At 37.1% G+C, this 58,846-nt stretch overlaps 3 protein-coding genes across 3 annotated transcripts; all 3 read left to right on the top strand.

Moving 5' to 3' along the window:
- Positions 1-27,578: 27,578 nt before the first annotated feature.
- LOC118829189 (olfactory receptor 4K2) lies at positions 27,579-28,535 on the top strand. The gene has a single exon (XM_036736160.1). It carries the CDS (start codon positions 27,579-27,581, stop codon positions 28,533-28,535), a length of 957 nt encoding a protein of 318 aa, XP_036592055.1.
- An 11,315-nt stretch (positions 28,536-39,850) lies between these two features.
- LOC118828925 (olfactory receptor 4K15-like) lies at positions 39,851-40,789 on the top strand. Its single transcript, XM_036735817.1, has one exon. It carries the CDS (start codon positions 39,851-39,853, stop codon positions 40,787-40,789), a length of 939 nt encoding a protein of 312 aa, XP_036591712.1.
- A 9,112-nt stretch (positions 40,790-49,901) lies between these two features.
- Positions 49,902-50,879, top strand: LOC118828979 (olfactory receptor 4K5-like). Its single transcript, XM_036735897.1, has one exon. The coding sequence runs from the start codon at positions 49,908-49,910 to the stop codon at positions 50,877-50,879; it is 972 nt and encodes a 323-aa protein (XP_036591792.1). The 5' UTR covers positions 49,902-49,907.
- The last annotated feature ends 7,967 nt before the right edge of the window (positions 50,880-58,846 follow it).

A 58,846-nucleotide genomic window follows, 5' to 3' on the forward strand; every position in this document is an offset into this window, starting at 1 on the left:
AATGAAGTAACATACAGTGTCTCCAATACATCTGGCTCTTGCATTACTTCAAGTCTTCCAAATTTCTGGGATTACCTGTGATGGGTTCTACCTCCCACTCTGCAAAAGCTTAACTGGTCCTACTGCCTCTATTCTCTCTGACTTCGAATCAAGTCTATATACTTGCCTAATATTTTGTGTACAGATATGATCATGTCACTTCCCTACCTGCAATAACCCTCCCTTTTGTTTAGTGAACTCAGTATGAAACCTCCATGGTCAAGGCACTCTAAACATGTTCATCAACCACCTTCAGACATATTTAAAGACATTCAAGTTACTCCCATTACACAACCCATACTGCTATGGTTGTTCCACAAACATTCTATTCCTTGCACCTGGAATGCCTCTCATATCAAGCAGTGTTCTGTGCCTCCTTTAAAATATCACAGAAGTGACAGAGCTAAGATGGTGGCTGGAAAGCAGGGACTTGATTAAGCTCTCCCCCAAATTCCTCCAAACACCTGTAAAAATGGTTCTGAACAAATTCTGGAGCTGCAGAACCCACAAAATAGAAGAGGGAAGCAGGTCTCCAGCCCCAGAGGGCCACTAGGTCACTAGGAAGGGTCTATCACACGGTGTTGGCATTGGAGAGCAGCCCAGCATGGGCCGCGCCAGGACAAACCAGACCCAGAGTGGTCTGGAGCAGGTCTGAGGGCCATGAATCATTGAGCTGTGGCAGTTACCAACTTTGCAACCCACAAACTCCAAAGATCACAGAACAAATTAGGGGGAAATTTGCTGTATCAAGGTAAGAATAGTCCAGCACAAGCCCTGTGGGTGGTGGAGGTGGCATGGTGTTTATGCAGCGGTGGCGGCAGCAGCAACAGGAAGCTCCTGTGGCTGCTTCCAGAGCTCCAGAGTCAGCTGCTTCCCCAAGTCCCTGGCTCCTACGGTGGGAGGAATCAAGCGGTCTATCAGAGCAGGAGTGCAAGGAGCACTTTGCTGGCACAGAGACAGCTTTGCCCTGCTTGCATTTGCATCCTGGTTGGCAGATACTGGGGAAAGGGGACCCCTGCTGTGGCAGAGCTTGCTGACTAGAAGTAGCTTTGAAAACAGCAGCACAGCCCCTAATGCTTAGGACAAAGCACTATCTATTTTACAAGCAGTCATACCTCAACAAAAAACTCAAGGGTCAAGTAATTAGCTGGGAACATGGCCAGGCAGAGAAATAGGATGCAAACTCAGACTCAGACTCAGACTCTAGAATCATTTTTTGGTGACAAAGAAGTTCAAAACATACAGCCAGAAGGTCAACGAAGTGAAAGAGCCTACATTAAAAGCCTCCAAGAAAAATATGAACTAGTTTCAGTCCTTGCACGAGCTCAAAAAGGATTTGGAAAAGCAAGTAAGACAAGTAGAGGAAAAATTAGGAAGAGAAATGAGAGTGATGCAAGAAAACCATGAAAAACAAGTCAACCACTTGCTAAAGGAGGCCCAAAAAATACTGACTAAAATGACACCTTAAAGAATAGACTGACCCAAATGTCAAAAGAGTTCCAAAAAGCCAATGAGGAGAAGAATGTCCTGAAAGGCAGAATTAGCCAGATGGAAAAGGAGGCCCAAAAGACCACTGAAGAAAATACTACCTTAAAAATTAGACTGGAGCAAGTGGAAGCTAGTATGAGAAATCAAGATATTATAAAACAGAGCCAAAGGAACAAAAAAAATTGGAAGACAATGTGAAATATCTCATTGGAACAACCAATGACCTGGAGAATAGATATAGGAGAGATAATTCGAAAACTATTGGACTACCTGAAAGCCATGATCAAAAAAGAGCCTAGACATCATCTTTCAAGAAATTATCAAGAAAAACTGCACTGATATTCTAGAACCAGAGGGTAAAATAAAAATTGAAAGAATCCACAGATCTCCTCTTGAAAAAGATCCCAAAAAGAAAACTCCTAGGAATATTGTTGCCAGATTCCAGAGTTCCCAAGTCAAGGAGAAAATATTGCAAGCAGCCAGAAAACAACAATTTGAGTATTGTGGAAACATAATCAGAATAATACAAGATCTAGCAGCTTCTACATCAAGGAATCGAAGGGCTTGGAATATGATATTCTGGAGGCCAAAGGAGCTAGGATTAAAACCAAGAATCACCTACCCAGCAAAACTGAGTATAATACTTCAAGGCAAAATATGGGCTTTCAATAAAATAGAGGACTTTCAAGCTTTCTCAGTGAAAATACCAGAGCTGGATAGAAAATTTGACTTTCAAACACAAGAATCAAGAGAAGCATGAAGAGGTAAACAGGAAGGAGAAATCATAAGGAACTGTTTTATTTACATTCCTACATGGAAAGATGATGTGTGTAATTCATGAGACCTTTCTCAGTATCAGGGAAAATACATACATGTATGTGTGTATATATACACACACACACACACACACACACATACACACACAGAGGGCACAGGGTGAGTTGAATATGAAGGGGTGATATGTAAAAAAAAATAAATTAAATTAAGGGGTGAGAGTGAGGGAGGAATATATTGAGGGGAGAAAGGGAGAGATAGAATGGGGTGAATTATCTCATATAAAAGTGGCAAGAAAAAGCAGTTCTGTTGGAAGGGGGCAGGTGAGGGGGAATGAGTGAATCTTGCTCTCATCAGATTTGACCTGAGGGAATAACATACACACTCAATTGGGTATCTTAGCCCACAGGGAAGTAGGTGGAAGGGGATAAAAAAGGGGGGGATGATAGAAGGGAGGGCAGATAGTCGGAGGGGGTAATCAAAAGCAAACAATTTTGAAAACGGATAGGGTCAAAGGAGAAAACTGAATAAAGTGGGACAGGATAGGATAGAGAATAATATAATTAGTATAGTTAGCCTTTCACAACCGGAGTATTGTGGAAGTGTTTTACATAATGATATGTGTGTGGCCTATGTTGAATTGTTTGCCTTCTTACGGAGGGTGGGTGGGAAGTGAAGAGGGGAGAGAATTTGGAACTTAAAGTTTTGAAAGGAGATGCTCAAAAAAAAGTCATTTTTGCATGCAACTGAGAAATAACATATATAGGGAATGGGGCATAGAAATCTATCCTGCCCTACAAGAAAGTAAGAGGAAAGGGGATGGGGGAGGAGTGGGGTGACAGAAGGGAGGGCTGACTGGGGAACAGGGCAATCATAATATATGCTATCTTGGAGTGGGGGGGTATAAATGGGGAGAAAATTTGTAACTCAAAATCTTGTGGAAATCAACGTTGAAAACTAAAATACTAAATGATAGAATCCTTAAAAGTATCACAGAAGCATATTCGTACCTGTTATAATAGCATTTTACTGGGCCAATCTCTGACCTAGCAATACTTGGAGCTGAACAAAGCAGGCCTATAGACAAGAGCACTAGTAATAAAGTAGAGGTTTAATTAATCAGTTTCAGAGTGAGGAATGTTCTCTATGCTGGAGAAAAGATATAGCTTATATACATAAATGAAAAGAGGTGAACAAGGGGGAAACTGGATTACAAAACAATCATTTCTAGGGCCTGAGCGGTTTCCCACAACAAACCCACAGCATAGGTTTCAAGCCCTTGGGGGTCATTACTTGTTGGGGCATAGGACCATAGTTCTGTGATGGGAACAGATTCTACAATCTTTGAATCACTTCACTTAATGTAAACAGGCACAGGCATGCAGTGACTGTGAGAGCATTGTCAAGGGTTTGATTGATCATTTCAAGCTGCATTGTAAACTTCTGACTTGAAAGGCAGAAAAGGCAGTTCTGAGAAATCTAAATTATTAATATATTCTTTGTACATATCACATCAATTAATATGAAAATCATAAATTTCCTTCACATTCCCTCCTTTTGGTCAAAGGTTGGAACAATCCTGAAGATAAACATTTGTTTGAAGCATGATTCTGATTTTATGTAAGAATAAGTTGAATAAATACAAAAATACAAAATACCAAAAAAAAATACAAGTTGAGTAAAGAAGACAAAACATCAGGCTAGAGAGAAATTTACTATAAAAGGAAGAAGAGGGACATAGTTATAACAGGGGAAAAATTCCCTGAACTCTGTTTGGTTCCATGCATGAGTCATATCTGACAGCCAATCATGTAGACACAGAGTGTTAAAGGCTAGGCTCAGGATTAACCAGGTGGATAGACCACTAAACTCAGAAGCAGGAAGACCTGAGTTCAAATTTGGCTTCAGACACTTACTATCTTTGTGACCCCGGGCAAATCACCTAACCAGTTTGCCTTAATCCACTGGAGATGGAAATGGAAAACCACTCTTGTATCTTTGCCAAAACAACTCCAAGGACGAGATCATCACAGGTCACACAGAGTTGGACACGATTGGACATACACTCCATTTGGCTTCCATACCCCTTCACAATCTGGCCCTAATCTACCTTTCCAACTTCGTCTTACATTACCCTGCTTCTTAAACTCTGGCCAGATTGGCTTTCTAAGAGATTCTTACACACAATAAACATGCAGTTACATGAAGCCCTTCTTGATCCTGCCTAACAAGTCTGCATTTATTTTCCTTCCACTTCATTCTCTATATATTTTATACAGGTACTTCATTAGAATGTACTTGAGAAAAGGCTGTTTAGCTAATTTTATTTCTATCACTAACACTTAGCACACAGGAGGCATTTAACATCTCCACTTATAAACATATTAGAAGAGAAAATAGGCAGTTCCAGAAACTTCTGGTCTAATTCAAGGTAATTCCTAGGTAAAAGTATGATTGTATTATCTATTTACCTCATTTATATACTATAATTTCAGTTCCTGAATTATTTCCATATTCATTCCCATATTCCCATTCCTATAAGATTGTTCTCTGTAATCTTTATTGTGGTTAGCTGATAGTGGTATATCATTTCCCTTTGAAAGTGGAATTTTTGCAAAGAATAAAGTGTTACCAAGGTGGGTGTGGGATTTTTGCAAGGAGCAAGATGTTATCAAGTTGGGTAGTTCAAAACAAGCAGGTATGTATATAATCTTTATTTCCCATCTTTGGAACTTGATTATATATACAATCTTGTCTCCTCTCACTGTTTCAGTTTAAAGTTTTTTTTTCTTTCTCCTAAGTCTCTAGGAGGCAAAGCTTTATATTTCTTTAGTATTTTCCATAGCTCCTAAAACAGTGCAGGATACATAATATATACTCACTGGACTGTACAACCATTATTGCTGAGGACAGAGTCTGCTAGGTTAATCTTTGGTTAGATGTTTACATTTACAGTTAGGTTACAAAGTCAGTTGGTGAAGGGAAAGATGGTCTTCCCATTAGGAAAATGAATGCAATTTCAAAAAAAGTAGAAACCAATACATTTGAGATTAAATCATGTTTTATTTCACTTACACCAGAACTGCAGAATTTCTCTCTTAATCTTCACTTGTTGCCTAATAGGAGGCTGCTAGATTGCTAAATACCTAGATTCTGTCCTTCTTTGGATATTACACGAATGTCCTTTTGGCAATGCTTTCTTTTGGACCACCATTTCATCTTTCTGGACATAGCAACAATCATAAATTGTAATGCATATGGTTCAATTCTTACAAGAAAAAACATGAAAGAAGCTACAACCTATATGATATGCCATATGTTTAATCCTTCATCCCAGAATCCCTTTCACCCAGAAAATAAGACTGTCTTATTCCAGGGCATACTTTCACAGTATCAAAGAAGAAGCTCTTTCCTCATTTCACTTTGCTCTAGAACTTTTTCTCTACAATTTCTTGGGCAAATGCTATTCAGACATTTGAGATCCCTAGAATGCTATACTTCCAGGGAATTTAAGACTAACCCCCACCCCAAACCCTGGGCTTCCCTCTCTTTGCCCAACACATAACCAAAGGCTTTTTCTGTGTGGTGAGGTGACTATATGGTTCTGCATGTCAGCTAACATAATAGTAATGAAGAATTCAAAAATTATTCCCCTTAGACAACAGCAATATATAGCTTCTTTATAATATTTACAGCTAAATTCTATGTCTCATTGAGGTCAGGGCTGGGCCTTGCTATATAATTGCTGCAGCACTCACTTTTTTTCCTGGGATACTAGACGACCCTCATTGTCCCCCTTTTCCCTTCTCATTTCCCTTCATCGCACTGTATGCACAGTGCTTATGGTATTTCAGCCATGCTGGTACTGTTAATGATGAGAAATTACATTAAACATCTGTAAGCTTGAATTTCAAAATATAAAAAGTCTGTCTCAAACCTGTATCAAGGAACTACAGTCATCTCCTTGTTCCCAGGATGGATCTTAGCGATGTATTTCAGCAATGAAGCAGAGGGTAGAGAAACAATCTCCATCACTCAGTGTAATCCCTTAAAATCATTACCACAAAAGAGAAGTAATTTTAAAGAAATATCCCTAACGTTCAGCTGGTTCCTGTCTTTCCTGGATGTGACTGATCACGATCAGTGGGAAACACAAGTTCTTTTCTAGTACAGTCTGAAGTCCCTTTCATCTCAGTTCAAAAATGTTAGTAGTGCAATAGACAATGGCACATGCCAGGTGAAATCTGTGACGACTTATAAATCTATCATCCACCTTTACTGCCGTTCAATCTTAAGAGTTCTTCTCTAGGATGAGCCTGAAGTCCATTTAATCTTAGGGTCAGTAAGTGGCAAATGCAATATACAAAGATATGGAGACTCGTGTCAGGTGAGATTTCTGATAGCTGTGTAAGTCTTCTGTCTGCTTCTACTGCAATTCAACCTTAGAGTTCTTCTCTGAGTCTGAAATCCCTTTCAACTCAGTTTAAAAAAAATTAACAGGAATAGGTTGCAGAGATTCATGCAAGGCAAACTCTTTGCGGGCAACAAAGGTCTTCAGTCCAAACTTTACTGCAAGTTGGTAAGAAGTGTACTCACACAGATGGAGTGGGCCTCTGAGTACGCTGAACATCTACAGCAAATTCACAGGGACTTCAGGCTCACTCTGTATTAGGACTTTCATTTTGCCTGAATATCATCTTGTTATGTCTAATGCCATCCTTGACGTGCGCAAAGGTCTTCTCTTAATCCAGAAATGCTGACTCTCTTCCTAAAGGGGAGGTATCTACCTGCTTGCTTCCCTTTCAGTCAACATGGATATTGTTTGAATCTTTATATTCCCAACTGACCACTTCACAGGCCTGCCATATGTGATCTTGACTAAGAAATCCTGTATTCTGGTACAATTTATAAATCTGTGTAGATTCTTCAAAGTCCCTTTGTGACTTTAAAATTTCACACTGTCAATCTGATGCAGTTAAGACTAGATGATTTTTAACATGTTACAATTTTATGATTTTACTTAGATGTTTCCTAGTAAACACCAGAATTGCTTCATGTAAATGTTCACTGTCCACCTCATCTCCAGAGCATCAAGAAAATTCACAAACTGAGCTAGATTATATGCCAAAGAGGAGTCAGATTTAAAATACATTCAGTGGTGACCACACACACCCAGATTCATTAAGTACAGTTTCCATTCTCTGAATCTGTAGCTCAGAAGTCACTCCTATATTCTGGGATATTCTTTACTGATCTCAGCATCAGCTATATCCATCAAACTCCACATCATTTCTGACTCAAGGATAAAGACCAGAATGGGCTTCAATGGGTCTCCCTGTTCTCTTGTTGCTTATTTACTGAACCTAGAAATATGACCAGTGACATAATGTTCTAATAGTTTTCTTTTTCAATGAGAAGCCTCTTATGAGTCATTTAATAAAGTCAAACTAAAAAGCACTGTCCCTAACATTTTGTTAGTTTGGGAAGAAACCAGGCTGTACACAAATTAGAATTACATTATCTTGAGAAAACTAAACCCACATACCTTACAATCCTTATGCTAAGTGCTATTGGAGGAATCATTCTAAGGACAATGATAGATGAAGCCAAATCTGATAAAGTATTTTTCAGAAAAGTGAAAATGTATTGCTGATCTGTGGAATGATGTACTGCCTTCTCCAATTTGGAAATGCACTTTACCCATTCATATATCAGTGGAGATCAGTAGCTCTTTTCATTCTATAATCTTCCAGTGCCAACATTAATGTTATTGTGTGCCAAAATCCATGTCTATTGACTTAAAAGATTTTCTAGTGAGTCTTCCTTCTGCTCTTCTCTTCTTTCTTTTCCTCTCCAGAGATATATTCCTCCAGGGAAAATGTAGGCCCTAAGCTATTGGCCCCAAGACTGTAGAAACCCTCCTTAGTGTGTGTTCATATATTTAACTTAAGTCACATTCTGATAAAATATCAAACAGACAGAAATTCTTTTCTCCTCTCTTATTCCAAATGGAATCTCTTTCTTCATTCTTAGGCTTGTGTGGAGACCTTAACTTAAAGAGAAGGGATCCACTAGTTCTCCAGGCCACTTCAGACATGGATGGATACTGGATATCTGGGGAGAGAGCAACAGAAAAATAGTGAAGTAATTAATGTTTCAGTTTTTCTCCCAATTTTTCCCAGATATTTTAGACCAGGCTGATATACAGTCTCTCTGCTGACAGTTCTTACAACTTCAACTTCTTTGGCTTTTCAGATTGCTTCCAGACAGGAAGAATCAATCAAGCTGAAAATTAATTTAGCCCAGGGTATCAATCTTTTTGTGAGGAAACTTACTTTTCATTTCCCCCCAACCTGTAAATCATGAGTAAGGGTATGGGAATGCAATGAGTGAAGCTCCTGAATGGGGTAGGTGTGGGAATTACCACTGTTTCACACTCCTTTCTCTCTTGGGAATCTTTGCATTCTGGAAAGAGGAAATAGCTTCAAGATCCATTAGTAGTATTTAACCTATGACCTGTGTTCGAGATAAGGAGTTCTTAATGTTTTTGGTGTCCTGGACCCTTTAGGCAGTCTAGTGGAACCTATGACCAGAATAATGTTTTTAAAAGCATACTATAAAATACATAGGACTATAAACAAAACCAATTATATTGAAATACAGTTATCAATATGTTAAAAAAGTTCACAGGCCTCAGGTTAAGAATGCCTCATTCTGCAAATAAGGAAAATGAAACACATAAAGTTGAGATTTGACTAAGGCAGGGGTTCTTAACCTTTTTGTGTGTCATGAACCCTTTGGCCAACCGGAAAAGCTTATACAACTTTTTCAAGCTGTTTTTAAATACAAAAGGTACACAGAATGACAAAAGAAACCTATAAGGTTAAAATTTTTAAAAATAAGTTCACAGACCCCAAGGTTAAGAAGCCCTAGACTAAGCTTGCGTAGTTAGGCAATGTCAAAGCCAGAATCAGAATCTAAATCCCACAATTCGAATCCATTCCTTTCTGATTACTAAAAAATAATGCCATTGTGAGAACAGGTATGGGGAGAGAGGAAAGGCTGATTCCTAAAATCTGATTCATGGTGACCTTTCAAATAATAAATCATTTTTAGGTGATTTTTAAACATGATGTACAGATTCTGATCTAACTCCTCAGCTCTTTGGGGGAATTAGTATATGATTGACTTTATTCCTTGTTTAGCAAACAACCCACCCCAACCGTAGTAGAAGCTGAACAGATGCAGTTGAATTGAAACAAACTGGTACAGCACCTCACACAACTGTGGACCCACAATAACACAATTTTCAAATACCTACTCCTCCCTGCCAAAAAAAGAAATAAATCCATTCTACATACCCTTTATTCTAGGTAACCAGATCTAGTTAATCCTTTTCCCATCCTCTTGGGACCACCTCTCCTCTCACCTTCGAGGTAGCCCAAGATTCTGGCCTCAACTGGGGTGGGAGGGGATTGCTCTAGAACAAAGGACAAACCACCACCTGTGACAAGAAGTTTGAGCTGTCCCAGTGGGTTCCACCTTGTCACTTCCAGTTGGACAACTCAACTAGTCTACCTTTCTCTCCTCCCCTCCGTCCTCCCCACTTGGGGTATCATGCCTTTATCTGAGGGTGTTCTGTCCAAAGGAAGGTAAATTTTGATGGCTGAAACCTACATAGTTATCTTGGGGTGTACTGGCTAGATTTCTCTTAAAGACCATGCCTTAAACCCAATTCACTCTGACTCTCGTCGATTGGACAAGGATGGGCTGGACAACTTAATGGTTAATTTTTGGGCCCTTCTGGCTCAGATGGAATATAAGTAGTTAATTGTTTCTCTTTTGGCCAGCAACCCTTCCCCTCCAAGTTTTTTTTTTTTTGTTTGTTTTTTTGTTTTTTTTTTTCCCCTGACTAAAGGGGCCAACCTTTGACTCACTTCTTAAACAGGCCTATTCACTGAAGCCTCAATGAAAGTGAGAAATAGGGAAGACCTTGGCTTAAAAAGGCCAAGGTCTCCCACTGCATCCTGGGCCATCTGCAGTCATCCTGGTCTATATTTGGCCACTGGACCTAGATAGCTGTGGAGGATAAGGTGAAGCTGGTGACTTTGCACAGCCCTCCCTCCCGCCAATTCGATTCAATTACAAGTCGTCATCAGCTTCCTGATTTCATGGTCCTCTTCAAGAATGAAGGACAAACCACAACCAAAAATGAAGAGATAGCTGTTCCATTTTTCTGGGTTAAAGGAATAGCGTGATGGTCTCTAAGAAGCCTCCTCTTCCTAACTTTCCATTAGTTAATCTGCTAGCTGCCCTTCCGATGGGAGGAAGGTATACCACCAGTGCTAGGGAGGGCCTCAAAATGGTGGTCAGCTGGTAAATGCCTTCTCTCCAGGTGGAGAGAGAAGCCACGTGACCATGATCCCCTCCCCCCACAAAACGGAAAAATTGCAGGGGCCTCGATCAGGGCCCTTCTTTTCAACTGGAAATTGGGGAGGGGTGTTTGTGAAGGGGTGAAGAGCCTGAAAAGTGGCCTAGTGTCAGCATTAAACTTGAAAAGTGGAAAAGACCTAAGTTCAAAACCGGCTCTAGGGAAATCCCTTAATTTTCTTTTCACCTTGGTTTCCTCACTCTGTAAAACGAAACATAACTAGACAATGGCTGAGGTTTACCATCAATGGCAAGGTGCTTCAGGTCCATTGTTCATTTGAGATCCCAGATAATACTAGCTTCATTTTACATGTAAGAAACTTGGGTTCACAGATGTTAAGGGGCCTGCCCACGGTGACCCAAAGTAGGGAGAGAAATGCCGGAGAAACAGTAGAATACATACAAGATGGAAAGTAACTGAATCATCAAATTTGGGACGGGGAACGCATCCAATAAAATCATAAATACCTTCAAGCTCTAAATGTATGATGTCTTCTTTTTTTTGTTTTGTTTTTAAGCGGGTCCTACCTTCTCATTCCACGGAAAACAACAAACAAAAACGGCCCTTGAGGCTAACACTGCACCTTCTTTTCTCTGCCTGTGAGAGTTTCCCATTCGACACATAAAGGCCGTGGAAGCATCCATTTGTCCGAGATTTCTCATTTAATTTGGAAAACAATGTTTCCGGGGCTATCGTGGGACCGCTGCCATCCAAGTACCAACCGAGGGCTGAGGAAGGGGCCACATCACACTCTCCACGTTAAGTTTAAGAAGAAAAATAAGAGGAGGTGCGGAGGAATCCTTTGCTTGGTTGGATAAGGCCGTTCTGTTTGAGGTTAAAATTCCCAGGGAAGGTACAAATCACACGATTGGTTAAAAAGAAAAAGGCCCCAAGAAGCTGTTAGGAGACTTCTTTCGATTGGAGGAGGCGGAGGAGAGGAGGGACGACCCTTGTCCGTGCTCGTATTTTCCAATGGGAGGAGAGGCCCGGGATTTTTTTGTTCCTTACCGTCCAATGGGAGGAAAAAGGTTACCCTTCTCTGTGCTGTGACCATACAAGGCGAGGAGAAGGCAGGTTTACAGTTCTTTGTTCTCTTATCATCCAATGGGAAGACAGAGCCTTCTGAGTATTTCATTTTCATTCCGCCGAATTTTTAATAGTCGGCCTCCCTGGAAAGGCCGGGACACTTTTTTTTTTTTTGAGGGAGGAAGGCAGGGCAGTTGGGGTTAAGTGACTTGCCCAAGGTCACACAGCTAGTACGTGTGTCTAGTGTCTGTAACAGCTAGTGTGTCAAGTGTCTGAAGTTATATTTGAACTCAGGTCCTCCTGCCTCCAGGATTGTCGCCATACTCACTGTGCCACCTCTCTGCCCCGGGAGACACACTTTTAAGTTTAATTTTCATTGTTAACATTTTCTCCATCACTTAAGTCTAGACAGTCGTCAGACAGGCTCTGATGTTTAGCGTTTGTTGATTTCTTAGGTATAAAGGTTCTCAAAGAAAATTTAAGTTAGCTGTCAGGAGCCACTCCAAGCTGGCTCTAGCATGACCTTGCCTTCTTAAGGGGAGGGGGACGGGAGGAAGGGAATTTTTAACTCAAAAAAAATCATTAAAATATTTTTACACATAATTGGGAAATATTTAATGAACTAAATAAAATAATTTAAAAAAGAAAACGTTTCCTACCCATAGGTGTGAAAGGTATTATCAACCACCCTTTTCTCTGGATATTTTGTCTTCTCTGTTTTTCTTATTTGTATTTTTTGACAATTCCCTGCATCTCCTTGTGCTGTGATTTAGTTGGACTTGGCTTTATTTCCTACTTCAGTTCTGATAGGCCAGGAATCAAGATTCTTTACCACTTTTTTTTTTTGTTGGAAATGGTTCTGCCTTCAGGGGCCCATGAAGGGCCCCTCACCAATATTTCTGTAGATTTGGAAGCAATCATCTTGTGTGTAGCGCCCCACCTAGAAGGGGCGAGCTCCAGGACAGCCTCATGAACCTGTCTGTCTGTAAGAAAACATGATTCTTGACCGGCTGAGAGACCTCTGAGTTGCAAGTTTAGAGGAAAATGTGATTCCAATTAGAGAGAGAGAGAGAGAGAGAGAGAGAGAGAGAGAGAGAGAGAGAGAGAGAGAGAGAGGGATTGGGGGGGGTAAGGAGGGAGAGAGAGGGAGGGAGAGAGATTCAAAGAGAAACCAAGACTGGTGAGAGAAAAGCACAGGAGAAACTGAGAGATGGGAAAAGAAAGAAAGCAAAGACTTTGGCTATTAGGAAACCTTGAAGTGCTAAGCATGTGGTCAAAGTCAGCACCCCATTATGGTCCTTGGTTTCCAGCATCTCCAACTCCAGAGACTACTAAGAATAGACTTCTCAGATGGTCTACTCCTTGGTTTAACTGAGATTTCATTTCAATTCCCAGTTGGATTCTCTGACTCTTGTGTGTCCTATCACCTCAAATCATTGGTGTAATTTACCATATTAGTGTGTTGATGCTTGTTTTAATAAATGTTAACTTGTTACCATGACTATGTTTTGTGTAATAAGTGTTTGTTAAAAGAGGAACTAAACTGACTGAGAATAAGCTGTAACTTTCCTGGTCTAGAATGGGACTACTACATGTCCAGAAAAACCAGGGCAAGTTGCTTTTATTCTGAACCCCAATAGAGCATTTCACCTTAAGACTGCAAACATCTAATAATCTAGCCCAGTGCACTTTATCTTCAGATTAAAGAGCAAAGGAGCAACTCTCCAGCCATGGCTGTTTTCCTATTCTCAGAAGGGCAGAAATCTCCAACTACATTAGAGACATGAATTGTGACATTGCAAATCCCAGATTTGTTTATAAATCTATGCTGAAAAACTGTAGCCGATTTTACTTATGTAATGCTACATTATAGGAAAGAGCTTGTTTTTGCCTTTGTTTTTTGTACTTTTGCTTCATCTAGCATTTTTTTTTGTCTTTGACAGCAGCTGACAAATCTTATTTCTCAGTGGAATTGGCAGGATGCAGAGGGAAGTGTCCTGCAACCCTAGTCTGGAGGACCTAGTCTTTTTAATTTTTTATTAATTATTTTACTGTTAAATTTTGTTTTTTACTGCGACCTTAGTAATTATCAACAAACATTAACATTGTACTATGTTAAGAGGAACAAGAAAGTGTCTGGTTTGAATAACTATGAACTTCTATTACATACAGCTTGTGTTTTAAGAAGCATGCATATTATATACTGCTGTGAACATGGGCTTTGTAATGACTATATAACATGTTAGATATGTTGGAACTTCCCTTCTTTTACAGCAGGACAGGGAGGTTACAAAACAGCCAGCCAATCTGAAAAACTTCCGAAGCCCGGGGCCACTTGACACACCAGCAATCATTGGTGAGTGAACTCTTGATGAACTTGAAGACGCCTGCCGCAGCTGGACCAGCTTTGAATAACTCAGAAAGAAACTTTGAACGGCAACTGTAGACTCGAGACTCTCCAAACGTAGACTCAGGACTTTCCAAACACCCTACTCCCTTGCTTATTGTATCCACAGACATCCCTCTCCCCTTAAGCGACCTCCCTGCTCTGCAGCTTCTAGAAACCGTAAATACCTCACCCTTTTCCATTCCCCTTTGAGTAGGCAAGAACTCCCTCCCCCTCTGCTTGGCTTGCACAAGCTCTTCTCAAATTATAAATGCTTTGTAACCTGTGATTGGACTCTGGTTCATTTTGTTTTTTGTTTTTTTTTTTTTGGGTGGGGGGGTGCAGAGGTCTTTTGTTAACTACACATACAAACACACAGTTCAACAAGGTAGTAACAAAACTGCTCTATTTGTTTGTGTTCCCTTTTGCACTTTTTATTTTCTGTTATTTTATCGGTGTCCTTTTGGAAATCTATATCATTAACCGCTAATATATCCCAGCTCCCACCCCAAGTAAAAACCTTCTCTTGCAACAAATGAGAAAAGTCTAACAAAACAAATCAACATATTTCCCATATCTGGCAATGTATATCTCATTTTGAATTTTTAGTCCATTACTTTTCAGACAAGAGGTATATTTCATCATTAGACTTTTAAATTTACTATTATTTGTTGCTTTAATCTAAGATATGAAACTAACCAGTCAATAATCATTAAACACTTACTATGTGATAGGCACTGAACCTGGCCTTAAGAATATAAAGAATTATGTAGCTGTGGAAAAATAAAATACTAAGTAAATACAAAAAAAGGAAAAAAAAAGATGCAAAGAATTAAATTATCCCTATTCTCAAGGAGTTTACATTATGTTGGAGAGAAAACATGCATAGATAAATTGAGAATTAAATATATACACGCATACATTTATTCTACATAAAAGTAATAGAATAATATTAAATTAGTGTATTAATAATCTAATAAAATTATATAAAGAATAAATACATAGAGAATAAATTCAAAGTAGTCAGAAAGGAAGGATACCAGGCTTCATGTAGAAGTATTGTATCTTGAAGGGTAGAGGTATGAGGTAGAGATAAGGACAGATTACATTCCAAATACAGGAGATAGCAAGTGCAAAGACAAGGAGATGGGAGATAGACTATCATGTTTGAACAGAGAAAAAGCCACTTTGGATGGATCATAGACTATGAGAAGGGGCAGGGCAATGTATAACGAGGCTGGAAACAGATGTTGGGGTCAGATTTTAAAGGGTTTTGAAGGACAGTATTACTTATATTTAAGAGGCCGTAAGGAACCACAGAAATTTATTGAGTAAGATTAGATCATCAGATCTGCACTTACAGGAAATCTTTGCATGGAAGATGGATTAGAGAGAGGAAAGACTTGAGACAGGAAGAACACTCAGGAGCTGATGTCATAGTCTAGGCAAGATGTGATGTGGGCCTGAACTAAAAGTGCTGGTTCTTTGTATAGAGGGAAGAGGTACAGTGTGACATGTTTTTGGAGGTAAAAATAACACAATTTGTTAAGTGACCAGATATCAGGTGTTGTGGGTATGAATTTGGGAAATTAGAAGAATGATGATGCCTTCTACAGAAATGGGCAGATTTGAAAAAAAGGGTTGGGTATGTGGGGAAATGATGAATTGTTTTAGACTTGCTTGGGTGTGTGTGCGTGCGTGCGTGCGTGTGTGTGCGTGTGTATCATGCCATGTTATATGTAGTCAGCATTACCTTTCTTTTTAGCTCAGGGCCCTTTTGATTAAATTTGAAAGACCTCACTTCTTCTTAACCATCTTCTCAAATATGCCTATCTTTCTTTAATGTTTTTCCTTCTACTGGCAGCAGAAAGAAAACACCAGATGAGCTCCTTGAAAACAAAGTCTTCAGTTTCTTGCTCAATATACTTAATAATCTTTATCAATGATTCCTATATGTCTACTAGTAAAATAATTTCTGCCCATGTGTATTACAAAAAGTGAGTTGTAACTTCCTGTTTTAAAAGTCTTGAGAGGTTCTCTGCCACATCCTGGATGCCCCAAGACTACAGTATTATTTTCTGTTTTTGTAATTAAGTCAATAAATAGTTGCCTCCATAAGAAGTCATCTATTATTGCTGTTTATCTCTTCTTTCTCTGACCTTTGGAGACCTACATCATCATATTTTCTCCTCAGAACTTCTATTTACCTCCTTAAGCAGAGTCTCATATCTGTCTTTTTTAGCTTTAGGTATATAAAGGTACATCTTATTTTTTCTCCTCTGGAGCTCATTCTTTTACTTTCCAACATCCTGACTGAGGCCAGGATTCCCTTCTTCCTTTTCAGATCTTTTCTCTTTTTTTATTTTAACAATGATTTTTTTTAAAGTAACAACCCATGGAGTGGAGATTTGAAGTCCTTTTCCTCTTTCTTTTCTAGGAGGATAATAAGACTGTATTTTGAACATAGATAATAATTATGTAGCTTTGGCAGGCCTACAATTATCACACATTCTATGGAAGTCAATGAATATTTTCCCCTGTTCTCCAAACTTCTGAAAGTGAGATCTTTGGTTCCTTATCCTTTCTAGTAATGGCCCCAGAAAACTACTATGATAAGTTATTTATGGCAATCTCTCATCTCATTAATGTCTTTTTAGCACCTTATAAACCACATTTATCTTCTTTTCTGTTTTACCATTTCTTACTTTGTTTTATGATATCATCTTATTTACTATTTCTTAGAGAATGTGTTTGAGGATAAAATAAAATAAAAATTGTAAAAGCTTCAGACAATGCCTGAAACATTTAAGGTGTTTAAAAATGATTGTTCCCAAATCTCCCCTCTCACCTTAGCAACTACCAACTCCTTATATCCTCAAATCCTTCCCTAACAATTCTATAGGAGTTATTAAACGATATCATTCAATTGATCCTATGGCAATCATTTTTTTTCCATTATCCTTTATTGACTTGAGTCATTCTCTTGCTCCTTCCACTTTTCCTTAAGTCTTTCTGTTTGAGTTCTCTTCCTTCCACTCAAGTATATATTCTTATTCAACTCTAGTACTTCTTTTACTCTAGTTATGTCTCCTTTCCTTTTATTCAAGTCCTTCTCTTTCATCTTCTCATATCCTCCTAAATTTTCCAGTTTCGGCTCTCCAAAATCTGATCGTGTTTTTCCACTATTGCAAAATCTTACCTACACTTTAATAATTCCTTCTCCTCCTTACTCAAGTCTTGAGTTACAGAGAAAAAATTTATTTCACACATTGTAATCTTGTACATTCTTCTTAGGTGGTAAAAGTTAAAGAAAAGACAAATTCATAGTGATATACTTCCTTAAATGTTATAAAAGTTGAATGAATTTATTTCAGCAAAGTCACAATCCCATGTATCTCCTAAAGAAACAACCCTAATTAAAGATACTTTATAGGTAAACTAAGTCAGGTTACAGATAAACTACGTTTAGAGGGTTGATAATAAGCTGATTGAGGGGGAAGATTTACATGTCACCAAGGTAACCAAAAAACCCCCAAAACTGACATCAGACAAATCCTTCTTTAGACTGTTAACTAGGGGAATCAACAGATATATAAATCACTTTGAGGAACTCAACCTCTCCTTTGACTTTTATGAAGGAATGTCAATCTTCTCTTGACATTATTATTAAGGTAGTTAGGTTTTAGTTGGGTAACAATAATATTAACAGAAGATGGACTTTTAGCTAACCAAAAGTTGCAGGAGGAATGTTACTGAGCTCCAAATAATAAAAATTAGTAAAAGGAGATTAAAAAATTATCGGAACATCCTGCTATTCTTATACAACCTTCTATCAAGGTCAGAAGTAGTAGATTTTGTAAGTTATATCCAAATATAATTATATGTAAGAGCTCTTCTTTTTCAACCGTATTCCTAGAAAAAGCTGTCTTCTGGTGTTACATATAATTTTTCTCTTCTCACTTAGGTCTCAGTCTTTTGAAATATGGCTTACAACCACCTGTTTCAACTGAAACTACTCCCTCCAAAGTTACTAGTGTTCTCTTGACTTAGTCGCCAAATATGATAGATCTTTGTCAACCTTCTTCCTTCTTGACCTCTCTGTAGGATTTGACATCTTTGATCTCTCTTTCTCTATCTCTATCTCTCTAATTTCTTTTTGCTTTCCATCTCTTTATTTTACTGTGTTCTTTTTTTTTGTTCTTTCTATACCCTGTCTTGGAGAACTTATCAGCTCCCACAGGTTTAATGATCATTTCTACTCACATGACTCCTGCATCTGTGTATTTAGTCCTGGTGCCTCATTATCAACTATATATTGGACATTTTAAACTGGATGAATTGTAGACATTTGAAATTCATGTCTAAATAAGAACTCACTGTCTTTCTTACAATCCTTAAACCCCTTCTAAACTTTATTTCTATAATGGCAATGCCATTCTTCTGGTAAAACAGCATTATAACTTTAGTGTTACTTTGGACTTCTCACTTTCATTCACTATATCAAATCAGCTTTTAAATCTACCATGATATTTCTCACATCCATCCCTTTATCTTTACCCACCACTCTTGTTCAAGCCTTTCTCATTGCTTACATTGACTATTAAGCCCTTCATAACCTGTCCTTTTATACTTTCCCAGTTTTCTTATACCTTAGCTCCCACCACGTGCTCTATGATCCAGTGACATTGGCTTTCTTGCTGTTTCTCAAATAAAACACTCCATTTTCCAAATTCAAACATTTTCACTAGCTAGTTCCCTTTCGTGGAATGGTCTTTCTCCACATGTCTGCTCTTGGCCTCCTTGGCTTATTTCAAATTCTAGCTAAAATCCCACCTTTTATAGGAAGCCTTTTACAGGAATCCCTCTTAATCCTAATGCCTTTCCTCTCTTGATTATTTTTAATTTATCCTGAATATATCTTGTTTGTACATGGTTATTGTGTTTGTGTGTTGTCTCCTTCGTTAGAATGTAAGTTCCTTGGAAACAAGAACTATCTTTTACATTTCTTTGTAGCACAATGTCTGGCACATAGTAAGTGATTAATAAGTGTTTACCGACTAAGTACATGAAGAAATGAAGGAAGGAAACAAACATTTATTAAGTGCCTTCTATGTGCTAGACATTGTGTTAAATGAGAGATAGGTATTTTTATTTTATTTATTTTATTTCCCCATTTTACAGTTGGGAAAAGAAACTGAGACAGACAGAAATTAAGTGACTTGACTAGGGTTTCACAGCTAATAAAGCTATATATGAATTCAGATCTGACACTAGGCCAGTGTTCTCTCCTCTGAGCTACCTAGTTGCCTCTAGGTTTTTGTGTTGGCAAGCAAAATGGGCTCTTAGCACTTAGTTCAACCAAGTCCCCTTGAAGAGTTTGGCCTTTGTTTCCTTGATTAGATTTGGGTGTCCTTGGTGCCTCCTTGCCTCAGGGGAGGGCCTAATTTACACATGAGTTTGAGTAGCATGTTTGGGACATCAGAGGCTTTTAGACCACGTGGGTTCAAGTCACCTCTGTGTGACGATTCTAGGTTACGTGGGTGAGTCGCAGGGTGCTGGTTTTTTCCCCTGAGCTAAGTGAATGGTATTTGTATGCTGAATTAAAGTAAGCTTGTCAACCCCTTAATGTTGCTTTCCTTACTGAAGCAGATCGAAAGAACCTGTGCTTTTGCAGCGTGCTGGTAGTGTTCTTGTTGCTGGGCTTGTGTTGGTCTTTCACCCCCCCACAACAGTTGCTAGCTGGATTGTTGAAACAGTTTTAAACTGCCTCAATCCTTTCTTCATTCTGTTCTATCCTTCACTTATCTGCCAAAGTAATTTTGTGAATCTTAGGTTTGACCATGATACCCTTGCTACTCAACACATCGGTAGCTCCATATTACCTCTAGGATCAAACATAAACTCATTTTGTTTTTGTTTTTACTTAAAGTGCTTCACAACTTTCTTTGATCTATTTTTCTGGACTTGCCAAGTATCACTTCCCCTTCATACCCTACATTTCAGTAAAACCCTTGTTAGCATATTTTTGCTGACTGTCTGCCATGACTAGGGTGCATTCCCTCCTCATTTTTGCCACTGAGAATGCCTTATTTTCTTCAAGATGAAGTTAAAACACTAGCTTTAATGTGGTGCCTATCCTGATTCTTCTGGGTACTGGTGTCTTCTCCCTCCCCAATTACTTTGTAATTATTTTACATATATTCCACATATACTTGCATATATACACGTGTTGTCTGCCCTGATAACGTTTAAGGTCCATGAGGCCTGGGACCATTTCATTTTAACCTTTGTTCCCTCAATGCCCAATATAATGCTTAGCATATAGTAATCACTAAATATGTTCATTGATTTTGTCCAATTTCTTCATTTTACAGGTGAGGAAAATGAGGCCTACGAAAGTTCCTATTGATTATAAGTATTAAGTATAGTTACAATACTTGATAGCCATTTGGTACTTAATCACTACTGGTTGACTTGTCTAGTCTTGAGAGTCTGTGCTTCCTCCTATGGGGATTAAACTAGAGTTGATACTCTTTTCATTGACCACCCCTGAATCTCTCACAAGCATCTGAGACCAATGTTTTTTATACTTTAGGGAGCACTTGTAGTATTATCCCTCTGTGCCCACAGTAATGCCAGATTAGTTGTTTTAATAACTCCCATTGCAAGGTGAGTGCTACTTCTATTCCCAGTTCCCCACAAATTTCATTTTGTCCACTGCTGTTAGACAGCTAATAGTTCAACTAGGGCAGGTATTTAAAAATCTTTCCGTCATACTAGTGTGCTGAAGACTATAGTATTGACTATAGTGTGATCCTGTTTTCTGCTTTTGATCTGGTAGGTGAAGATATTTTCCAAAATATTTGCCTTACAAAAAATTAAAGGTATGATGAATGGGCAGGAGATGGCGAAAAAATATAAAATGAAGAAAGAGAGTGTTAGTCATTGTGATGGGGTAGTGAAATCAACACCCAATTTGGAGGCAGAAGACCTAGGATTAAATTCCAGCTCTCCCACTTAAGTGTATGATCTTAGGTAAGACACATCATCTTTCTGAATTTCAGCTTATTCACCCATAAAAAGAAGGAACTGGGATTAATGATCTTTAGGATCCCTTCCAACTCAAAAATCATCTGATTCTTTTGTAATATTGACCTTAGCTTCTATTCCCTTCAGAGATTGTGCTAACTGTATCAAAACATAAAGGGATGGGTGTAATAATGGAATTTAAAATATAGACTTTAGGAGCTAAATGAGGAATTAGGGCTGAAGAAATGAAGGAATTCACCCAAAAGTCCCACATCTTGGCAATAACAATACCACAACTGGAACCAAGGTCACTCATTACCACAACATTTCCATTATACTATGCTGTCTATAAAACTAATTTTCATCATGTTATCAAGTGTTTTCTAATTAAGCACTTCTAAAAGAAATGTGAGGAGCCCCAAATTCTGGAAACTGATGAGCTCTCTGGAGGGTAATCCTGTCTTTAGAATGGGGGCCATTGTTATTCCCTTTATGAGACCTTTATCTAGTGCTGTCTTATCGTCTATAAGATGAAATCCAAGATAGATGTATCTCATACTGAATTCCAACATGTAGAAAATAATGTTATTGTGGCAGCCCAGAATGCTTGGCACAGTACTTGGCACATAGTAGGTGCTTAATAAATATTTATTGCTTGATTTACTATGGCATATTAGAAAGAATGGTAAATTTTAAGCCAGAAGATCTGGGTTAAAGTTCCAGGTCCACTCTTATCTAGCTCTACTACCCTGGGTGGATTGCTTAATTCTTCCCCCTAAAATTTCTTCACTTGCAAAATAAGAATATTAAACTCAATGTCCTCTAAAGTTCTTTCGAGCTCTAATAATCTGAAATTATTCTTCCCCATACTTTTGCCTAGAGGATAGGAAAAAAAGTTCTTTTCAATATTGATAATCATCATAGTCATAGTCATCATAGAATCATAGTTGTAGAGCTAGAAGGGGCTTTAGAGGTCATCTAATTTAAAGGCCTCCTTTTTATGAAAGGAAATTGAAGCTCACAGAAATTAAATAATTTGCCCTGGGGACTCACAGCTAGTAAGTATCAGAAACAGGATTCAAACCCGGACTTTCCTGATTCTCAGTCCAGCACTCTGCTGTAGTCTTCTCTGGTCATACAACATAGTCCTGGTTGATACATTTAAGAAGGACAGTTTCGAACCTGAGAGTTATGCTTACACTTAGGTTAAAGAAACAATAACTTCACAGCTATAACATGAGAAAGTATAGATAGAAAGTTGTCTGAAAAAATCTGGGAGTTTTATGGACAACAAGCTCAAGATGAATTGGCTGTGTGACATAGTTGCCAAGGAAATTAATATAATGTTAGGTTATATTTAATGGAGTATAGAATTCAGGAATAAAGAGGTCCTAGTTTTCATATATTTTACCCCTGGTCAGATCATATCTCAAGTATTGTGTTTTATTCTGGGTGCCATATTTTAGGAAAAATATTGAAAAGATTGAGAATGTCCAAGGAAGGGTTAAAAACCTTGAGTTCTTGGCAAATTGTAATTAGTTGAAGGAATTTAAAATATTTATAATGAAGAAGAGAAGACTTTGGGGGAACATAATAGCTATCTTTAACCACTGGAGGGATTGTCGATTAGAAGATGGATTAGACTCATTCATCTTGGTCCCAGAGAGCAGAACTAGGAGTAAGTGGATAGAAATGGAAAAGAGATAAACTTAGGCTTGACTGAAAGGAAAGATTTAAACAAATAAAGTGGTCCCAAAGTGGAATCAATTGGCTTAGATTTCTCCTCAAAGTAGTTTTCAAGCAAATGACTGATCTTTGTTAGAGATGATTTTAGAGGTGATTGCAGTTTTAATATAATCTGGACTGGATGGACTCCAAACTCCTTTCCTACTTTGAATTCTGTGATTCAGAGTGGTAATCCATAATTTGATTTACCACATTTTAGTAGAAACTTCTTTTATGATCCCTAATATATTATGCAATTCCTTATAATCAAATTTTCTGAGCTGAAAAAATAGTAGGATTAGAAAAAATATGATTTATTACATTTTGTATACCACAATAGGCAATATAAATATGAGCTCTTCTCTCTAGTTAACAAATGGGAAGACTACTCTGTTCTTTGACTTCCCTTTCTTCTCTCTCCAATCTCAACCCAATACAGTTAGCCATTTCAACTCTACATTATTCTTTGCTTTCAAATCCCTTCCCCATGTCCTATTGCTGCTCTTCTCTTCAAGACTGGATTACTCCTTCTGCCTCCCCAACTCCTACTCACAAAATGCTAAACAGAGTTGGAGGAAGTCCTACAATTGTGCTGCCTGGGTAAATCACAAATTTATGTTATTCAGCTTCACCTGGGCCTTCACTGCAGCAAAGCAGTTCTCTTATTATTCCATAATTGATGTCCTATCTTATTCTATGAAGGAGCTATTTCATACCTTATTTTTCCTCCTGAAACCCCCCTACACACACAAACAATCCACTTCTTTTGATGACTCATCATCCATGTCATGCCCCCTAAATATAATTCTCCAACTTGTTACTATCCTTCCTAAAATGTATCAACCAGAACTGAACTCAGTGTTCCAGATGTTTTTTGACCAGGAAAGAGTACAGCAGAGTACTGTACTGATGATCCAGAAGGCCCAGTTTCAAATGCTGCTTCTCACACTTAGCTGCTGTGTGACCTTGGACAAAGTATTTAAATTTTGTAATCTTCAGTTTCTTTGTCTCTCAAAGGAGAGGGTTAAACTAGATGGCCTCTAAAAGAAGACTATATCTATTTGTTTCCAGAATAATGAGATGGTAAATGAATTAAATTCAACTTCAATGAATACTTACTGTGTATTACATTGTGCTAGAGGTACGAACATCAGTAAGACATAGAAAGTCCTTGCACTTAAAAAGTCTGAGCAATGTTAGATGGCTAGTAGTTTGAGCTATACATTGTCTCTGATCTGCATGATCAGAGGAGACAGTAATGACACTTTGGAAAGAGCACTGACTCTTGAATTACATAATTGATTCAGGAGGCAGTGGGGAGGGATTTAGAGAAAAAAACATTGACTTTGATATGTAAAAGTATGGGTTTGAATAACATCTCTGACTTTTATTCTCTGAATGAGGTTGGGCAGGTCACTCGACTACCTAGACTTCAGTTTGCTCTCCTCTATAAAGAGGGTTTAAGATGTCTTCAAAATATCCAGTTTGACATATGCAATAGGCAGTTGGTAATAAGGAACTGAAGCACAGGAGAGAGACTAAGGCTGGTTATATAGATCTGAAAGTGGGAGCTTTTGAGGAGACTGAAAGGGTAGTGGGGAAGAAAAGAGGGCTCAGTACAGAACCTTGGGAACAGCCATAGTCTGAGGCTACAATGTGGATGATGAGTTATCAAAAGAAACTTAGAAGAAGCAGAATTGTCAACTAGGAAAGATGAATATCATGAAAACCCAGAAACAAAAGAGTATACATGAGGAGATGGAATTTAACAGGGCCAAATGCAGTGGATACACTGAGACAGTTGAGGACCAAGAAAAGACCTTTAGATAGCATAATTGAGTTATGACCGGTAAGTTTGTAAAGAATAGTTTCAGTTGAGTGGTGAAGATGAAAGTCAGATTGCAAAGGGTGGAGGAGTAAGAGGAGAGATTAAGTAGAAGCAGTGAATGTAGAGAATTTTAGCTAAGAAAGGGAGAAGTGATATAAAATGATACCTTGAGGGGATGATATAGTCTAGTGAAGGTATTTTAAGAATGGGAGAGACTTGGGAATATTTGAAGGCAAGAAGCAAGGAGACAGCTGATAGGAAAAGGTTGAAGATTCGAGAGAAAGGAGATCATTAACAATGTGTTCTCACTGAAGAGAGGGAATGGGATCAAGTCCATAGGTAGAGGGGCTAGCGTTGGCAGAGAGAAGGCCCATCTCTTTGTCATAAACCAGGAGAAAGAAGACAGAATGGAGGATGATGCCAAAGGTATTTGAAATGAAGAGAATAGGAGAAGAGGGAGTTTGTGTTAAGTAGCTTCATTCATTTTTTTTTGAGCACAGTAGGGAACAAGGTCCTCAGTGGAGTAGTGTGGGTTGAGAGGGGCTTCAGGAAGGAAGATAAGGTTTGATATAGTTTCTTCAGAGAATGAGATAGGGCTTCAATTAGAGCAGAATGAAAAGACTGCTTTGCTTCAATGAAGGTCCAGCTGGGGTTGGATAACATGAATTTGTGATGTACCTAGATAGTGCAGTTGTAAGATTTTTTTGAACTTTGTTCAGTAGTTTATGAGTAGAGGAGGCAGATAGTGGGAATGATCCAGATTGTGGGAATGATCCAGTGCTGGGTTAAATAGAGAGAAGAATTGCAATAGGAAACAGAACAAGGGATTCAAGAGCAGAGGCCATTGTAGAGTTGGCACTTTTGGATTAAGGAGGAAAGGGAAATCAATGTGATGGCTTACGAAAGCACTGAGGGATAGAAGGAAGAGAAGTCTCAGAGAGGTCAAAGAAAAGGTGAAGAAGGAGACATTATGGGCAGAAATCAGAATGTCAGAGTTTCTAATTAGGAAAATGGAACTCTTGTGGGTAATGGCAAGATCTAGTGTGTGACCATCCCTTAGTGTGACTGAGGTAAAGTGAATAATTTATGGGGCTTAAAGAGATTGGGGAAATGAGAAGTTAGAGAACCAGAGGGAGCATCTACATAAATATTAAAGTCTCCTAGTATAAGAGAAGGAGGTGGCAGAAGAGAGGAGGATAGTGAACCAGGGGCTAAACTCTTGAGAAAGGAGGAGGAATTGTGTGAGCATCAGTTTGCTACAGCTATCTAATTTTCATTGGGTAGAAGATTTTAATTGTGTGGATTTCAAAGAAGGAAAGGTTAATGAGTTAAGGAGGCAAAAGGGAAGTCTGAGAGTGACAGTGGGGAATACGGAGTATTCCCAATCCTCTTCCAGGATGAGTATGATATGAGGAGTCATATGAAAGAATGCACAAGCAGTGCTGAAGAAGATAGTCAGGGATGCAATGTGATCAGAGGTGTGCCATGTCTCCATGAGGGAAAATACATAGAAACAGTGGGAGATAAAGAGGTGCAGTTTGAAGGGGAGATTGTTTTCTTTGGACCTGGAATTCCAGAGAGGAAGGAATGGGCAGGTTAGATTAGGGTATGATTGGGGTTTGGTTGAGGATAGGGATGAGAGACCATAAGGAGAGACTAGAGGTTACTAGAGGGATAGGGAGAAAATGTATACTCCGGTCACAGTGCTGAAGTCAATGTTACTGCCAGATACTTAAGACCTCTTCTGAGGTTGTTGTACCTGTGGGCTCCTTTTGCCTCCTCCTACTCCTTCCTAGTTGTTCTCACTCCAAGTTTTGGGTCAGCTTTGGCTTCTTTTCCAGTCATCTTTTTCATCTGTCTACCCCAGGGTACTGAAAGTGATTGCGATGTCTATAGTGAATGGCTGGACTAGACATTTTTCTGGGTCTCTTCCCCCCTCTCTCTTGACTTTATCCTTAGGGAGTCTAGGAAAGTAGTGGTTCAACTCTCTCCTCTATTTACCTCTCTCCAGTCCAGTTCCCTAGAGAGTATTAAGAGGCTGTAGTAATAACTGAAGCAACTGCTAATTCTCAGGCCCCTCTTCAACCTTCTTTACACCTAATCCTGAGAGACTTTTGCTAATGGGGGAAGCAAAACTTAGCTGAAGAAGAAGAAGAGTTTCAGATAGCATCTAGCCAATCATCTATAGCACCAAGAAGGAGCTGGCTGTAGCAGGCATCTTCTATTGAAGCAGCACTTGGTGGTGACAGCCACTCCAATGTACCAATTGTCATGGCTAAATCCTTCTTTTTTAGTTTTCTTCCCCTTCTATTGACTTCCCTTCACTCTTCCTCTATACCACTCCTTCTCCTCATCTTCCTGTATCCTATGACTATTTTGCTATTTCTTTGGGAGCTTTTTTTTGTTTTTCCCTGGTGTTTATTTTCTGAATGAGCCACAAGAAATGCACAAACAGCAAAGGAGCAATGCAGTTGTGCTTTAGTTTCATCAATGTGGAATATGTTTTATATTGTTTTTATTGGGCACAAATTCCCTTTTAAAACAAAAATACTAATTATCAACAAGAAAAACTTGTGCATTGTTCTCCATTAACTTTAGACAACATCTGCAATGTGATGACTTCCTCCTGGGATGTGAAGTTGCTTCAATGCTTGTGAGAGTAAAGCTAATAAATTATGAAGAATCAAATCTTAAACATGAGGTTATCATTCCCATGACAAAATTATTTCTTTTTCTCTGGTTCCTTTTCTATAGAGAAAAAAATCTTTACCGTGAGATTGTAGCTCCCATGCCAACATTACTTATTTATCTCTGGTTTCTTTTCTACAGTTCTTTGCCTGTGCCCCGAGACAATGGATACAGGCAATAAATCTACTGTATCTGAATTTGTGTTGTTGGGACTCTCCAATTCCTGGGACCTCCAGCTGTTCTTCTTCATGGTGTTTTCTTTGTTTTATGCTGCAACAATGGTGGGCAACTGCCTCATAGTCATCGTAGTCATCACTGATTCCCGCCTTCATTCTCCCATGTATTTTTTGCTCACTAACCTCTCTGTTATTGATATGTCTCTAGCTTCCTTTGCTACCCCCAAGATGATTACAGACTATCTCAATGGACATAAAACTATCTCTTTTGATGGCTGCATCTCCCAGATTTTTTTCTTGCATCTCTTTACTGGCACTGAGATTATCCTGTTAATGGCCATGTCCTTTGATAGATATATTGCCATATGCAAACCCCTCCGATATACAACCATTATAAGTCCTCGGGTGTGTATTTTGCTTGTAGTGACTTCCTGGGTTGTGGGTATCATGCATTCAATGAGCCAGGTGATATTTGCTCTTCACTTGCCTTTCTGTGGCCCCAATGAGGTAGATAGCTTTTTTTGTGACCTTCCTGTGGTATTTCAGTTAGCCTGTGTAGATACTTATGTACTAGGACTCTTCATGATCTCCACAAGTGGCATCATTGCTTTATCCTGCTTCATCCTTTTATTTAACTCCTATGTAATTGTTCTAGTAACAATCAAACACCATTCCTCTGGGGGGTCCTCCAAAGCACTTTCTACCTGCACTGCCCATTTCATTGTTGTCTTCATGTTCTTTGGGCCATGTATCTTCATCTACATGTGGCCATTAAGCAGTTTCCTGGTGGACAAGGTTCTCTCCGTGTTTTATACTATCTTTACCCCCATCCTGAATCCAATAATCTACACACTGAGGAACCAGGAGGTGAAAACAGCAATGAGAAAATTGAAAAACAGATATCTGAATTCTGACAAGATAGCACAGTCACCTCATTACTCTTAGTTAATTAAGATGAAGCCATTTCTGGACACCTTAATTGATCTTACTCTCATATTTTCTTTTTTGCTATTGTTCAAATGATAATTGCCAAATCATTTGTGAGGAAATACTGTAATTGTTAAACTTCTATATGTTCAAAATAAGAGGTTTTTTTAGGTTTTAAAGGTAACCCTCTTGGCCTCTTTAAGTAGGAAAAGCACTTTCAGGGAGAAACAAAGAGAAAATACATCATGTGTTTGTACTGCTTATTTTAGCAAAGTTATTGAATATTAATTAGATACTGATAACAAAGGAGAGGGAAGGAAGAAGAGGGAGAAAAATAAGACTTTAGCCTGGCTATACAAATCTAGTAGCTTATTCAGCTTTTCTATCAACAAACATTTATTAAATGCCTACTACGTACCAGGCACCATACCAAGCACTGGGGACACAAAGATAGAAAAAGCCCAGAGGTATCTCTTGGGTAGAGAAAATTAGAGTTGTGGCCCTAGGACATGTATGCTGGTGAGAAAGTGGGGCACTCTGGTGTAGGAACCAGGTTTCTAGTGTGATTTCAGGGAATTAACTCCTGGAGGAAAAGGAGCTGCCCTGATTTCCTGCTGTTGATGTAACAGATCGGATATCAGTCAGTCAACAAACATTTATTAAGCACCTACCATGTGCCAGGTACTGATGCTATTTTATGTTCAGTTAGCTCATATATTACTTCATTCTCTAAGGTGGGGGCCACATATTCTCAATTTTATTTACGTACCTATATGGCTTCTCTGGGTATTTGTGTTAATTCTTTTTTGCCAGGTCCTTTTTGTCTTTATTTTTTAAAATAGTGATTGATTGCTAAAGACTACAATTACTGTTTATTTTAAATTGCTTTTATAAGTATGAAATAGGAGATCCTAAGTGTAAAATGTCTTGGATTAGCCATCTATCTAGAATGTCCCTGGTCTCAATCCTTTCCTATTACCATTGAAAAATGTCCCTGATTCCTCAGGTAACAACAGGCGCTTCAGAAAGTGAGTGTGTGTATGTGTATATATATATGTATATATATATACACATACACATATACATATATACACATACACACATAAATATGTATACACACACACACATACACATATACATGGGAGGGAAGACTGTGAGAAAAAATAAAGAGAAAACAGGAGATGGAAGAACACTACTTGTACCAGCTCCATGTTATATCAGTTCTCAAAAAGAACGATAAATACTGATACAACAGCTAAATTGGATTCTAGCCTCTGATACTTTCTAGAGACATAAATTATCAAGCCTGGTTTTTAATCTTTAAAATGGATAAGTACTATCTGTCCTGCCTACTTAAAAATATTGTTGGTGATTATCAAATAAGGTCAAATGAGATATGAAAAAGATTTGTAAATTGTAAACCATGATAGGAATAGAAGTTATTATTAGTTTGTTAGTTGTTTGTTTTTTCCTGCTCTGAATGTTCAGGAAAGAAGAAAGGGCCTGGGCAGAGTAAGAAGGAAACATCTTGAAAGAACTCAGAAGTTTGTTAGCACATTCTTTGTAGTTATAACACAGAGATGAGGCTTGTAAGGCTTATTTCTGATAAGGCTGAGTGGCTAAAGTTATTTCAAAGCTTCTCATTACAAATGACTTTTAATAATCATGGTATGTTAATGGTGTAAAGTATCTTGTAAAATAGCAAATTAAATCCCTTTATTTTATAGGTTAAAGAAACTGAGGCCTAGAGAGGTTGACGTTATTAATAAGGAACTAAATCACAGCTTGAAGCCTGATCTTTTACTCTAAATCTAAGGTGGTTTTTTTCAGCTACCTTGGGAAGGTAAACCAATATGAAATCAGTATTTAATAAAGAGATACAGCTATGAATGAAGTTAATGGAAAATAGGGCTTAATTTTTACATTGTATTTATTTCTTTATATTTAATTTTAATCAATATTCTTCTAGTGTCAATATTTACATATGCATAATTCATGTGGAGTTAAACAGTGATTGCATTAGTTTAATAGGTTTTTTTTAATTTCTTATTACAAAAATAGATTTACAGGTGGAATATTGTGGTTTTTTTTTTAATTCTGAGACCTCAGTTATTCATATCTAATACAATGGGCCTAAGGCACCTAAAGTACCACTGCACCTAGTGACTTGTTACCAGACTATTAACATTAAATACAAAATTTCAGATGGGAATAATTAGTTTTAGTGAAGGACAGACTGTAACATTGATAATTGTTGGATAAAGATTGAAGGTTATTTCCTAGATGACAGAATGAAGAAATGACATTTTTGCTTGTTTATTTGTTCATTAAGGTCAAATTTGTCGTGATTGATGGTCCAAAATGTACCCGAAGAAAAACAGGTCTGGTGCAAGTACAGAACTCCACAGCATTTTCTGCAATTTCTGGAAGGCTGTTGTCTCCTGAGTTTGATGCTGCTATTGAGACAACAAGGGGCTGTCCACGTGAAGCTCACTTAGGGGAAATTGGAAGGCAGTTCACTGCTCAGCCAGGCATAAAAATTTATATATGCCTATGAGGTGCTGGGTATGGCAAATTGTCTTAGATTCTTTGTTAAATGCATGCTTTTCCCATTCTTTTAGATCTTGTGATTACCTCTTATCATGCTTGTTTACTTATTTTTAACAATTTGTGCTTCTCTCCAACCAACAAAGCTTCTGATCCAGACCCTACTTCCCTTCTCTGTTTCTATCTGCTATTTGGTAATTTGTAACTACAGTAATTGACCCCTGGCCCTGAACTGCCAAATTGTCTCTTTTGGACCCTTTCTGAGATGGACATTTTGACCACAGACCTCCACGACTCCCCAGATAAAGAAGCCACATTCTTCATCATTGGGAATTTCTACTTTCAGCACATGGTTCCTCCATGTGTCTTCAAGCCCAGGGGCAGGCACTGCATGCTAAATCCAAGTGAATAGTTATGCTTTGGAGCCACTCAGCAGATGGAGACAAACAGGCTTCTCTATTTCATTCATTACCAGTGACCAATGAAAGTGAATGCTTTGATTTTATTCTCAAGCCAAATATTTATGGCAAGGAAGGTACTCATTAGTGAAACCAAAGACCAAAAACAACTCTAAACTTTGTATTGTGATCTGAAGCTAATAGCATCATCTGATGCAAAGAGGTGGAACCAGAAACTATGGTAGTAATTAGAATGAAATTTAAGCATTTGATAAAATTGTAATATAGTAATATAGATATAGATAAAGATGTAGTTAGATTCTACATAAGAAAAGCTTGGGTTCAAATCTTGGACTCTGCTGCTTATTGTTATACATAACTTTGAATCACTTAACTTCTTAATTTCTTTGGGTAATATTTAAGTTTTCTTCTTAACTTCTTTGGTTAACTTAACATTTAATGACTCTCAGCCTCCAGTTCCTAAACTGTAAAATGTAGGGACTAGACTAGATTATTTCGAAGCTTCCTTCCAGCTTTAAATTCTTACTCCTAATTCTGAAATAAGGAAATTTTTTATGTAGCTAAGAAACATTATGGAAAGTCACCTGAATTCTGTTTTTATGGCTATGGTTATAATCTTGTTTGAGGCTAGAAATATTTTCCGATGAAGACTTTTTCTGTAACTATTTAGGGAAGGGGAAGCCTATTGTCAAGGAAGAATTTTCACTTTATTTGAGGAGAGAATTTTCTGCACTCATTTCTTCTTTCAAATTTGTGACAACCTTACCTAAGCAGCAACACTGTATTTTATGCTACACTGCAAAATGTCACAGTCCTCAAGGAATGTATAGCTTTAATAACTGCTGTAAAAATAATGTGCTTCAGAAAGGGAACAATTGCTCATTTCAACAGTGTTGTACTTTTTCCTGGAAAAGTAATTTAAATTTAAATTTAAAGTACATCATTGCTGTAGTCACCTCTGTATTCCCTCTTTCATCCAGCCATGGTGTCATCTGAAAAAAGTTCATCTCTCCATGCCCCCAGGCAGGCACACACCTAGAGGCCCTTATTGTGAGATGGAGTAAAAATGGCCTTCAGCCTTTTTTTAACATATGCTTTATGGTTGCCTAACCCGCATCCTTTCAAAATCTTTCTAAAAATGAAAATAACCTTACATGTTCACAACATTCTATTCATTTTCTACTTTTGAAAATGAAACTTCAACTATTGCAAAGAAAGATAATGTGCTATCATGCAATGATCAGTGACCTTGAATTTGAATCCCTTTGCACATTGTGCAACATACTATCTGAATGACCTCAGACAAATCACATAACCATTATGACCAGTTTGTTCAAATAGGAACATTTAGTCCCTAACGTCCCCTCTTTCTCTAGACCTATGGTTCCATGATCTCATAAGCCTTTATAGAATGTAGGCCAGATGTGATGTAACAACTTGAATCAACCATTACTGTTTACTCTTCCCCGGAGGCTAGCCTACCTGGATAAACCTTCTGCCCATTTTCTATGCATATCTATGCCCATGGCTTAGGTTTTATGTGTGTCAGCACATTTATGGTGATTATAAATCCTGGAAATTATAAACCTTTAGCAGTATGTCTTCATAAAACTTGCTTTAGTTACTGGGCATTCTCAGCCCTCACTGTTAATTTAGGGATTCATTCCCCGACTGAAAGAAAAGAAAGGAGGCTGAGCAGGATACTGTGACATTGAACAGAGTTCCTTCTTCATTAGAGTGACTATTTTTGAAAAGAATGATACTACTTTTCATCGTGATGACATGTGCTTCACTAGCCCTTCCTTTCTGAAACAAAACAAAACAAAATTGATTGCAGAGAAAAAGGAGATAGTTGGTATGAGACAGTAAAGGAGATGATTCTAGGAGTAGCCTAAAATGGTATCGAAAACCTGTCCAAAAGCAATTTATCACCCCCCTCCCATCAATCAATTTGCCACATGGGTTATTTGTTCTTTGTTCCTTTTTTGCTGTAAGACTGCCCAAAACCTTGTGTGCTATATTCACAGGCCCAGAAGAATATAATGATGGACAATGGTGTAACCAAAATTTTAAATGCATATAAACTGAATAGTAATTATGTGTGTCACTGTGCTTGATCCCATGCAGGAATTAGTACAACATAATTCCTGCTTTATAGGAACATTCAATTCAAAGTGTCAACACCCATGTAAACTATTACAATAAGGATTTATAGCTAAAATTGTTGTTAAGCTTTATACCAATATATTTTTTTCATGTTGTGTCAAGACAGTCAGTCATACCTAATTCTAAATCAATTTGTCATGTGTGTTACTTGGTCTTTCTTTCTTTTAAGGCAGATTTAGGCAGATAGATCCTGTACTGTATGAATTTAAACCAGCTTCCTACTGTGTTAATCTTTAAAACAAAAATAAAACTTGAAAATGTCAATTTATTAATCTACAATAAGAGATACATCTGGCAAGGTAACTAGTGTTAGTCATTTGCAAGTTGCAGTTCCTGCCAGTAGGCAAGTCAATTTAATGTGACACACTACATATTGAAAATTTGATTGATGAACATAAGATTAGAAACAATGGAGTTATATGTTCATAAGGAATATTTCCACCCAGTTAGAGCAGCTCAAGCGGTAGCATGGTATAGAAAAGAGGGCACACACTTGGAATCAAGACCTAAATTCAAGTTCTTCTCTAATATACTGTAGTGGTATGATCATTGCAATGTGAAACTCATTTAATATTTTAGTGCCATGGACAACTCTGTAAGCATATCAGTTATGGAAGAATTTCCCACCTGCATTTGTGGAAAGAACTTTCAAATACAATTTCCAAAGTTTTTTTTTTTATCATTTCTCTGCTTCCTTTTGGTTAATCTTTCCACTGGATTTATTTAGCTCTTAAGAGAGTTAAAGTGTCATATTGTTATTTTGTTACTGTGTCTTTTCATATTCCATTTAGCTTCTTGTTTATGGATATAGATGCCATGCTATTTGGTGCATATATGGTTATGGCATTTCTTCATGATTAAATATGAACATGGGATTGTAAAAGAGAATCAATATGAATAACTTTATTAAAGAAAGGCTATCTTTGATGTAGCAAGAAAAATGTAATGTCTGTATAGAGTGCATAGAAACAAGAATCCAACATGTTAGGCAGATGGGTTGTAATTGGAATGGTGCATATATACTTAATTACGATATTTCTCCATTATTAAATATGAAAATGAGATTATTAAAGAGAATCCAAATGAATAACTTTATTAAAGAAGTACAAAATAATAGTTTAGTCTTAGGGAGAGTAGGAGATACCAGTGGCTAGCACACATTCTTCCTTGGTATCCTCGATATATCAAGAAAAATGTAATATCTGCATAGAAGTATAAAGACAAGAATCCAGCAAGTTAGGCAGACATTGACGGGCTTTAGTTTGAATGTTTGGAGGAAATACCTGAGACCACAAATCCATTATACTATTGTTTCATTGTCTCTCATGCCTTTGTTGTTCAGTCATGTGTGACTCTTCATTACACCATGGACCATACTGTCCATGAGATTTTCTTGGCAAAGATAAAGGAGTGGTTTGCCCAATGGATTAAGGCAAAGAGAAGTTAAGTGACTTGCCCAGGGTCATACAGCTAGTAAGGGTCTGAGACTTTTTTGTCTTCTTCTGAGTTTATGTTGTGATTTTCCCTGTCACGATAGCCCTGCTTCCCTCAGCTATTCCATGGCTTCTGCAGTTCTAGAATTCCTTCAATTATTAAAAAAATTAACTCTTCCCCTTGGGGAATCCAAGACTTCACCACGTTGTCAAAGATGTCCAACAAACACACAGGTTAAGAACATCTGATCTACGATCTTACTGAATTCAATTCCTGGGAATTCAATTCCTAGTCCCTAAAAGTATCTCAGAAAGACATACTTTTGGGAACTATTCATAACCTTTGAGAATCAGAAGACAGAAAAACAGATGGGGTAATGACACAGAAGGAATAAACATGCAGGGTAAAAGGATTATTAGAAGTTTGCATAGAGATAGCATTTGGATTATTATTATCCCTATACATGTGGAGAACTTGTGGCAAAAATCTCTCTGGGACAAAACTTTCTTCCAATCAATGAGTAGAATTCAATCCCTACTCCACCTTCCCTATTCCTATCACCTAACAAAGTAGTTGGTCAGGCCAGATGAGAAGAAGAAAATCATAGGCAGTGAGAAGAGTACTTATTTGTTAAAGACACAATAGCTCAACTTATGTATTTAGAGTTTCTGAAATGAAGAGAATGGACAAATACCCACACTGGTAATACATGCATGTATAAACTTCTGAAGGACCTATGTAAGTTTTGTCTCTCTCTTTCTCTGTCAACACCTCCCACTCAAATATACACATGCATCCTACCTATTTTAAAACATTTTCTATGGTGTTCTTTTTAGAATAATATAAAATTTATGTGTGCTATCTATGGACTTAATACTTTGGAAAGCTATTATTTTTATTTTGCTATTTCTTTTCCCTCTTAAACCCAGCCATGATCAAATTGTGAATTCTATTTGTTTTCTTTATGGCATTGAACTTTTGATCTTAAAAGGAGGACCCCTTCATGCTCATTCAAGTTCTGAGACTTATATTGTTTGCTAAGGCATTTGTTTAGCTTAGACACTACTCCTCCAACTTGAGATTTGAAAATCATGGCACTTGAGTGTTACTGTCTAAAGAAGACTTTGAGCTTTCGCTTGTACTCCTAAGACTTGATTTACAAAATAAATACTTACATGAATATAAAGAATGCAATTTTCTGGCATTAATCAAATTCACTTATAAAGACTTATTTTAAGAACTGATCCCCATACCCCATATGTATTACAAACTAGGCAGCTCCATCTTCCATCCCTGATCTGAGCTCTGGCAATGTCCAAGTTTATTTTCTTATTTCACTGATATTTGGTATGGGTAGTTAGCAAATGTTGCTCAAATTTAAATAAATTTATTTTTTCTTTGACCCGTACTAAATGTAACATAATTCCATTGAGGGTTTCATTCAGATCCATGACCAGGTCAGTGTTTCAGTGATAGTATTTGATGTTGATGCTTATAGTCATAATATCTCATATTTAATATTTCTAATCACTGTAAAGATTTGGACCATATCTTAATCTACAAAGATAGTAGATTAAGAGTTGAAAGGAAACCTGGGGTCTATCCAGTGAGAAAACTGAAGACTGGAGATGAGAAATGTCTTGGAAACAGTCATACTTTAACAGATGGTTGATAGGGGAATCAGACTCAGGTCTTTAATCTCTGAATCCATCACTTTTGCTACTGTATTTTATTATACAAGGAGGTTATATACATATATACATACATACATACATATATGTATATATGCATATACATATAAATATGTGTATATATACACACACATATATATGTATAATATATACACACAAATATATATGAAAATGTGTATATACACACATCTATACATATTGTTATATATACATGCATACATAAATACATGTATATATCTATAGACATACATTATATCTAGTGCTTTGCACTTAAAATGAGAAAGAAAATCTAGATATTATTATTACTTCTTCTGTGAAGTGACAATTCACTTTACTGAATGGTTTTAATAACTGGTCCCCAAACAATTGACAGATATGTAAATGATCAGTCTAACAGTTCATATTAATTAGACAAGTAAGGAAATTCTGGTATTCTATTCATCTTAAGGAGCAAAAAATATGGTTGATTTAGTCAAGTGTGCTGAATTAATCATACACAATAGAAAAGGGTACAGTAAATTTCAGTGGTCACACCAGGGATTATGCTTTGGTTGGTCCTGTTCTAATAGTCATTAGTCAATAGCCCCAAAATGGAGTTTATAGAAGTGAAGAAGTTCACTATTCCAGCTTATGTTAAGATGATTGAAGCTTATTTATGCATAATCAACAAATAGCACTTCTAATCAATGCCAAGGCAAAAACATGGGACTGCTCCTTTTCATACATGCATTTTACTTTGTTTAGAAAGACTTTATATGTGCTCTTTCCTGGTTAAATAGTGTTGTGGGGCAGGGAGGGCACAAAATTGAGTTTTCAGTACTCATGTCAATCAAGGAGGATCTATCAAAACAATTACATATGCTCCCCATGTGAATTGTTTTCGGTTAATTGGGAAAATTGATGGTTTTTCAATATGATTCTCCAGAAATTGAGAGGATATATATGGAGTGTAGGCTTTTACTGACCTCAGAATCAGATGAACTAAGGCACGAAGTGGTTAAGGTACCTCTCCAGGACCATAGAAACAGTGAGCCATGGAACTTGGGGTTAATATCATGATTTCTGATTTCTGGTTTTGGTATCCATCTGTAATCTTTGGCTTTTTTTCCTCCTGCCATGATGGCATAGAATACTCTAAGAATTTCTATCTCACTTTCAGCCATCTTAATCACTTTGTCATCCAGGTAGCTTCCTTGAATTTATAAAAGACTAAGAATTTTTTAAACACCAACTATGTGCAATGCATTCCTCTAGGTTCTGGGATACCACGATATAACATCAATCCTGCTTTCAAGGTACTTTATGGCCTAATAGTGTTTTGGGTGGGGATGCGGAAATGAAAGCAAGCACATATTTATAATACCAGTGGAGGGTGAGCTACGTGTAAAAGAGAGGATCAAAGTAATACAAGAAATCTGAGGGGAGAAGTGATCACTTCCATGTGTAGTATTCTGGGAACACTTCATGGTAGAGATGGTATCTAAATTGGCTGTCTTTAGGGTTTAATATTTTTGGAATGTTGTAAACAGATGAAAGTGGTCATTTAAAAGTATTTCTAAGTATGTAGCTTGTTACTCCCTTTATTCCAAATTTCAAATAATTTTTAAATTTTGTAAACATTTTTCAATAGCTGAATTTCCTTAACTGCACAACAGTGTTTAATCTGAAGAAAAGACTTTTGAATGTTATGGTAACTGTCATCAAGTGTTTGAATGGTTTTCATAAGGAAAAAGGATTTTATTTTATTGAGTTTGGTTCTAGAAGTGATAACAATAGGTGAGTTTTGTGGAGAGGCACATTTTGGCTCACTGCCAAAAAATGTTCCCAATTTCTGAAGCTACCAAAAACTGCAACTAAAATCCTTGAGAGATATTGGGTTCCTCTCCATTAAACTTCTTTATGCAGATTTTAAATGACTACTTGTCAATGATGTTGTGGGGAATTCATTCATGAATGGGATGGAGTGGTTAAGAGTGGTAACACCTTCTAAAACTGAGATTCTGTGATTTTATGATAGTGACATGCCCATAAATATATGGCTGATGAGTGAGATACAGAATTCAAATCTGGTTCCTTTGTTTCAAAAACCACTAGTGGAATCTGCTTTCTTTTTACAGCACATATTATAAACTACAAAAATCAGTTCATCTCTTAAATTAGGAGTATAGTACATGGACTCTAAAATTCATTTCACTTCTAAATCTATGCTTGTATGACCTCATCAGCTTAAAGATATTAGGGTAAAGTCCAGTCTAAATTGGGGATATATTTAATTACATAATATTTAAAAGAAACAAATTTTTATTAAAGCCATAATATCTTGGAATTGGAGGGTAACTCAAATGACATCCAGTGATTCCCTTTTATGAGCTGTGAATATCATCTACTTTTTTATCATTTCCTTTCCTTTCCTTCTTATCTACATTGACCCACATGCAAGACCCCTACTAGGCTAACAAAATGTTGGCAAGGAGAGGTCTTGCCAAAACAGTTGAAAAGAACAGATAAAAATTACATGGAAATTAGCATGCAATAAGGTACTTTCTGTTTCATTTATTAATTTCATTTACTTGGTTTTTTGGTATCTAGGTATGTAAAGAAGTGCTGTGATGAAAGTTTTAACCAGTTTGTTTTCTTTAAATAGTTTAAGTATACTCTACATAGATTTATTTAACATATCATTTTTCTTGACAACTGCAATTTATATCTATACAAAGGTAAGTTTTAGAACAGCATCTATCTGAATTATCAGAAATTCTAAATCAGTGATGTGAATTGATGAAGTATCAGTATGTGTCTTGGTATAGCTATAACACGCCAGGATGTTCCTCTGAATGGCAAGGGAATGCATATGTACTTCCTATGAAAGAAAATGAAGTAACTCTGTGTGTGTGTGTGTACATGTGTGTACTGAGCAAGGTACTAAAGAAGGTATAAGCCAACCTCTTAGCCAAGGGATTTTGTCTTATGATTTTGTCTCACATTTTCACTTGTAAAATTAAACCTATGCTATTATTCTAATTTTTTTTCCAATTTCCCACAGAAAACTCCTAAGCCAATCTTGAATTTTGAGATCATGGACCAAGCAAATTATTCAGGAGTGTCCGAGTTTATCTTGTTGGGGCTTTCTGAGTCCTCAGAGCTCCAATTTTTCTACTTTGTGTTTTTTACCATGTTTTATATGGCTATTTTGCTGGGTAATTTCCTCATTGTTCTCACAGTGATCTCTGAACCTGCCCTGCACACTCCTATGTACTTCCTACTCAGCAACCTCTCCTTCATTGATGTGTGCCTGTCTTCTTTTGCCACTCCAAAGATGATTGCAGACTTTCTTTCAGAACACAAAAGCATTTCCTTCAATGGCTGCATGACCCAGATATTCTTTCTCCATGTCTTTGCTGGTGGTGAGATGGTGTTGCTTGCAGTCATGGCATATGACAGATATGTGGCTATTTGCAAACCTCTATACTATGCAACCATTATGAGTTTGCAGAAATGTATAGTCTTAGTTGTAGCTTCATGGGTCATTGGAATCCTGCACTCCTTGAGCCAGCTGGCCTTCACTGTGAACCTACCCTTTTGTGGCCCCAATGAAGTAGACAGCTTTTTCTGTGACCTTCCTTTGGTAATCAAACTTGCCTGTGTGGATACATATATTCTAGAGATAATGATGCTCTCTGACAGTGGACTGATGGCCATGACCTCCTTTATACTGCTGCTGATTTCCTATATTGTCATATTGGTCACTGTGCGGCGACACTCATCAGCTGGCACAGCTAAGGCACGTGCCACCTTGACAGCTCACATTACTGTTGTAACACTGTTCTTTGGACCCTGCATCTTTATCTATGCATGGCCATTTGGAAATTTTCCAGTAGATAAAGTCCTCTCTGTATTTTACACAGTCTTCACCCCTCTCTTAAACCCCATCATCTATACCTTGAGAAACAAAGAGATGAAATCAGCCATGCAGAAACTGAGAGGCCAACTCATGAATGCCAGACAGTTTTCATAGTTGTCATTGGCAATGAGGGCCCCTCAAAACTAGAGCCCATATTTATGGCTATTCTTCCCTTGCAATCTGTTACTTCTCTACTGTGAGACTGATCATCTGTTAATAAAATCCTGAAGAACAGAGTTAAAGATAAGCCAGATGAGTCATCATTTATCATTGCCTACAAATGTCTCCAATTATTTCTACTTATAGACCATGCCAACTTCATCTGTTTTGTGGATAAAATCATTTACTGCAGCTACCTTGAGAGAGAGAGAGAGAGAGAGAGAGAGAGAGAGAGAGAGAGAGGGGTGATAGATAATAGATTATTAATAGATGTGTAAGATATATACATGTATTATATAGAATAGTTTAAGTAGGTAAGGGGATTTTATTTTAACTATTTATATTTATGATATTCGAAAACATTTTGGTCTGATGTTAAAATCTTCCTTGCAATATGATGTAGTCAAGAATAGAGAAACAGCTTTTGGAGCTGAAAGCCTTTTGGAGAGAAAGGGAGATACCTGTGATGGGGCATGGTAGCAAAGTCCGGAGAGTCAGAACTAGAGCCAGGGGAGGAAATAAAAAAAAAAGATGACTGTCCTGGGGCATTCCTCAAAACAGAGGTTTTTGGAAGGAGCTCACTGGGACCTGAAAGGGAATGAAATGTTCCAGGGCAAAGAGGCCAAAGACAATTGGGGACCTCCCAATGGGAGGAGGCAGTTGAGGCATAGTGTTGAAATATGAAGAAATAGAAGAAGAGTCAGTAAATCCTGGGTTCAAACCTTGATGGTAAGAAAGTATTTGTGTGACCATAGGCAATTCACTTAACCTTTTAACTGACTCTCTAAGATCATAAATGATAGATTGTTTGTCCACCTGGTAGATGGAGATTGCACATCAGGAGTGCTCTACCCTGATGAAATCATAGGTCTAGATAAAATAATGAAAACTTTAACTGAAGTAACATCGTAACTACACATTTTGATGAACCTTTCTATCACAGAGAGAACAAGGATAATTATTAGCTCTGTTTCTTTATGAATTACCAATATCCTGAGTAACTAGAATCTGAATGAATGAAGTTTCACTAGCTGCTACTGTCCTCCCTCTCAAATCAACACTGTATTTATTTTGTATGTATTCAGCATATATCTTTATATGTATACACTATCTTCTTCATTAGAATGTAAACTCCTTGGGAGCAGGGACTATTTGACTTTTATTTTTGCATTCTCAGTGCTCATTTGCCTGACACATATTGGATGCTTAATAAATGCTTGCTGATTAATTTATTGATATATTTTATATGTCTATTTTGCATGGAAAAACCCAATTCAAATATGAGGGAATAAATATTTATATCCATGCTGGAAGCAAAGTGTCTGCCTTTAAGTTAAATGGACGAAAGTAGGAAAAACCCTCTGGATTATGGGTTTTTTAAGATAATCTGGTTAGAAGAGAAAGAGGTCTTCATTCACTAGTCATCATTAGTTTAATTTGGGAGCAGGTCTTGGCAATGTTGTCTTGAATTCTTGTGAGATTCCATTGATTACTTTTAAGTCCATGGACTATCTGAGTGGCATAGACTGAAGAAAGACTTTACCATACACTAAATGGGGCAAGAACACCACAAACCCCATTGGTCTTCTACTCCCTAAGACAGTTTACTTTGATGTACCTTTTCCCTACAGCAGTAACTGGAATTGCACAGGACCTTCATATCACACCTCATGTCATGACAGAGGGGAAGATGACCCTCCATTTCTCTGCTATTATCTTTAGAATTCCTGGTAATCATCAACTCCAGTTTAAGAAGTTACCCCTTCACACCTTTGGGAAAACCTAGTTAAAGGTTTTAATAATCCCCATTGCACAATGAGGTTTTGTTGTCTGTTTATGGGTCTCAAAAGCTTCATTGGTCACACATGTAAAATATTGACAGTCTTCCAATTTCACTATAAAAAGAGGAGTTTATAAAGGCCTATATGTTGTAGTGAATAGACCCATACTAGAAAAGGTGAAGAACTTAGTTTCTCAGACTCGAGAAAGAACTTTTCTACCATGGTCCATAACTGGTAGGTGCGAAAACAAGATTGCAAAGACTTGCATTAGTTGTAGATTGTGACCAGAGTCTTATTTCATATATTACCAAATTGTTCCTGAGAGGGCATTAAGTTTTGTAGGAGAATTAGTAGGTACTGAGAGTCTTAGAAGAGGGAGTGAATAGAAAAGGGAATTCATGCTTTTTAAAGAAAGTGAACAAGAAGGCTATAATTTTTCAGTGAGGTCAGTGATGAATTGTTACAGTTATAAACAGAATGAGGAGACTACTAATTTGAGTTCTGTTCTGATCTCTGCCCTAAAGAGAGTCCTGGATAATTTTCTAAGTCATTTTTTTCCTTCTCTCTCTCTCTGTCCCTCTGTCTCTCTCTGTGTCTCTCTGTCTCTCTCTGTGTCTCTCTGTCTCTCTCTCTCTCTCTCTCTCTCTCTCTCTCCTAAGATACCAAATGAACCTGTCACCTTATTGATTTGAATGCTTACTTTACCAATGCAAATTAACTCTCCTCTTCACCCTTCTACCACACACAGATGCTTATAGACAACACACACACACACACACACACACATATATATATATATATACATACATATATATATATATTTATCTTCTAATCCTGTTCAAATTCTTGTTCATGTTTTCCCATAAATTTTCAAAAGAGAATCCATACTACATGCTGGACTATTGACATGGTCTTTAATTAAAAATCAGAACAGACATTAATTGCTATTATAATTATTTTTTTACTTGGAAAAGGTGTGTCTATAAAATATTCTAAAGTATTCCCAGAGAAATCATGTGCTTTATATGAGTTTTTTTTAATATTAACATTTATTCTTTTGACATCCTTTAGTTACATTGGCATAATAAGCAAAAGTCAGGTTGAAAAGGGAAAAGATTAATGAATTTGCTTTATGCATGTGTGTACATGCATGTGTGCGTATATGTGTGCATGTATGTGTGTGCGTGTATGTATATGTGTGTGCTTGTGTGTGTAACATGAGACAACTTACTTCATTTATTTTTTCCTCTGAATCGATGGATTTGAAAGATTCTTAATACTGTGAATATTTTCTTGTGAATTAATGAATTGCTTTGATACCCTGTAGACACAGCCTTTGTGTAGAGGGATCTATGATTCAGACAAGTCAAATGATTTATCAATGTCCCTTCCCATCTATTTTCTTTTTTTTTAATTTTTTTTAATTTTTTTTCCCATCTATTTTCATCATTGAAAGTTAATTTAATTTGTAATCTAAGTTTTTTTTTTTAATTTCACTGATGCCTTTTTAGATTGCCTCCATTTCCTGAAGGTATCTCACCTTCAGCCAAGTTTTCCCCTGTGAAAGAGGAAACCAGTTAAATAAAAAAAGGTGTCAGGTGTATGCCTGATACCATCCTGCAACAATACTCCTCCCCACCCCTTTACTGACAAGAAGGAAGTATATGTCATACTCTAACCTCTGGATCTGAGATCAGACACTACAACTAATGTGAGTCCCTCCCCTCCCTTTTTAAATGTAAATTTCATTTAAAAATAGCAGCAATTGTGTATATTGCTCTTCTGATTCTGCTTACTTTCTGCCAGTTCTCTCCAGTCTCGCAGTTACTTAATAACTGATTGAATTCATAAAAACCTTCCCATGTTTCTCTGAATTCTTGATATTTGTCACAAATTTTCTACACAGCAGTAAACATTGTTTTGGAAATGTGTGACTTAATGGTCATGGGCAAGTCACTTCATAACTTTAGACCTCAGTTTCCTCATCTGCAAAAATGTAAGGGATGGATTGGATGATCTCTAAATAGCACAGAATTCTTCTTTAGAGTTTTTTCTAGCTCTAAATGCTTCTTTCTCCTCTAAATTATAGTGAATTCAATTTCCTTTGGATCTTTCTCCATTGCTTAGTCAGAATCTCTAAAGTGGCTTAAGAATTATATGTAGAAGAATGAACAGTTATTGAGTTAGGGGAGGCATATGTGTGTGTATGTATGTATGTATGTACATATATATGTACATGACTGTCTTTATAAGGTAGATTGAGAGATATGGGATCCAAATAAATGTAAATAATATATAGTAATATAATATAATATATAAAATATAAATAAACCTAAAATTCATTAAAATCAGTCAAAAATTCAGGTCGATTGCTTTAAAAAATTTTTGATCATACCATATCACTTGGACAAAGCAAGCATTTGGTTGTAGACCTCTTACTGTTTAGCCTGAGATATTATCAATGTGCAAACATAGCCTGAGATGTCTGAGGTGGGCAAGTACCTCAGCATAAGAGAAGCCAAAATCACAACCTCGAGCCACTTGGGGTTGTGTCTATGCATGCAGGTAATAACCAATAGATAGAATTTATATCATGCTTTTATATTTGCAAAGCACTTTATGAATATTTTCTCATTTTATCCTAATAACAATTTTTGGAAGTAGGTATTTATTATTATTATTATTATTATTATGTATTAAGTTAGCATGATTATTCTCATTTTACAGTTGAGTAAACTGATTAAACAAAAGTTAAATGATTTGACTATGGTCACACAGCTAGTGAGTGTCTGAGGCTGAATTGGAGCTTAGGTCTTCCTAGCTCCAGAACTAATGCTCTATTCAACATATTACCTAGCAGTGAAAGAAATGGTCAATTGTGCTTATTTGGGATGTCAACATAAACAGTGGAGATCAGGACCATATTGGTTTGGCCAAAAGGAATCACACAGGCAGTCAAAGCAAATAGATCAGTTGGATCATGATGTAGTTTTCTGCTATTTGTCTCAGTTGCCATAAAGGTTTTTTCTCCTATACTAGACTCTGCTCTAGTTAATTTTCTCAGTGTAGTCCAAAAAGCACAGCGTGCTCGCATCAGATAAAGTGCTGAGATATATGAGCAAAGTAGAATTGAAATAACTCAGAATAAATGCAAGGTGACCAAATTTAGATAATTCACCCCAACTGTTCACATGAACTATTTGTGCCAATCTGTAGTAGAGCATTCTGAGTTGATATTAGTCTGATCAGTCATAGTCAGACACAGTGAAACTTGACTCTAGCATAGGGATGTCATTTTGTTCCTCTTCAGGAATGAAGGACAACAACCATCCATTTGAGTAATGGAGAACAGTTTCAAACAGATGTCATTGTTAACTTTTGTCTGGTGAATAAAGCAAAACAGGTTGTCTAACTGAAGTTTTTCATGATGGACAGACAGACAGATGGGAGGAAGGAAGGAAGTAAAGAAGGAAGGGAGGGAGGGAGGAAAGAAAGGATGGAGGGAGGGAGGAAGGAAGGGAGGAAAGAAGGAGGACCAGCTGTTTATATACGTATCTCCAAAATAACAGATCAAGTTATAAGGAAATCAAGGAAAAGAAAGAGATTTGAAGGTCTAAAGGGAAAATTTTCTTCTGGTTTGGTTTCTTAGCTATAGAACCTGGAAATTTACAAAATATATATACACACACAAATATAGTATGAGCATTAATGATATTTATTGTGAACATGCAGTAGAGTCAACTAGCACTTATTAAGCACTTGCCGTGTACCAAGCACTGGGATAAGTGCTGGGGATACAAATAGAAGTGAAAAAAAGATAATCCCTATCCTTGTTGGCAACTAGATGGCCTGCTGGAGAGAGCACTGGGCCTTCAGCAAGATTTGAGTTCAAATCTAGGCTCAGACATTTATTATTCATGTGGTCCTGGGCAAATCACTTAACCTCTCACTGCTTCGGTTTCTTTACTTAGAAAATCAGGACAAAAATAGCACCTATATAGTACAATTTCTGGCACATATTAGGCACCTAAATAATGCTCGTTTACTTCCTCAAGGAGAATAACATTCTAATGATGAAAGATCAGTAGTAATAGTCATAATGTTCTTGACCAGGATTATTCTCTTATTCTCAGTCTGAGTGTATGACACACAGAACACTAAAATTTAATAAAGGAGATCCTCTTCTATCGACTTCTTTTATAGAAGGGGGTCATTGTTATTGTCATTGGGTTGTTTCAGTCATGTCTGACCCTTAGAGACCTCATTTTGGGGTTTTCTTGGCAAAGATGTTGGAGTAGTTTTCCATTTCCCCCTCCTGCTCATTTTACAGGACAGGGTTAAGTAAAATGCCCAGGACCACACAGCTAGTAAGTTTCTGAGGCCAGATTTTAACTCTTGAAGATGAGCCTTCCTGGTTCCAAGCCAAGTGCTCTATCCACTGTGTCATCTAGCTTCTCATTAAAGGGGGGAAGCATTTGCTTAGATTGACAGAGGATTTTTCTCTACTTATTTCTAAAAGTTCACTGAATTTGGAATCAGGTGGTCTGGGTTCAAATTATATCTCTGCTACTGATGAGATGTGTGGTTAAGTAACTTAATCTCTCTATGACTGATTTTTCTAATTTGTAATATGATAAAGTCAAAACAAATTGGCTGCCAAGGCGTTTTCTAGATCTATATTCAATGGTTCTATGATCCCAGCTTCATATTCTTTGTGTGAGATTAATGAGCTTGAATTTCTTACACTCACATCAGAAGGGCAGTATGGTATTAGAATGGAAGAACTTGGTTTCCCATATGATGCAGCCAATGGAGGACTTTCTCACTGAAGTGTATTTATAGACTGTCTTGTATTACTCTGTGGGACAGAATGGGAGAAAAAAATGTTTGCAATAGTGAAATATTAAGTTGAAATGGGCTCAATGCTGGCACTTTCTCTATTCTACTACCTAAGAAAAATAGCATTTATTTGCATGATTAACAAAGTACTTTACAAATTTTAACTCATTTGATCTTCACATTAATACTGTGAGGTTAAATAATGGATTGTATTTAATGGTTACCACTGATATGTTAGTGATATCGATAGATAAGAAATAGAGAGAGAGAGAGAGAGAGAGAGAGAGAGAGAGAGAGAGGGAGAAATGGAGAGATGGACAGACAGATAGGTAATAGATAATTAGATAGATAGATAGATAGATAGATAGATGAATAGACAGAAACTTTCAGGCTACATGTGGTGATTTTCCAGCACTGCAACACTTCTGGATTCTTCTAGCTAGAGGAAACCAGACTTTGTATTTGGAATCTCTATATGTGTCTATACAATGTGTGAGATAAATGAACAGATAATTGATCCAACAAACAGAATATTGGTGGGGGCAAATATGGAACTGGGAAAGGCAAATGACCATATTCTATGATTGAAATTATTTTTTTCTTAAAATTTGTAGGTGGAAGGCTGGGTTCTTAACTTGCATTTTAAAAATACTTAAAAACTCTTTAAAGCTATTTCACTACACTTGACTTCCTTAATAATCCAATGTATTTTAATGTAATTAAAAAACCTTATTTTTAGGGTCATAATGAGTCAGAAAAAACTGAAAAGTGACTGAACAAAAATGTTCTTAGAAGAGTTTCAAAGGCTTTACCAGACAACCAAAGGGATCCATGATGTAAAAAAGTTGAAAACTCCTAGATTCAATCCCCTACATCTTGTAAATAAGGACCCTGAGACCCCAAAAGATTAAATAACTTGCTCAGTCACGTAGGGTAGTGAGCATTAGAATGAGGATTTGGACAAGTGTCCTCACTCTTGAGCTACCTCTTTTATCTGTGTTTTCATGAAGAAAAATTCCCCCAGAATAATTCTTTAAGTCTCCTAAATATTCCACCTCCTTAGATAGTATTTCTAAGGAAAATAAGCAGAAAAGAGGCTAATTTGACTCCCACATAATAGAGAGGTGATACTTGAGACCAACCCTTTCTCCCCCAAAAAATAATAGAATCAAAGTCCCTTGTAATTGGGATAAAAGCAGGTATTTCTCTTGAGTCATCCAATCTAAGACCAGTGTCTCAAATGTAGACACTTCACTCTGAACTGTAGTCTGCCTGAGAAACTTTCTTAGTAATTTATCTTTCTTTTTTAACTTAGCTAAGCATAACTGAAGTAGTAGGCTAAATAGGGTAGACCTATATACATCATTCTACTTAGATTGTTGTGTAGACCTGACTGCTACCACATGAAAAACATAAGGTTTGCATCATTTAGACATTTTAATTGAAAAAAGAAATCATGCCATCCCCACATACGGCTTCTTGATTCTGTGACCCATCATTGCAAAACCTTCAAAGACTGCCTTAATTATATAATCGATGTATCTGCTTTGGATGACTAACATAGAACTATTAAATGTGTTTTTATCCCTAGGAGTACATTAGAGAAGTATGAAGAAAGTGCTACCAGGCATTTGGAGTGGGGATTTAATATATTTGGAGGTTGCTGGAGGACAGGGATATAGTGGCTACTCAAATTTAATTGGAACATAGAGTATATGTGTGAGAATAATATAAAAGAAGGCTAGAAACATAGGGTGGTACAGACTATGGAGGACCTTAGCAGGTAAAGGGGTTTGAACTTTCATAAAAAATAGAGAACTACTGAAAATTTTTGTGAAGAGAATGTGAACTTCCCTCAAGTAGAACATAAACACCTTGAGATTAGGGTTTGTTGTTTGTTGTTGTTTTCCCTTATTGTAGTATATGTGTGTATATATTATACATACATATATATGCATGTATCAGACATGCAAATATGTATGTGTGTGTGTGCATGTTGATACTTGATCTATCATTTCTTTGTTCCAGTGTGAAAATTGCTTCTATCAATCCACATCGTCCGAAAGGTATAATATTAGAGGATTAACTGAAAATTATTAGAGGTACCCTATTAAAAGTACATTGAAAAAAAAGATAGAGGAAATTGCCCATGTTCAAATAGCTAGCAAATTTCAGTAGTGGGAATTGAATATAGGTCTTCCTGCCTCTAAAATCAACACTGCATCCTACCTCTCGCCTTGCATATAATAGGCATCTAAGTTTATTGAAATGAATTAAATTGTACTAATCAGTGATAATAAATATCTGTATGTACAATTAGGATTAATATGAAAGCTATATGAAGATGTTGGATGGGGGAGAGTGTGAGGATGATATGTTTTTTCATTCATTTTGATTTCCTCCTATTTCTCCTCTCTTAAGGTTATCTCTAAGCTATTCTGGTGCCTTCGTCCATGGATGGGGCTAATTTCTCGGTGGTATCTGAATTTGTGCTGCTGGGGCTCTCCAATTCTCAAGAACTACAGCTTTTCTTTTTTGTCTTCTTCTCGTTGTTATATGGGATGATCATCTTGGGCAATCTTCTCATCATAATTACAGTGACATCTGATGCTCGTCTGCACTCTCCCATGTACTTCCTGCTGGGAAATCTATCCTTTATTGACATCTGTCAGTCATCTTTTGCTACCCCAAAGATGATTGCAGACTTTCTGAATGAACGCAAGACTATATCCTTCAATGGATGCATAGCCCAGATTTTCTTTATTCACCTCTTCACTGGAGGTGAGATGGTGCTGCTGGTCTCCATGGCCTACGATAGATATGTGGCCATCTGTAAACCTCTACACTATGTGACCATCATGAATCAGCAGGTCTGTAATACCTTAGTATTAGCCTCCTGGGCTGTGGGTTTTGTGCACACCATGAGCCAATTGTCATTTACTGTGAATTTGCCTTTTTGTGGCCCCAATGTAGTGGATAGCTTTTTCTGTGACCTTCCCAGAGTGACCAAGCTTGCCTGCCTTGACTCCTACACCATAGAAATATTAATTGTGGCCAATAGTGGGATTCTTTCCTTAAGTACTTTCTTCCTTTTGTCCATTTCATATATAGTCATTCTGGTCACTGTCTGGTATAAGTCTTCTGCTGCAATGGCTAAGGCATTTTCCACATTGAGTGCTCACATTATGGTTGTGACCTTGTTCTTTGGGCCCTGCATCTTTATCTATGTGTGGCCTTTTACCACCTACCCAGTGGATAAAATCCTGGCAATATTTTACACCATTCTGACCCCTATCTTGAACCCCATTATTTACACATTAAGGAACAAAGACATGAAGGCTGCCATGAGGAAACTTGTGATTCGAAAACTAAAGCCCAAGAAGATTTCTGAGATATCCCTCATTATGAAACCCTCTCTTTATTGAGACATATGTCCCCTAAACTTAAAGCCCTGTGCCTACCTTATATCATCATATGTCAATTATGATTGGTGTTACACTTTTTGTTAGCATTGTTACTAATTTTCACCCTTAACAGACAGCTACATAGGAAGGATGGTAGTATAGTAATATCATAGCTCATACGCCTGTTGGGATTAAAAGGAACCCATAGACATCTTTTTAATGCCATAAGTTTACATTTAGAAAAATTAAGGCCAACAAAGGGGAAGTGACTTCAACAACAGACACTATTCTGAGCTCTAGGAAATGGGTCTAACTACAGGCTTCAATAATGTAAAAAGATATTTTGATAACTATTCTTCAACATAATTGGTTCCCTTTGTAATCCCATGTATTTTATTTTAAGCATTTAAAAATAATATTGTCAGAAGAGGTTCATAGGCTTCACCAAACAACTAAAGGGATCTAAGACAGAAAAGGTTAAAAAAACCTGCCCTAAGAATGAGAAGTTTAAAAATGAAGCAGTCTCTGTTCACTGGGAACAGCTAGGCCATTCTGACAGGAATAGAGCATGAGTGGAGGGATGTGATAAGAAATAAGCCTGGAGAAGGAGGTGAGAGACCAAACTGAGAAAGGCTTTGGGTTATATAGTAAGTGAATGGTTAGATCTGGGATTCAGATTCTTTCTTGTGACTCTAAGTCTAGTTTTCTGCCTCCTTATGATACATGATCTAACGGTTGTAAGCATTCATTCTTCTTGTATTTCTTACTCAAACGGACTTTAACATAAAGGTACATTGAAAAAGCAGGAAAGTGTCTAAGCTAAGTGATGCAATGGTCAGAGAGGAGGGCTTGGGTTCAAGAAGATCTGAGCTTAAATCCTACCTCTGACACTCACTAGCTGAAGAGAATATCAACATGTTTCTTTAACCTTTCTCATGTTCAGGTTTTTTGTTTAGAAAATGGGCATAATAATAACACCTACCTCATAAGTTTTTTGTGAGGATGAAACAGGTGAATATATGTTATGCTCTTTGCTAAACTTAAAATACTATATAAACATTAACTGTTATTAGGAAATTTTGTGTTGCCCTCTACTAGAGAGTGTACAAAAAAATTATGGTCAGTTGACTTGGCCATGCATTGATCGATTATATGTATCTCACATGGACTTATTGTTGGGTAGTAAAAAGAACACTGAATTTGGATTCACAGAGTTCGGGGTATGAATTCAACCTACGGTAACCTATGTTAACTTAAGCAAGTCATTGAATTCCCTTTGAGCCTCTGTTGCCTCACTTGTAACAGAGGAACAAAAATTTTCATGCTACCTCTCAACATTCATGATGATCAAATGAAATACTGTATGTACCTGCATGGAGGGGGGGGAAACTTTGTAAAAAGTGGTGCTTTGCAAATACATTGCATTGCTGTCATTTTTATTATACAGAAATATGTGAAAGAAAAGGCACAATTATATAGTATTTCCTCAGGATGATTCTATGATTTTTGATAAGCAAACAGACCATCTTCTTACGATAGAGGCCAACTTGACTTCCCATCAAATAAGCCTTGTTGTTTTGTTGTTTGTTCTTCATTTTCAAAGAGGACCAATAATATTATAGGTGATGTCTTGAGTTGCACATAAAATGGATTTAAATGAGGCAGAGTTACACATTTATCAAACTCACTCTGTCTTTCAGAATCAGAGTCATCACAAGACAAAACTCAAGATGAATGATGATAGTTTGGGATGCAATGGATGACCCTGGAATCTTTGATGCCTAACCAATCTCTAAGCCCCACACAGTACCTGCTGCAGTTGCCATCATGGTTATTGGAACAAATTGTTCTCATTCACCATTTCTACCCAGGAGAAAGTCTTCCCATGCTTGGGATAGACATCCTCCTAACACACTGATGGGTGTGAGGCCTTTCAGTTACCCTCAAATTGGTTTAGACCATCATGACAGTTTACCAGGGTGTGGCTTCTATGCATGCTACTGCTTGTAGAAGTAGTAGGTGAGAGATGGGTGAAGCAGGTGGACATCAAAGGTGGATGAGCAGCCCTGAAAAGGACTTGCAAGTCCCCACACCAGAGGTGCTAGTCCTCCCTGAACATCCAAAATAAACCTTAGATTCTACCTGGGTGAAAAATCCTGCGACATGGAGAGCCCTTGGTACTCTCAATATCCCTTTTCTACAACATCTAACTCACTCTTAGGTGTTTCATGAGTTCTTTCTTTCATTTTTCATAATTGCAGAACTTCAAAGTTGGAAGGGACCAATTAGGCCACCTAGTTCAAACTGCACTTGTGGAAAAATTATCTACAATATCCCCAACACATGATCTTCCAGACTCTGCCTATTACTGGCTCTCTTTTCCTTCACAATCCTTGAGATATTAGAACTTAATTATCAGGTCCCCTTAAGTCTTCTCTAGCTCCTTCAATTGATCCTGAGAATCATCCTTTCGTTCTATGGCCCATTAATAGCTTGGTCACCTTTCTCTGCACATTTCCCAACATTTCTTTCTTTCCTGCCAAAACTTGGCTTAAGAAAAGATATGATATCAATCATTTTCACCATAATGTGATTTCATGTCTATGTTATACCTCCATGAGGTGTTTTATATTTTAAACCTTAGCTTATGAAATAAGAAGCTCAAAGGAAAGAAGAGAAGTATGTTTCTGTATGTTTCTGATCACTGACATCACATCACTGAAAATAGTTACCTGTTTTGTCAATGACTAAAACAATTCCTGGCCCTTATAACAATCTATACCCATCTTGAATGCAGAGAGCATGGCTGACTATTTTCTCACAGCCTGAAGGGCAACGGACATACAATTGATCCTGTAAACTCATAGAATATTGGAGATAGAAAGAAACTAGAGATTCATCTAGTCTAGTCCTCTAATTTTACGTAAGATACTGAGGCTCAGAGAAAACACTGGAAGTCTTAGTATTTAGATCTGGAAGAGTTCTTAGAGATCATCTAGGCCAGAGAAGTAGAATGATTTGCCTCAGGTCATATGGTTCCTTATTAGAAAAGTGGGGTTATGAACTAGAACTTCTGACTCCCGTTCCCATGTTCTTCCAATGAATCCTGATGCCTCAGATGAAGTAACTTTCTTAAATTTCTATGGGTAGTACATAATGCATCTCAGACTAGAAGCAGAAGAAGGGAAGTTGGTGCTCATATATTGCAAAGCAAAAAATTTCAGCACCGTGTGTTTTTTCAATCCTTAGTATGACTTAACTAGTTTAATTTAATTGTTCTCATTTCCTGGAAGGATGACATACAAAAAGCAGAAATTGAATCAATTTGTAATAAAAATCTGAAGTATGTTCTAGATATGGCCATGTGGCCTGTGGACTAGACTGTGCTGCCACAATCTATTACCCACAAAATATTTCTAGCACCTACCTTTTGTATATACAATACAATGGTTTTGTATTTATTCTCCCCCCTTGTAGGTAAGAGGCAAAAATAAATGTTTTATAATTTTAAAAATTAAAAAAAATTATAAAAATAAAACAATAGAAGCTGGGGGAAATACAAAGTCTAGAAAAGAGAAGATCTACACCCTCTTGGAGCTTACAGATCAGTAAAGATATAAGACAATGACAGAACTATAATCTATAATAGAAATTATTATATAGATGTTTTAGACAAGAACAAGACAAAGTGCTATATAAGATCTGTGGGATAGGCTTATTAATATCAGATGCAAATGATACCATAAAAAGGGATCCATGACTCCACAGAACAGTTCACATTTAATTTGGGTTTTATTGGTGGGACAGAAATTCTGGAAGTAAAGAGGAAGAAGAAAGCCACTTCACGAATAGGAAAAAATTATGTGAGCAAAGGCTTAGAGATAGGAAAGAGCGTGTACGTGTGGAGTGGAGAGGGATAGAAGGAGAGGGGTTGAACATCCTAATCCAATTTGTCTGGAGCCTAAGGTACATAGAAGGGAGTAATAGGAAGTAAGACTGGAAAGGTAAAATGGTAACAAGTTGAATGTCAGAAATATTTTTAGAACTTTGCTTGTTAGGAAATAAGATATGTCACTGTAAGTCTTTGTTCTAAGGAATAACACAAATAAATCAATTAAAGGAATAACTTCTTTACCCTAACTAGAAGCTATTCAAGTGGTTCTTATTTCCTAGATAGTTCTTATGTTTCCACTTCCCTTTGTTTATTTAAGGAGTATCAGTTCATAATAAAGTGCCCTGCTATCGTTCAGTTGCTTTTTTCAGTTGTGTCTGACTCTTTGTGACAACATTTAGGGTTTTCTTGACAAAGATACCAGAGTGCTTTGCTATTTCCTTCTCTGGTTCATTTGACAGATGAGGAACTGAGAGAAACAGGGTTAAGCGACTTGTCCAGGGTCACATAGCTCATAAGTATCTGAAGCTGGATTTGAAATAAAAAAAATGAGTCTTCCTGACTCCAGGCCCATCACTGGGCCACCTAGCTGCCCTAGGTTGCCCAAAAAAGTAGGGGGAGGGAATTTTTTCTTCCAATTGTCAAAATGATCTATGAATGAATTTACTAATTTACTAAAAATAATGCAATTATGCTAAGAAGATTAGAATAATCAGACTGCTTAGGTTTGTGATATGATGTTATTGAAAGCATGCTAGCTCTGGAGTCAGAGCACTTGGGTTGAAGTAATATCTCTCTTTACTACAATATGAACTTGACCACATCGCTTTTTCTCACAGCCTCAGTTTCTTCATGTGTAAAATAAGGCAATTAGACTAAATAATCTCTAAGGCCCCTTTGATCTATAGGCCTTATGATCTTACCAAAAATAAAAGATGTTATAAAGGTGAAATCAGTAGTATCTTTCCACTGCCTTCTGGGTGGTTGCCTTAGGTCATCATAGAATGTGATGTGGAGAATCATTTTAGGGGCTTAAGATATTTCACCTAGGGAAGAAAAAAATTGGAGATAAAAGATTTATATTAGTTGTTATCAATTATTTAAAAAGCTTCTATGTAGAAGAGAAAAATGTGTTGTTGTCTTAAAGATCACAACAAGAACCAATAGATGGCATTTGAAAAAAAGTAGATTCTTATTTTTTTTACAGGGAATAACTTCTTTAAAACAAATAAAAATACCTCTAAAGTAGAAATGGACTATTTGGGTAAATCGTAATTTCCCTGTCACTGGAAAAATTTTAAGAATACCTTCAACAGCCATCTGTGTGGGACATTGCAAAATACATTATTACAATAGGTTAAAGGTTGGGTTCTGATAGTTGCCATCTGTGTGGTCTGGAGCAATTTAACTGTTCTTTACCTCAGTTTTTTCACCTATACAGTAAGGGAGTTTTAAATCAATAACACACTTTCAGTTTCTTTGTAGCTCTAAAGCCAATGAGGCCATGAAATAAAATAGCCCTCCTAACTCTATAATTCTCTCTGTAAGATTATATATATATGTATATATAATATTTATGTGTCTGTGTATATATATATATATATATATGACTGTAATTATTTATTTGAAAGACAGAAAATAAAGAGTTAACAGAATAATAATAATTATTCTTACTTAAAAAACAGGTTTTGCTTTTAGTACGGTACTAAGACTAACTGACAAATAAAATCTTACATTTTTTGTCCCTTGGAAAATTACTTTGCATAACTTAATAACTCCCATTGCAGGATGAGTCTCCAAAGGAGGAGGCTGTATTTCTCCATAATATAAAGATCATGTAGTTACTCAATAAAGAGCATCATGAGCATAGTCAGTGATGCTGCTGAAGTTGCTACTCCCAAGCAGCTTACATGTAGCATGGTGAAGTAGAGGAAGTTCATTCAAAATGCATTAATCCAATAGAATATTTCATCACTTTCAGTGTAGAAATACTTACATCAGGCAAAAGTATTAAGAAGCAAATTAAGAGACATCAATCAGAGATAAACGAACCAAAGGACTGAAGGGAGATTTTTGGGAACGTAAGTCTATATGTCGGAATTCTCTATTTGATTTCAGTGCCTGAGTTTAGAATGCACAGACAGTGTTCAAGCCCTGAACTCCTTTTTCTAAAGGGGCAATATTGGCAGTTGTGAGGCATTAGGTTTAAGGTCAGGATTGTATCAGGTTGAAGAAGAGTGCTAACGGGGGCTTGCTATTTTTTGGGCCCCATTAGTGACACTCTACCTTCTTGCTGTGGCAAGTTGCTTGTAGCTCCAGAATTTTTTAGAAATAATTCAAAGATATCCTTGCTAGGGAAAAAGGCAAAACATGATAATGTGCAGAGACCTAAGGGGAAGAGCATCACAGCCATTTTGTTTCTGTCTTCCCATTCCATCTCCCAGATTTTTATTTCAGAACTACATTAGTGACCAGAGATCTAGATTTTTAGAAGGAAATTGGGCAAGAGTGAAGACTGGCCTAAGTGAAGAAACATGGTGTGGTGAGAAAGAACAGAAGTTTGAGTATATGGGCTTGAATACTTGCTCTGACATTTGGACAAGTTGCTTTTCCTCTGTGAACCTCATTTGTCAAAAAAAGCAGGTCATTAAACTAATAAATATTTATTAAGTACCTACCATGTGCTAGGCACTGCCAAGTGCTGGAGGTACTGTGATAAACATTAGGATAATGCTTGTGTTTCCTATCTCCCAAGATTGTTGTGAAAATCAAAAGGACCAAATTACATATGTAAAGTCCTTTGTAAATTGGAAAGCACTATGGAAGTGTAAACTATTATTATTGGGAAAGGTGAAGTTTCTGTCTTTTTAAGGATCAAAGGATAATTTTAATTCAAGTCAAAGAAATAACTATCATGTATAAGTAGTGTCCCTAGCTCTTTATGAACAAAACCACATGGGAGAAATTCATAGGATCACAGATGTAGAGCTGGAAAGGACCTTAGAGCCTATTTTACAGATGAGGAAAGGGAGAAACAATGAGACTCAGTTACTTGCCCCTGGTCATGTAGATCAAAAGTGACCAAAGCCAGATCCTTTGACTCCACCTCCAATACACCTTCCACTGGACCACCATCTTCATTTCTTTTGGGTGAGGTTTAGCCTCAAGATGTTGTTGTGAAACAACAACTCACTTAAGATGGAGAGGATCTGGGTATATCAAGTCCCATCTAGAAATCTCCTTATCCCTGAAGTGTGCTAAAAGATAACATATATTGACCAGGAAACTACTTGACTCTAAAGAAAATCAAGGGATCCTAGGTGAGTTTCTCAACATTTATATGCTCCTATCATACAACATGATAATCACAAAAATAAGCAGTGGCAAAGTCTCTTATCTGTGCTTATTATGCCAACCTTAGTAATAAAAAACAAATAACTTTAATTTTGCAAATTGTTTGATATACATTATTTTCTTTGTACATTGTAGAAACCCTATGAGCTAAGTAACCCATGAATTCTTACCTTAATTTATAGTTGAAACAACTAAGGCTCAGAGACTTACTTATTGTCAGGCTGTAAATAAGTGTCAGGGGCAGAATCTTTACTTAGGCTTTGTTGACTCACAGTCAAACAACTTTCAAGCATGCTAGTGTAAAACAACCAGAAATTTACTGGAAATAAGAAGAATGGGAGCTAGAGGACATTCAAAATTTCTAGCATAGGAGAGGCCAGTGCTGTTGAGGCTGGGATGTAGAGAAGAAGATGCATTAATGCTAATAAGTATTTCCAGTTTCCCATAACAACTCTCTATTATTGCCTTCATCATTTTCTTTCATTTCTCTTTCCTCTTGTTCTTGTTTTAATTTTCCCCTTTTCCTCTCTTTGCTGCTCTGGCATTGGCATACACATGATATAAAACATTCTATTTTGTTTCACAATTTCCAAAGATAACTCTTTCATATTTCTTTCAAAAGTTAAAACAAGACAAAAGACTCTTTGATTCTGGGGACTTCTTACCTGTTATTGTTAGTATTTTGCTTTTAGAGCTGTAATACTCTCTTGATTTCAGGGAATAGAACTGACCTACTCACGGC

Source organism: Trichosurus vulpecula, chromosome 8 (assembly GCF_011100635.1).
Source record: "Trichosurus vulpecula isolate mTriVul1 chromosome 8, mTriVul1.pri, whole genome shotgun sequence".
Taxonomy (NCBI): Eukaryota; Metazoa; Chordata; class Mammalia; order Diprotodontia; family Phalangeridae; genus Trichosurus; species Trichosurus vulpecula.

What these genes read in the sequence shown, in the direction of transcription:
- LOC118829189 (XM_036736160.1), top strand. Translation starts at nt 27,579, where the DNA reads ATGGATACAGGCAATAAATCTACTGTATCTGAATTTGTGTTGTTGGGA.
- LOC118828925 (XM_036735817.1), top strand. Translation starts at nt 39,851, where the DNA reads ATGGACCAAGCAAATTATTCAGGAGTGTCCGAGTTTATCTTGTTGGGG.
- LOC118828979 (XM_036735897.1), top strand. Translation starts at nt 49,908, where the DNA reads ATGGATGGGGCTAATTTCTCGGTGGTATCTGAATTTGTGCTGCTGGGG.